The sequence below is a fragment of the Cuculus canorus genome, chromosome 11 (assembly GCF_017976375.1).
Source record: "Cuculus canorus isolate bCucCan1 chromosome 11, bCucCan1.pri, whole genome shotgun sequence".
NCBI classification, from domain to species: domain Eukaryota; kingdom Metazoa; phylum Chordata; class Aves; order Cuculiformes; family Cuculidae; genus Cuculus; species Cuculus canorus.
The window spans coordinates 5,965,612-6,025,769 of record NC_071411.1 but is presented as its reverse complement, the minus strand read 5'-3'; the positions used below and the strand labels follow the sequence as shown (position 1 = coordinate 6,025,769).

General features: G+C 50.5%; 1 protein-coding gene across 1 annotated transcript; it reads right to left on the bottom strand.

The window, feature by feature from the left end:
* Window positions 1-3,886: 3,886 nt before the first annotated feature.
* NCKIPSD (NCK interacting protein with SH3 domain) lies at window positions 3,887-52,174 on the bottom strand. The gene is made up of 13 exons (XM_054076318.1): window positions 51,927-52,174; window positions 33,236-33,348; window positions 32,257-32,458; window positions 27,762-27,849; window positions 24,850-25,478; window positions 16,962-17,132; window positions 15,642-15,728; window positions 14,929-15,067; window positions 10,609-10,689; window positions 9,321-9,449; window positions 7,788-7,880; window positions 6,089-6,261; window positions 3,887-5,563 (listed from the first exon to the last, which is right to left on the bottom strand). Exons 1-13 carry the CDS (start codon window positions 52,095-52,097, stop codon window positions 5,360-5,362), a joined length of 2,280 nt encoding a protein of 759 aa, XP_053932293.1. The 5' UTR covers window positions 52,098-52,174; the 3' UTR covers window positions 3,887-5,359.
* Window positions 52,175-60,158: the final 7,984 nt, after the last annotated feature.

The window sequence follows — 60,158 nt, the reverse complement described above, 5'->3', positions numbered from 1 at the left end:
GTCCCCATCTGAGGGAGCTGTCCCCTCCTGCCAGGGACAGCCCTGTCCCTGAGTGGCGGAGCGGTCTCCTCTTGTCAGGGACATTCCTGTCCCCGTGCGAGGGACATGTCCCCTCCTGTGAGCAATGTGTCCGCTCCTGTGAGGGACATCCCAGGTCCCCGTGTGAGGAACGTGTCCCTTCACATGAGGGTCACGTCCCCTCCCGTAAGTGACATTCCTTTCCCAGTTTGAGGGACCCCTGTCCCCATCTGAGGGACCCGTCCCCTCCTGCGAGGGACATCCCTGTCCCCATTTGAGGGACCCGTCCCCTCCTGCGAGGGACATCCCTGTCCCCATCTGAGGGACCCGTCCCCTCCTGCGAGGGACTTTCCTGTCCCTGTGTGAGGGACCTGCCTGTTCTCGAGTGAAGGCTGTCCCCCTTCTTGTGACAGACGTCCCTGTGGCTGTGTGAGGGATGTGCCCATCCCCATACGAGAGACGTGTCCCCTCTCGTGAGCAACTTGCCCATCCCCGTGTAAGAGACGTGCCCCCTCGTGTGAGGGACATAGTTGTCCCCATGTGAGGGATGTATCCTCTTGTGCAAGGGACAACCCCATCACCATGTGAGAGTGCAAGGTTCTTGGTGCAAGTGTCACCAAGTCTGGTGGCTTCAGGAGTGTGTTTTTTTACTGTGTGCATAAGAAAAGTCTTCCCCTCACAGGCACATGAGCACAGGGCAGGGATTTAGCCGGCCAAGTCCTGTGCCCTCAGCCACCCACCAGGTGAGGCACCTACGCTGCCTCAAGTTGCAGGTCTTTCTTCCAGCATCCATGGAAAAAAACAAACCAACCTGTCTTTCTAAAGAAAATTCCATTTGGGGCCCTTGCATCTGGGTGGCTCAGCCTTGCAACTTAGCTGTTGGTTTGATCTCAATCAACTAATATCGCAGCCTAATCCACTGGTGCTTGTAATAGGCTTAGGAATGACAAGGGTTTACGTCCTCATTAGCGTTCAGTGCGTCGCGGCGGGGGAAACATCCTTGCCTACCCCCTGTTGAAGAAGAGGGATGGCACCAGAGGCAAGGCAGTTTGGGCACTGCTAGGGAAGAAAGAGCATTGCAGAGGAGGAAAATAGAGTAAATTTGAGAAACAGGGTAATTTAGGATGAAGTAGGGAAGGACAGGGGGAAGTCAGGACACACAGTGCCTTCCATACACATCCCAGCTCTAAGAGCTCCCCGTGCTGCTGTACTGGAGGGACTGCAGTACAGGCTGAGGAGCAGGGGGACCCTGTGCCAACACTGCAGCCAGGCTGGGCATCACCGGCATCCCTTGAGTAGCCTCTCTGTGGTTCCCAAAAAGACATACGAGTTAACAGCAGGATGGATTCACACCGCAGATGGGTCTCCTTTGCTCACTCAGCGCTCGCTCCCAGCACCATAGAATCCACATGCTTTCTCCAACAGTCCTGGGGAGCCGAGCACGCTTTCACCCCACAAGAAACCTAACGAGGCTCTGCAAGGTCCCACAGTGCCCTGGTAGAAATTTGAGTGGCAGCTTTGGAGTTCAACACTGCTTTGGACAGCACAGGTCTACTGCACAGCAAGGTAGACGTCAGAGGACACGTGTTGACCCTGGACATAGCAGGTCTGGGGACCTCGAGGGAATCCAGCTGCCAATGCAGAGGGCATCAGCTGCGGATGGGGCTGTGGCATCCCACGTGCTGCTGGCACAGCGCTGAATCCTGGCATCACCTGCACTTTGCCTTTGCCCAGTGCCCTCTGTTCCTGCACTCCCCCGCTGACAACGGCAGCCACCGGCTCTCACCCACCACTGACGGTGACAGATGGTCCCCTATCAATTATTGTTAGTATAAATGAGGGGGTGGGGAGAGTGTATGCTGCCCACTGATTCGGGGTTTGACTGCAAGCAAGCTCCCACTTCCATGGAAACCAGGCAAACAGACTCCAAGTGCAGGGTGTGCAAATGCACCTGATGTGTCCCCAAACAACCTCGCACCATCCTCATAGCTGGTGCCTCCCTTCCACCACCATCACCTGCATAGGAGCTGAGGCCTGATCACCACCTCGGGGGTGGCAGAGTGGGCAGAGCAGGCAGGGCTGATTGTTGCTGAGGGAATGTGCTTGGGCTGAACACACATCTCAGGACTACCACAGGAAATAGTAAGTAGGCCCTAAAGTGCAGCTTGGCCTGTGCCAGAGAGAATATTCCATGGTGCTTACAGAACGTGCTTCTCAAATTAGGGATTTGCCATCAAGAAACCCAATCAAGAGAGAGGTGATGCTTTTAAAAAATTTTGAAGGCTTTTGAGTTTATTTGTTCCTATTACCCAGCTGACAGCTCAGAGGAAAAGGAGAAAATCATCAGAGTATTACTGCCACAAAATAGTTGTAATTGAATTATTCTAGACAATAAAGCAAAGGCGTAGGTCACAGGCAGCGCATCACTCCCCTGGCACCAGCCTCCCAACACCCCTCACTGCTGCACGGCAATAAAAACACACCAATACAGGGAGATGCTTCTCTAATAGTGGCCTATTACAGCTAATGGCAGCACAAGCACGTTATGCGTGCCTGTTACCCATGTGCAGAGCAGGAACTGCAGAGCAGGCTTGGGGATAATGAGTTTGTACGCTGGGTTTGATTCCCTGGGATGCGTGAAGGCCTTTCCAAGGCAGTGGGTGCAGCTCTTCCCCAAGACCCCCACAGCTGGCTGCCCCTCTGCTCTTCCAGCCCTGGCTGTGGTGACAGCACAGTGGCGGCACAGATAGGGTGATGGTCACTATATAGCTGGGACATGGGGAGAAGCAACCCCTAGGGACAGCAGTGGCTTAAGGATGCCGAAAGGAGCCACCAGTTCTGCCTGTACAGGCTCAGCCCAACCAGGGCTCTGCCATCATCCTGTGACAGGCAGGGTACTGTCATGGAAGGCTTTGCCCAGGCTCTGCTCTTGGCTAGCAGAGCCACAGGTCACACAACCATAGAATGGTGGGGGTTGGAAGGGGGGACCTCTGGAGATTGTCCAGTCTAACCATCCTGCAAAAGCAACCTACAGCAGGTCGTACAGGATGACGTCCAGATGGATTTTGAGTATCTCCAGAGAAGGAGACTCCACAGCCTTTCTGGGCAGCCTGGCTCCTGCCCACTTGTCCCAGCCTGACACAGTGGTGCTTGGATTGTGCCACTGAGGGCAAGCACTAGAGGAACATCCCACCACTGCAATGGGGCACAAGCCAAAACTAAGCCCAAGCAGAACCTCAGCTTGCCTCTGGGTTTGCTCACGGAGATGCGTAACCACATGCTGCACAGAATGAGGGGGCACAGGAGAACCACCTCAGGGTGGGCACTTGTGAGTGCTGGCAGCCCTCATGTACCATGATTTTCCCCCGAGGTGTGCAGTTTAACAAACTGCAAGGCTACATACCCAGATCCAGGGAGACACTGTGATCCAAGGCAACTCCAACACACAGGGCTAAGGTTTGGGAACAGACATCCGCAGCAAAAACGTGATTCATTAGCTCTTGATACAGACCGTTAAACCCCTGCCGTGGGGCTTGCTGCCTCGGCAGCTCTGCGGGGAGCCAGCTGAGGCTGCGTGTGCCTTGCAGGAAGCAAACTGCTGAGTCCAGCTCTGCCAAACCCTTACTGTGGAGCAGTGAGGCTGGCCATGTCCCTGGAGTGGGTGGCTGTGCCACTAGCAAGGGCTGCTGCCCTCCATCACTCCTTGTGTGCCAGCAACACGGTCGGAAAACACAATACAAGAAGATGAAAACTACTGCATTGCTCCCATTTGAAGATCAGCATCCACTGCTTTGCCTTAGCGGGCAGCAGGCACCCAAGCCGCTCCCATCGCTTCGGATCCCCCATGATAGGACAGAGCAGGCAGGGCTACGTTCATACTAGTCCAGTTTAAGACATTTTTATTCTTCTGCTTGTTACACTTAAGTGTTTAAGAAAATACAGGATCCCTTTTGACATTCATACATTTTTACAGGGGAAAACCAGGTTTCTCTACGAGGATGGTTATTAAGCTTGGGCATTCCCAGGCTGACTCCAGGAGGTCTTCATCCCCCTTGGTGGCAAGGCCAATCCCTCCGTTCCCAAGCATCACTGCTCCAGTGCCCAGAGTCCAGGCCTGCAGAACAGAGCTTGTGTCATCGCCTCAAGCTAGGAAAAAAACACCGTGCCCAGTGTTTCCAGTTCTGATTTCTGATAGCTCCTACACTGGATACAGCAAAGGAAGAGCTGGGGACAGGGAGTGACCAGACTGCGCACAGGAATATCTAAGAGACCCACATTAGTGTGTGACTATCTGTAGCAGGGAAAGAAATTAATCCCATTTGCTAGAAACCTAGAGGAAATATAAATAAGGGTTCCCCACACTCGTGCATAGTCACAAACAGCTACTGGACACCAGGCTCACGCTGCCTCTGAGCGCTGCCACATGAAGAGGGAGGGCAGCGAGGCAGAGCTACTATGAAGCTCAAGGCAAGAAATCCACACGCTTCACAAACAGAGCGCGCCTGCCGATGCGCAGCCCCAGACAATGCTGTGAGAGAGATGGCAAGCAGCAGCTTTCACCTGGCAGGACACATCTATGCACTGTGTCCACGCCAAAGGCTTTCTAAGGGCAGCATCACCCACGTGGCTGCTGCTTCTAGGCTGCCACGGTGTGCAAGAAGTTCAGATTTAAACGTCACTATAGAAAGCAGATTGAAAAAAGCAGCTGCTGGAGTAAGACCTCTATGACCCTAAGCGGGCTGCTACCCAGGGGCAAAGCTGAGAGCCAGGAGGGTGTGAAAGGCTCACTAGACCAGGCGTTAGACAGCGAGCGAGCTACCTCCCCATGGCAGGGCTGCAGCACATTGGCACTAGCAGCAGGAAACAAAACAGATGTTACAAAAGCTTCTTCCAAGCACCAGCGGACTCCACTTGGTCACTGCAGGGAGAGAGATGCACATGGAAAAGAAGTGATACTCTAAGGCAAAGGCCTTTCTCTTCTGGACCTTGGGACACCAGTGCAGCTAAACACCACCCCGACCCCGGCTGCTAAGTCCCTCACCAGCTCTCTGCCCTTCCCGCTAACACCAGCTGCCTAAATACCTCCTGCCCAAGTCTTGCAGGCAAACCACGCGCCAGTGCCCACCTCGCTCTGACTTCCCCCGAGCACCAGGCCCCAGGGGCACCCTCTGCCCTTTCCGCCACTGGCGTCTCTAAAGGGCCGGTGAACACTGTCCCAACCTTAGGCCTCGCACAGAGGGATATAAGGTATGAGCTCTACTGGAAAGGAATGGGGAGAAAGTGTCAACAAGAGACATCATTGATCCAAGTGGTTCAAACTCCAGTTCAAGCCAAGGGGCGGTTAGCTGGTACCAGGAGAGATTTCTGGGAATTCCTTATAAATCTCCAAGATGATCAGTTTGTCCATCTGGCACTGCTGGTCCTCCTCCTCCTCCCCCAGGATGCGCTGTAAGATGCCCTGCAGGTCGGAGAGGCGGTGCTGGTGCTGCAGATAGGGCGTGGAGCGGATGATGGCGTGCATCAGAGACAGATACTCCATCCTTAGCTGCCAAGTGGGAGGGGAGACAAAACACAGAGCACAATGAAAGATTTAAAGTGAGATAAACAAGCATGCCAGCCTCCATTACAGCATCAGCGCAGGAACAGCTGCTGCTGCGCTACCAGCCAGAAAGCAACTCCAGAGGCAACTGCTTTTCCTTAAGGCTCATTAGTAGCTATGGAAAACTCTGCTTATCCCACAGCAACCCAGAGCTGCTCCTCAAATATGCACACATCCTCTGCCTCTTTCAATACCAAAACAGAGATTCCTCCTGCCTCTACTACTCACAGAGGGTCCCCGTTCCCTGAGGTCCCAGGACAGAATGCTGCAGACCATCAGAAGCCTGGCAGATCTTTCTTCAAACATGCCTTTCTATTGCTGTGTGCTGAGCAGGATGAACACCCCCTTCGTCCTCAGCCTCAAAAGTTGATTTTAGCACCCATAAATGCTGTGCCAACCCCAAGACTGCACTCCTGCCTTTGCTTTGGGACTGTGCTCCATTTCCCAGTGCCTCCCCAGTTCTGTGAGCACCTTGTCTCCTGGGGAGAGATCAGCAATCTGCCGCACCAGGATGTCTATCAGGACCATCATGTCCGTGTGGTAGAAGATGCTGGCCGTATCCTTGCTGGCAAAGATGTCCTGCAGAAACTTTAGCACTGAGTGTGGCGGCTGAGGCTGATGCTTGAAGATACAAACTGGATCATCTGGGGGAGGCAGAAAGACTGTGCTGAGCCACACACCCACCGTTGCCCAGCTCCTCCATCTTCAGTGCACATCCCTGTGTTAGACCCTAAATGCTTTGGAGAGGGCGCTGCCCCTGGCCTCGGCCAGCTTTTGTGCTGGCAGACCTTAGTGCCTTGCACAAAGCTGCATAACCAGGATGGCAGCTCTGCAGGGTACCAAGCAGAGACCAAACTCATTAGCATCAGCATTAATCACTGTTTATGTTTCACCTACCATCTCAGGTGAAAGCCTATTAGTGCATCTAGTGCTCTGTTTTTTTGCTCAACAGCCACTCATTTTCTCCCTGGATGATTAAGTTTGGTTCAATGACCACAGCGAAAAGCCCACCAGAGCCCGTACCAGAAATGAGCTTTCACCACAGAGGCCAAGCCAGTACCATCCCGAAGCAGGAAAAGAAAGACCTTCCAGTTTAAATGATCCTTTTCTCTTCCAATATGCATCCCTGCAGACCCCAAGAGGGGATCTGGGATGCTGCAGTCTCCTGGCACCCAGCAGTTGTCAGGAAGGCAGGCACAAGCATCTTCATTAGGTTGTAGCCCCTCTCTTTCTTCTCACAATCCTCTCAGTAAGGTCATCCCTGCAGGGAATCTGGCAGGGAAAGGGCTTAACAAAGGCTTTGGGTTGAGGCCAGACAGAAGAGCACTGAGATGCTGGCTGCCCTCAAGCTGATATAGTGTGGAGACAATGATTTAACCATCCCAAAGAGAACCAAAACCAGAGTAAGATGAGCTGCAAGCATCACAAGATGAGTTATTTACCAGCAAATCAACAAAACGAATCTCAGGCAAAGCCCCTGTGCTCCAGAAGGCATTAGAAAGCACAATAGTGGCATGCAGAGCAGGCAGAAATACCTGGCACCACTCTTCCTGTGGAGATCTCCAGCTTTCTAGCAATCTGCTTTGCAAAAGCTCTACACGTAAAGTGGATTTTACTCTATGCCTGGAGCAGACACAAAGCTAACCCTCTGCCAGTGATTCGGAAATGGGAAGTTCCCCTCTAAGCAGCATTTTGGAAGGCAAGATCTCCCTCTGGATCTGTCCCCCAGGGCCGATGACTGCCAGCATGGGCAGAGGCTTGTGTATTAGTGCTGATGGAGCCCTGTTTGTCCAAGGACAGAAGTGACCCAAAGCCAGTTTTTCTTCCAAGCAAGAGCTTGCCTACATTGCAGTCAGCCACATCCCGAGATGGGGCTGATCTGACCCAGAGGGATGAGGGGACCAGTTTGCAATGGAAATGCTGGCCCAGAGGCCTCTCCTCTCTCCCGAGATGCCATCACCATCGCTCTATTCTTTATGCAGCTCCATCCTCAGCAATGCAGCCCACCACCCTCAGAAGCTCACCAGGAAGCAGCATGTCCTGCCTGAGCCAACAGCTCCTCAGCTACCTGCATCTCTAACACATCCCACATCCCACCCCTTAATGAGCACCAGGCTTGCGTCCCTTAGACACCCCCTGCCAGGCATGAAATAGTGCCACAAACACTCACCTCCCCTGTTCAGCAGCAGTAGCAGCTTTTCTGTGAAAGTCTTGACATTCGAGTGCTTGCTTATTGTAGTCATGATCACACTGTGTTCTGGAACTAAGGAAGAAACCTGTTCAGCACATCCCTTTGCTTCCTGAAGACCATGGTAATAAAAAAAGTGTAGTGGAGGACTCTATTTCGCATCAGTGCCCTGGGGAGCTTTGGCGAGCCACATTCTATCAGGGCTATGAAAAGTTTCAGCCCCACAGAGTAGGTGGGGCAGGGAGAAGAAAGGTGAAAGAAATCTGGAAACAGTGCAGGAAACACTTGCGACTTTGTGCGTTCTGATTCATTTGTGGGCTTTAGTCCACCCAGCCAAGTACTGGGAAATACCTTCCAAAGAAGAGTTTTTGAACTACTACTGCACCACTGAGCTCTACAATAGATGAATGTTACAGACAGAGGGATCAAAATTCAACGCACTAATAAGCAACCTGTACATCATTTAATGTGTTTTTAGCATCAGAGAACACGTCTCTGCTCTCGGCTACACCCCAGGTGGGCAACACCCCCCCAGAAACCTACTGCTCATCATGCATTATTGCCTAATTACTGCAGCCAGGAAGTATATGGGTAACTGTAAGAAGGGGTAATGAATGAAAGCAGCAGAGACCATACTTAATCAGTCTCTGTGCAATCAACTTTCACATGAAATTAGAAACTTTCACATAAATTTTAATGAAGTGCAACTCAAAATAATAGGTAAATTATTGGACATGTCCTTGCTGCTTTATCCTCCCCTCTCTCCACAAAGCCAAGGATAAAGCCATGAAGCAGAACAAGAGAAAGTAATTCACTAAAGACAATGGGAACACCAGGAGACTTTGGGTTGAGGAGTGGCCTTAGTAGGACCTGGAACTACTCTCCTTCTTCCAAAAACAGACTCCAAAACTCGTAGTCAGTGAGAGGGCAAATCCCCTTCTCTCAGGACCAGATGTGCTGTCTGTTCTCATGGAGCTCAGCAGGGGAGGGAAGACAGAAAACGAGGGTGCTCAGGAGAGAGCGCAGCTCAGGCCAACAGTGAATGGCTCCAACACAGAGACACTGAATGAGCTTCAAGCGGTGCAGCTAGGTAAACAGGAGGTTTGTCAGGACCTACAGAAAGCAGAGGACTTTTTCTGAACTGGTTTCAAGAAATGCCCACTGAAGCATTTTCTCTCCCAAATCAGCTGTGCCTATGAGTTAACCCTACTCACGTTCTGCAAGAGCAGCTCAGCAACTGCTTTGAACCAGACAGTGGAAGCAGAGAAAGAAATCCGCTGGGCTTCACAGAGCCACTGTGCCCCAGAGGGGTGGTTGAAGATGGGCTCTCAGATGATTTTTTCCCTCTAGGGTTTTACGCAACGTTTAAACACATTGTATTGCCAGAGACTAGTGGAGCTGGAGAGGTTATCACAGCACAATGAAGACCTGGTGAGATCCTCCCTCCCCGTTCTTCATGTCTTCACTGCTCCAGACCATTGAAATCCTGCCAAGGCAGAGCAGCATCAAACCAACCTGGGATGTGGAGATTGAAGGCCAGAAGGACATTGACAAATAAGTCAGGCAGCTGGTCGGTGGTGTCCGAGGGCAGCCCGTCCTCAATCACATCCAGCAGGAACTGCACAAACTGAGAGTTGAGATGTTCTGTGCAAGGAGAAAGAGGGCCGTTTATAGCACAGTGAAAACAAGCCAAGCAACAAGGGACCATGCAAGCCACTTCTCCATGCTTTTATGCTTAAAAACCATTAGTGGAGTGCCAGCATCAGCCTTCAGGGAATCGGCAACTCTGCAAGTGGACTACACAGACCACTGAAGTGTCTTTGTGAGACAGACAAGCAGCTCAGAGAACTATCCACAGTGCAGGGGAAAGCTGAAAGCTGGTCCCCCCTGGCAATGTTTTGGAGTAAATAAAACACTAAATCCTGCTCTAGCTGTTGTTCCAACACCACTGCTGCCAATGAAGGCATCAGGTAGAAAGAGATTTGTATTCTTGACCACTGGCTTAATCCATCTATTATAAAAAAAGTAATCATCCAGATCATTAGTAATAACCCATTTTTCAATTTAGCTATTAGGAAAGCTCAAGAGCTCATGCAAATAAGTCCACCTGCAGGAACTAATTGCCAGGGTTACACAAGAAGAGAAAAGCAGGAGGTGTGGAAGCTCATTCTACAGTCTCTACTGCACTGGCTTAATCTGTGTATGTGTTTACCAGGGTGTTAAGGTGAAGCTGCTGAGGAGATGCTTATAACAATCGCTACTGCATTTCCAAGAAAACTGAGCCCAGAGTCTCCCAAAGATGGGAAATACAATGTGGCCAGGAGAAGAAGCAGGCAGTCCTTTCTGGTTGGACTAAAGGACAAAGAGGCCACATTACGCAGCTGACAGCTTTAGTGGGCGTTCGCAGAGTCATCTGGGCTCTCAGCCTCATCAGCAGACAGAACGTCTCCAAGGCAAGTAAGAGCTGTGTGCTTTCACGAAGGGCAGAGGCAAAACAAAATGCAGCTTAGTCATAGTGTGAAAGGCAAATCCACATCTTTTACAGCTTTTTCAACCCTCCACTGCTCCAGCCCAGATCTGTGATGCTCTCTCCAGAAATCTGGCGTCTCAGCCCAGTGTTTAAGCAGCTAGGCTCCACTGGCAAAGAGTAGATCCTACTCTTGCCCTACTCGTGCTAGGCTTTCCCCTAGCTGTCCCCACCTTGGCCACCAGGATAAGTCCCTTCTGTGACTGCTGGCATGCCCTAGATGTCCCAATTTCATGTCTGCTGTCCTGTCAAGCCATAAGCACAAGCTGCTCTTACCATAATGATGATATGGCAGGGGCTCCCCCATGGAGAACATCATTGCCAGCACCAGTGCAGAGTAGCACATCTTTTGATGATCTGCAAGATAAAGGTCCTGCCATTAGGTCTTCTGAGTATGTGCACACTTCCCCAACTGCAGCTGTGAAGTCATGCATTTAATACACACAATTTTACACCGATAAGGCTGTTCCTCATTCCTGTATTTACTGAGCTATAAGGGTGTTTTTCCCCGTTTAAGCACACCACACGCCTCTGTGCCATGCATTTCCAAAGCAATTTAAAAATAATCACAAGAATTCTTGATTTTTTTCCCCCTCCACTTAAAAGGATCTGGGCAAACTTGATCTGAATAATTAAAAGCCTCCCCTGCACAGTCCCAGGACACATCCCGTAGTTATATAATTACTGAACCCAGAAAAAGCATCCATCTGGCCACCTTGAGATACCGCCTGTTCCAACCAACACCACCCCCGGACAGTGATTCTTCTTGTTACCATCTCTGCACTGCTCTACTTTCGCTACGTCAGCTCTGCCTGGAGGTATAAAAGGTCTCTGGGGAGACCAGATCACTGCTTATGACTCGGGCTGTGCATCTGCCCACCTCCCAGGCCACACGTGTCTCCAGCATTAATCCATCCCACAGCCTGCTAGTCCAACACAATTTTTGCTGGCAACAGCTCTAAGTGAATACTCCACAGAACCACAGCCAGTGCCTTTCCTGAATTTTAATTAATGGATACACCACAGCGGGTATTTGCAGATGGAAAAGAAAAAAAAAAAAAAGTCATGGAATAGGATCTATGTCATAATAAAATGTAGTCTGCATCCAGTTCAGCGAGTCTGAAGACAATAGGAAAAGGAATATTATTTTTAAAAAGTAGGTGACCATAATGGCAAAATAAAGTTCACCTGCCAGAAAGAGCTTGAGGGTATTTATTATAAGAAAATGGAGGGTCTATTTATAAAAAAATGACCCAAACTACTTTTCATTAGAGGAGGAAGCCCCTTCAATGTATGACGCTTCTCTCAACAGTCCTGCTTCCCTGGACAATACATGCTGGATCCAGCTCTACCTCCAACCCTTTAAGATATCTCACTTCTCTATGCACAAATCGATCCACCTCTAAGCACGTGCACCCTGCAGTTTGGTTTTACTGCACAAGCTGACGCTTGTGCTGTCACCAGATACTCCTGGACTTGGCCAAAGGACTTGAAACATTTGGCAGCTCTTGGATTTACTCTTAGCATTGGGGGAAGATGCTGGAGAATCATTCAAGCCTTGTGCCCTTGGAAAGTCAGCTCTGTGAGCAAAGCCTCTGTAAACAAAGAGTGTGCAGACGTGGTCAGGACTCCACAAGACGCCTGAGTTTTCAAACAGCAAATACTTTGAGTAAAAATAGATCACTGGGGGCTTAACCAGAGATACTACAGCATTAACAAGATTAAGAATTTGTAGGAGAGCACTCTAGGCCATGTGGCAGCAAAGGAAAGCTAGAAACTGGCGTTTACTCTTGGTAAATGAAGAGTGAGGATATTCAATGGCTTAAATATAATTCATACTTATATTAGAAGCTCTCAGCTATAAGGTGTCAGTGATGCTAAAGCTCACTGCAACAGAAAAGGAGTCTGACAAACTGTTCTCCCCATGATTTTTTCATTCTTTCCTCCGCAGCTTCAGGAGTTGGGTATCAGAGGCAGGATCCTGCTGCAGGCAGACACCGGGACCTGCTGTTCCCATGTTTCTAGTTAAAGCTTTCAGGAACAAAATATTTTCTCTCATCACATCAGGAGCAATGAAATAATGGCCTGAGAACCAGAAGCCAGTGAGAAACACGTGGTTTTAGCAAATATAGAGAAAGAGATTAATTAGAGATGGGGGGGTAGTTTTACACATCCTTGGCTCATCTGCCATGAACTGACGTCCATTCATCTTGGCTGACAGCAGACTCCACTACTAGGTGGCAAATCCTGTCGGATTTGCCAACGGTCGCTGAATTAAAGCATTCTGAAACCAGTCAGAAAGCTGAGCTCAGTGAAAATCCAGATTAACCCAGTGCACTTGCTCAGCACAAACTCTACAAGTTTTTGGAGTATCCCAGCTGCAGCCAGATTTACCCAAGACTCACCATGCCAGGCAAAGCACAGCTGGTTTTTTTCCTTGCAAAGCAGCACCAGTGGCCACAAGAAAGTAAATAGCATTAATACAACTCTCCTGAAGCACAGGGACTCTGCTGAAGACAGAAGGATAAGCTTCACTCAAGTGGCTGTGAAGGGCAGGAAATGTGTGACTGCCTGGTCACCAGCCTGCATTTCTGAGGCCTGCTGAGGTACTGGTGAGAAAGCTGCCGTTACGTATGAAAGATATTTCTCAAAGGCCCTCAAAGACCTTGCTTCCAGCCTTTAAACACAGCAGTGCAAAACCTGGGCAGTAGGAGCAGACAGAACTGTCTGTAACTCAAGTAAAAATTGCCCAGCAGCCGATTTGCACGTATACGGAGCTGCAATAGGGGAGAAAGTCACGATTACAGACTGGATTATCCCTGTCTATTTTCTTTGGAATTGTTCTGGCTAATTCTGCCTTGCTGTGGCTTATTATAATCTCTTCTACCACTGGAAGATGCGCAGGCCAGCCGCAGCAGAGGGAAGTGGCTGTCCAGAAGCAATAAGACCCAAGCATCTGGCAGAAGAACTGGCCAGCAGCCAACACGCCTGCCTCAGCCCCAGGGTGAAGTGCCTTCTCATCAAAGGCACCCAGCATCCCCCTACAAAGCTTCTGCCTCGGCTGCCCTTCAGTAACAAGCCAGGAGGGATCCCACAGGGCTGCTGCAGCCAGCTCAACGCTCCCCAGTTGCTTAACGCTGGCACCGATTGCTCTGGCCCCCGCCATCCGCAGAAGGGATTAGCTATTCCACGGTATGTCACGGATCCGCTATTCTCCAGATTTCAGTACCAAAATAAGCTCAAGTCATTCTAGGATTCAAGGTCATGTTTTCACACAAGTTACTGCTTGCCATTTGCTGGCAGGACATGGAGCAATGAGCACAGAACGGCAGGAGGGAACTACTAATGCCCTAAAACACCTCTGAAGGACAGACACTTTTGGGTCAAGGATGGTTACTTCCCTGCAGCCCTGCTGACAAGGCCAAGAGGACTAGATGGTGCAGAGATGACATCTGAGCAAGTGCCAGCCATTGGCTTAGCACAAGGAAGGCAGCTCAGGATCAGGACACCGATTTGGGAGGCTCCTGTAACCAACGGTGGAAAAAGCCTCTCACCTTGAGATGGAGATAAGGAAAGAAGAGATGCTGCAGAGCTGCAGATTGGCAATTTGGAGGACACAGCAGAACTGCTTTTCAGCCACTTCCACTGCAATGCTTTTCAGGTGCCCAAACCAGAGCTAGGACTTGCCGGGAGACAGGCCCGCTTCAACCAAAAGTGCTGCGTGGTGATCAGCAAATGTGTGCAGAAGTCACCTAGTCAGAGCTCGATGCTCCATCATATCAAGACGCTGAGTTAACTGTGCTATCTGGGATGACACAGCCCCTGGCGAAACAGCAAGACTGCAACCAGGCAAGGAGTAACAAGGGCGACCAGCCCACCCTGCCTGCACGAAGGCAGCTCTGGGAACAGAGCAGGAGCCTAAAGTCTGTTTGGTCACAGTGCAGAAGATGTTCACCTGGAGACAATCTTTATGAATTAGTGATGGATGCACGATAAATTTTATTTTTGGCAGCACAAAAATTAGGAGTAACGTTGCCATAGAAGCACAGTCATAGTCTCATAATCAAGCATTATTTGCTTCTTGGGCAGTAAAACCTCTGCCTAGAGAAGAAGCTTCTCATGTATAACTAGATAAGACACCACCAGTGTGATAAGTTCACTGTGTAGAATTGATAAGCAGCGGCAGCACAAAGGGAAAGTGTAACTATCACAGGCTAATAATGATCTCAGTTTCTCTCCACACCACCAGTGCTTTGCCCTGAGCTGAAACACTGTTCTTCAGGCACTCCAAACCTTTGAAATGCCCACATTTCAAAGCACCTAAGCCAAAACAAACCATCTCCAAGAAGTGATGTAGGTCATTAATGGCACACTCAAGAGCTAGAGGGCCTTGCACCACTGGACTGAAACATCCCCTCCTGTGCATTCTCTACTTACAGCTGTAATAACCTGAATAACTTTAAAAAGAGACACCATTCTCCCCAGAGCACTGGGCACATAGAGCACTCAGGCACTTGGGTGGCCACCAGTGCTGCTGTAAATCATCTAATGGAAAAACACATTCCTGGGGATGTGGGTACAGCAGCTCTGGCTCACCCTGTGTGTGCGTCTGCATGTCCCGGGCCAGCTCCATCGGCAGCACAGAGTTTACAAGTGTGGAGATGACTGCAGCATCCAAGTTGCACATTGCTCCAAAGCACTTCAACAGCAGCAGCCGTAACGGCACCCTGTGTTCCTGCAAAAACAATTTATTAGATGAAACAATGTCCCAGATTTGGCCTCACCCTAAGCTAGAGACATAACCGGGTAGAAGTTCCTACTGTCGGGCATTGAAGGCAAAACTTCCATTTCTTCCTCTGAATACTCATTTTCCTCCTCGCTCCCAAGGCTTCTACTCACAACCTACTTTTCAAAGCAAAGCTATTTACAAATGCACAAGAGTGCATCAATTAAAAGAGGAGCCATCACAGCCTGTCAGCTTTCCCAAGGCATCCTCAGAAATCCTTCCTCTAGGTATTAGTGATGCCAATTCTGTCCCTCAATGGAGCTAATAAAAGCAGCAAGCTTTACCCTTCACAGTGCTAGCTACGGCTTTGAAGGCTACAGCATCCTCTGCTCTTCCATACAACTTGCGTGCATAGCATTGACATCAGCCAGCGTGCAGAAGGGGTGTGCTGGAACTCCTTCTAGTTCACAGAACTGTCCTATCCAGGAGGAACGTCTTACCTATATTCATCATAGCAACCCTGCTCTTTTGCATCTTCAGGAAAACCTCAAAAAGAGAAATTTGATGCATTCTATCACCTTACCATTTGATAATAGGCCACAAGGGACAGGATGGATTCGAACTCATTCTTCTTGCACATTTTCTTGCAAACTTCTGGGTCTGCATCTGTCTGGAAGGAAGAAAGAATGAACAGGTCAGCCCAGGAGCTCATCAAAACAGCAAGGTGCCTGCTGCAGGGACCTCGAGGGAGGCCAGCTGCTTTCAGATCTCAGTAGCCCCAGCCCACCATCTCACAAAGAAACTGAAGGCAGAGCACAAAGACAGCTTGAGAACTGCCACCCTGCAGATTCTGCATCAAAGTGAATTCTTAAGAAACGCCTCTACTATACAGCATGTCTCGGGCTGAAAACATCTAAAAAACCCATGATCCAAGCAGCACCTTGATGGAGTTACACAGAGTGTCTCTAGCACCGTTCCCATCATGAGAAGTATCTCTTACCACTTCAAAAATACAAGGAAATGCTTGCACAAAATCCCCCTCTACCTTGCCCTGCAGGCCCACAGCGGCGTGTCACAGGCTGTATGTTCAGTGACAAAGACACTGAGCAGCCTTGTCTGGTGGGAGATGTCCCTGGCCACAGCAGGGGGGTTGGAGCTGGACGATCTTTAAGGTTGCTTCCAACCCAACCCATTCTATAACTGTATGATTTATTACACAAAAAATATCTGATCTGCTTATGTCAGAACCGGAGAGGAATACAGAATAAGTATCAGAGCAAACCCCACACCAGCACCCACAACACAGACCACGTCACCGCACTGAGTTCCCATCTCATCATGCTCTCCCTACACAGATGGGCTTGAACGTGCTAGCAACAGCCCTGGGACAGTAATTCCCACTGCTGCTCGCCACGAGGACGTCCATCTCCTGTGTGCACAGATGTGGAGAGACACTTTATACTTTCTCACAAAAATAGCTTTAAAGCTTTCTCTCATAGCCAGAGAATTTTCTTCACATTTAATGGGCCCCACCCCGCTGGCACTTTCCAGTCACAGAGGATGTTAACGGAAGACATTTTAAATAGGCGTAGGAGTGCAACAACCTTCACAGCAGACTGCAGGGGTTTCTGTGGAAGGCTGGTTTTTTTGGAGGTGAGGATTTATATTCTTCTTTGATAGGCAAATACTACAGCTACCATGAAGAACAGCTCTGTAAGGTGGAGTGGAAGGCAGCTTAAGAGGACTGCAGACCCCACACGGGACAGCAGAGCTTCATGTTGATGAATAAACCTGTGCCCTCTGAAAGAGCAGGTCCAATGGCAACACAGAGGCAAAGGAGGTCAGAAAAAAGGAACTTTACCAGCACTGTCTGCTCTGCCTGTAAAGAGACAAATTTACTCACCAGGATACGAAGCAGCTCCTCCAGGTAGCAGCAGATAACGTTCTCATCCTCATAGAGCGCCCAGCTGCGCTGCTGAGCATCGTCCTTGTGTCTGGCCAGATCCGCAAAGATCACCTCCAGCCGCTGCTCGTCATGGCAGATCTGTCCCGAGGGCAGCCCAGCACTCAAATTCTGCACGATAGCAAACCCACTGGTTAGTGGGGTCCTGACAGCTAGCTGTTGTTTGGGTGCCTGTTTCCTCTAATCTTTGTCTTGGGACTGGCAGTTGACCTCATTCAGTCAAGAGCTGGTAGCAAATAACCAGCAAGTTTAACCCACAAACATTAATTTCAGCTCTCAGACTTCTGGGGCCTCTACCTGTCTCCCCTCCTTGCACAGTTAATGCAGTGAATGAACCAAAATAGGTGCCAGGACTGGTGCATGGTCAGAAAGTCTTTAAATCCAAGCCGTCACTACCTGCTGGACCATTAGCTGTCTTCCAAGCATGTTAAAGAGTCCAGAAAACCTCACTCAAACAAAGCTATACCTCTTTTCTTCTTATTGCATTTAATAACGTAAGGCTGACCTAGGCAAGTCAACATTCCCAAAGCCATGGGAATTTGTACCCACTTCCTAGATCATATAATTGTAACCTCTTAGCACTCAGGCACATCACAAACTTCCCTACTTCTTCTCTTCACAGTAAACCAGAGGGTGTTTGCAGAACACCAGTGGCTGCCCGCGTGTCCTGGGGAGGGTGAACACTGCAGTCAGGGGAATGCTCACTTCCTATAAGAGAGGAACTTAAGGCAAGAAGCCAACTCAGATGACCACAGCCCTCTGCATATTTTGCAACAGTTCCAAGGAAAACCCAGACTGCTTGGCCAGAGTACTACACTCACTGCCTTCCTAGAGGGCAGTCAACTACACCACATCTTTCACAAAAGCAGCCCAGTGTGACAAAAGCATGGGGCCACCCAACCTCAGTGAACCCAGAGGTACTCTATTACCTTCCCACAAAACAAGTAAAACATTGGTTTCCTTCTGAGTGTGGGCATCAAGTGGGTTTTCAGAAGCCCTTCAGAGGGCCCACTGCAGTCTCTGAAAATCATCTTGAGAATGGTGAAAGCCAAACCAGCCCCGCATGGGCCAGAAGTGCTGCCAGGCAGCAGCTGAGCTCACCTCCAGGCTCACCCTCAGTAACACAGATGTGTCCTGGGACACAAAACCACTACTCTGTACAACTGCCTCCAGGAAGGAGAAGTTCCCTTCATTGCCCCTTCCCTCCAGCCTGAAAGGGACAGATCTTTTAATCCTTGACTTGGAAGCAAACACTTGCACAGTACTCTACGTGCCAACTGCCATCTTCTGCAGCAGGGATCAATTTATCTTGTGCTACACTGGTTCTGCTTTCTTCCAAACAGCAGAGCTCAACTGCTGTGCACAGGAGCTCTGCAGCTTGTAGCTACAATGCAGATTAACTCAGCAAATCTTACTGCACACACCCCTTTCTGAAACTGCCATCATCCACATCCCCACCACTTCCAGTTCATACAAAACCCTTGCCGTGAAGATTCCATCCTACACTTTTCTCTCCTTCAAGAAAGAGAGGGGAGTACTCAGACAGCAGTTAACCTGCCCGAACAGCTGCTGGGGTCTGTGATGCAGGAAAATCCTCTAGGACTTACGCATTTTATCATGTGAACTATCTGGTTTTCTGAAAGCAGGGTAAGAAGCGGAGACCAGGACATGTAACTGGCTGATTACAGATGATGAGCCCCAGCACCATTAAGAGAGGCAAGGTCTAATTTGTGGAAGAACTCAAATTATGTACACAAGGGTTTGGCAGCAGTGACAACAAGCAGCAGGTGATCAGCAAGGTGAAAGAGAACAGAGATGAGAAGTTCAAACAGAAAACCCACTCACTGAGACCAAGACCTTAACAATTTTTGGATGAAGCTGTTTTGCAGTGTGCAATAAAACATCACAATCGTTCAGTGTGAAAATGCCTTTACTGTAACCAGCCAGGACACCCTGCTACTGCAGTGTCTTCTCCTAGAAACCTGGAGAAGACTTAGCCCTATCTTGGCATAGCTCCTTCCAACAGGCCAGCTGTGTGGCCGAGCATAGCAAGCCTTTAAAGCAGACCGTCACATTAAAATCAGAGCAGAACAATTTTGTACAGAGACACAAGCCCACGTTTTGTGCAATGCACACAGCATCACACACCCATGACACGAGCGGCTCACGCCATGCGAAACTGCCAGGTGCAGAGGTGGCACCCTTCCTGCACACCTTCAACTCTCCAGCCCTTTCTAGGAAAACCACTCCAGGTTTAACAGTGATGTCTCATCTGCTTTATTAGAGACAGAATTGTTAGTCATTTGCTTTGGGGTATTTGGGGTGTGAACGAATTAGGACTTCAATTCAGTGTGTCCATTATATAATAAAAATGTATTATTGTGCTGCTCATTACATAAATTTTGTGAGGTAACAAAGGAAGGAGCATGCTGTTTTAACACAAGCCTCAGTGTGCTCTTAACATTTTGGGAAGCTGTGGATGGCCTGGCAGAAAAACAGGTATCCAGCTGTGAGCGAGGACGGCAGCTTTCAGGAGCTGAGCACAAATGCAAATCTCCCAGTGAATGGTCATTTATCAGAGAAGCAAATATGTTAGTTAAGAGACTCGCTTATTCTTGCCAACTTCTCTCTTTAGGTCCTGCAACACTGCAGTGTCACCTCTCTGTCCTCATGTGTCCCAGCTGCTTGGGAGAGGGTTCTCCATCTCTGTACCTCACTCACACCCTTCCTGCCTAGCAGTGCAGGGCTGGTCCTTCCTCAGCCCACTGCTGGGCTGTCTTTTTGGACAAGCATTTTAACGATTACTCGATTTAATGATCACTCTATTCAGCCTCTTATCACTAATCTGCTTCCTCCAATCCTTCATCTGCAGCCCTCAGGACTCCACCGAGCATCAAGCTCCTAATGGACTTGGATGAGATCAATCCATTAACAAGCTCTTCAATCCTACCGTTGTAACTGCACTGTCTCAATGCACTCTCAGCACTCTTCTCAGTCCTCCCACCACCGGGGTCAGGTCTCTGCTTATTAAACATCTTGGCAGCTACTTCAACCTGCAGCCTCATCACATGGTTGTTTCCAAGAATCTGCTGGAGAGCCCATAAGGAGGAGGAGGCTTCAGTATTTCTAACAATGTCACTTTGCGTTATCTTGCTGTTTCAAATAGGTCCCTCCTCAGAGCTCAGCAGAACAAAACCACTGCTGGGACTTTGTTCCTCCTCAGCAGCCAAAAACCAATCTAGGAACCTCATCACATCCACAATGCTCAGAGGTGGTGGTCACATCTGCCACGAAAACCCAAATGTCGTCCTGCCAAGCTCTTCCTCCCATTTTTTCCTCACCCTCCCCCATGCCTCCCTCCCCACCACGTCAACAAGCGTGGTGGATCACCATTGCTTGTGAGTACACACACTGATCAGCTGCTTCCCTCCAGATGAGTTCAGATCTGCCTCAGGTAAACTATTTAGCAGCTTTTTACACACATTTCAGGAGCACCACCCTGGGAATTACCCCTCCTCTGGGTGGCAAACCCTTCCCATACAGCACCATCTACAAAAACCAAGTGGCTAGCACTGCTCTCGACAGCCCCTAAACCAGATGAAACATGGTGCAAGAGAAACACCCGACTTCGGCTGCACCCAGCTCTCCAGGGCAGGCCTTTCACATGCACTCTTGCAGCAGCAGCAGGCTTGGTCCCAGCTGGACAACCCATGGACACAGCCCTGCTGCGGGGCAGGTCAGCTCCGCAGGGAAACGACGCCTGCCGTGCACAGACCTGCGGGCGTCACGGGGACAGAAGAGCACTTGGCTTTTGACCACCACATTAGCTGTGTTCAGTAAGGTCTCTGCAGCCTTCCTTTTTCAGGTGTTCCAGTCACCTGCAGCCCAGTGCGTATTTGCTCTGCAGACATACTCAGTGGCGGCGCTCTCTGGATGAGCGTGACCCATCTACAGCTGAATCGAGATGATTGTGCATGAAGACCTTCATAAAGTCTCCTCTAGCAATTACTGAGCAAAGGACTTGCCTAAGCATTAATGCATTTCTCCCACTCTCCAGATTCACTTTTGTTACAGTATTTCACAAAGGAGGAGCCCTAGTAGGCACGCGAACAGCCCAGCCAAAGGAGATAGCCTTGAAAGCATTCATCCTGATGATCTTCACATTGTCCCACGCAAGCAGAGGGATAAAGCTCCTGCAGGGAAAAGCCAAGCCTCAGAGCAGCATTTGTGTCTTGTCAAAAGCAATTCTCCTTTAAGCAGAGCTGAATAAAGGAACAAACATGAACTGCACGTGAGAGGCATCCCATGTGGACACTGGGAAAGCAGAGGGAGCTTGGCCATGTTAGCCACAAGGTTTGTCAGGGCTCGCTGGGGACAACAGGCAGCCACCAGGCACTGGTGATGGGCAGCTGGGAGCAGGTCACAGCCCAGCACTAAAAGGGACACCCCCTCCAGAGATAAGTCATCTCTCACACGAACTTCCTAACTTGTTCTTCCATCTCCAACACATCTGAGAACCGATCAACCTCACCCAGCAGCCTGGGCTGATCTACGAGTCCAAACTGAATTACACGCTCTCGTCAGCAGTTTTCAAGCTTAAATTTAAGGCAACCAGAGATGAGTCTGAATACGTGCAACACAGCAATGCTAATTTAATAGAGGTAGATAAGTGATTTCTTATCAGAAAGATACTCGGCTCGTATGTTAGGCAATTCTGCTTGCCTCGCACTCAGTTTAATAAATCCTCAAATCGACCTCCCTAGATGAGACATCTACAGTGCCACCCCTCCTCTCAGATGGGAGATAATTCAGCAGAGCTGAAGGCAATCACATATCACCAATCCATACTAATCCAAGTGATTCTCTAAATGCCTGAAAACCATGTAGCATCTACATTATCTTTAGTTACATCCAAATTTCAAACAAGTTCTTTCAAAAGCCAGCTCCAGTTTAGACAGTCACTGCCGCAACCCCTTCAAAAAGGGGTTTCATTTCCTCTAGCACGTCTTGCCTTGCCTACCACCCAACAGGAACCAGCTCAAACACAACAAAAGGGGCCATTTCCAAGGCCAGGTCAAATCCTGTCACAGGGAAGCCAGCTGAGCACATTTGCTTCTGCAGATCAGGGTTCTCCAAGCAACACGGTACCTCTGAAGCAGCTTTCCTAAGGTGTGAGCACCTCAAAGCCCTCCTTGTCTTTGCTGTTCCCCCAGCACAGCTTTATGTTACCTCTCTAAAAGCAGGGGCATGGTGCTGTCCCAGAAGAGGATTTTATTGCACACGCATGCCTTTGTGTCACAGAATTAGTCTCCGACATGACTCCACACTGGAGGAGCAGCAAAGTAAATAAGAGGAAAGGGCCACCGCAATTCAACCTTCAGGAGGCACTGGGGATAGAAGCAAGGTAATGGATTCTGGAATTGATTTTGTAAACTGGTGATCTGACTTCAAATTAAGACTGGAATAAGAACAGAAAGGATAACGCTAATTAAAGAACGTGATACAAAAGGTTGAAGCAGGTATGATACTAACTATGAACACAGCAAAGCTTTAAATCAAAGCTGATCCCTTGCTCTGTTTTAGGGTGTGGAAGTAAAAAAACTTGAAAAAAATGCAAAAGAAGGATTGACCACGTATTTGCATGGCTTGGGGTGTAGAGGGATTTCAGAAGTTACAAATTAAAAGAAAAAAAAAAAAGCTTTTGACCTAGAACTGACGACTCAGCAACAATTCTACACAACCTCCCCTGAGACTGTGGAACTACTTGGTATAATGAACAACACAAAGTCAACGATAATAATTTGTACTGATAACTATGCTGGTGAAGCTCTGGCAGTGCAGCCAGCCCACAGCAACATGTGGCTGCCCTTCTAATTGTCAGAGGTGGTCTCCTGTACCAGGCGAGCCACCTCATCTGAGACCAATACCTACATATCAGCTCACCTACATCTTCTGCATGGGATATTCAGGAAAAACGCACACTGCAACCACAACATTTACAGCCTGAGCACTGTGCAAGCCCACACAGGCTTTCCTTCTGAAAGCAGTACTGATATGATGAGGTACTGCAAAAGGGGACAGGACCTTCTCCTGTGTCTCCATACAGTACTGGGGATTTTTAAATCCCTCAGATGTCCTAGATGACAGATACTCTATCAATTACAGGTAGATCCATGCTTGCCCCTGCACCAGCATCAGAATTTCTTCCCATATTTTTCAGGCTGGTCTGCAGAAATGGCCGGGAAAACAAGGTTTTCAAATCCCCTATGCATAAATTTGGCACTAAATGACTCCTGTGTAATTAAGCTTATTGTATTCCGAGAACAGGTATTAAAGATAAAAATAATATTCAAATCTTGTCCCAGGTCCAAATAACAGAAAACTGAATTTCCTAGTGTGCAAGTCAGAGCCAGAACATTTGCCTGAAACAGCTATATTTTTGCTGAATCTAGATGGCATGCTGACACGGTATTGTTATCGAAGCAGGAAGCAATTAACTGTTGGGTTATGGCCACAAACTGAGACTTGATGATTGCTTATAGGGCCCTCTATTCAGTGCAGACAGTTAAACAGATTACGATTTGATCTAAAATTTGAATGCCATTAGTTTTCCATATTGAAATGCCCCTGAACAGTTCATTATAAACTCGCCATTAGCAATGGAACTCCAATCTTAGATATTTATATGAAACGTACTCCTCGGGGCTGTATGCAGCAAGTGAGAGCTGAAAATTATTATCCCTGTAACTAAAGTGGAGGGCTGCCCAGGTACACTTCACCATTTCAATGACTGTTGCCAGAAGCATCTTTTTACTTCACTCCTTGCTCATCTGTAGCAGAGGAAGGAGGCATATATGACTTTGGGCATAAGGTTACTTTAGAACAAGCTCAGAATAAAGCTCTTCTTCCAGTGGCTGAAAAACTGCTCTTCCGTGGTTTCTTGAAAAAAAGCTGATGCGTGTGTTAGGAATAATAGAGAGGTTTGCATCTACAGAAAGATAGTTTCCACTGCTTTGGTGAAAGACCAGGCCAGATATGTAGAAGTTTTGAGTGCTCCATTGTCAAAGGAGACAAGAATGAGTGCAGACGTGTAGTATGCACAGGCGTGCTGAATCTACATGAAGCCCACACAGCACTGTAGAATAAAAGAAGTCTGTACAATGCATTATTTTATAAAAGGTTTGCATAAAGAAGCACTTATTGCATAGGTTCCATTTGCCTCAGCTTCTATTTGTCGCATTCATAATAGAAAATACCTCCTTAGTCACTACTCGTTTATTTCTCTGATTCTATGCTGCCACAAAGGTTCTTCATAAGCCTTCACAGTCAGCAGTCAACAACTCGTGTCAGAGCTTTCTCCGCGTGCCTCAAGTCCCACTCCATCCATTCCTACACTGCTTCGCCACCAGTGCTGCTCCTCAGACCTGGAAGGTGACTGTCACCTCCCACCCGATGTGCTCATGTGGTTCAGTTCACTGTCATTCAGCTCATCACCCTCTCCTCAAACTGCAGTCTCGTTTAGAACACTCACCCCTTCACCACCGCCTGCCACCGCTTCCCAACACCGAGGGCCCTCTCAGCTGGTTTCACCTCTGACCCTCAGCTCCAAACTCAAGGTTATGCTGTACAGCTGCAGCTCACTTGGGGAAAAAAAATTACCTCTTTTCCACTTCATGTACTCCCATCTAGCACCTTGCCTCCTTCCTTTGGGATCTCACTGTACTTCTCATCCCAAACATTAGGAGAGCTCACAGAGCTTGTAACATCATCTGTTCCATGCTAGGAAGCGGCTTGCAGTAGCCCCCCAGCCCAGTCCCGCATACATTACCTTACTCTCCACCACAGAGATGAGAATTTGCTCCATGATGCTGCTGGTTGCTGGAATGGAGGTCTGGATGTGGCCAATGACCACGCCAATGGCCACGCGGGACAGCTCATAGCTGAGGTGGGTGTTCCTGCGCACCAGCTCGATCAGTTCGGCACCTATTGTCTTGGGCACAGACGCCACCAGACCACTGGGTTCAGCTGGCATCGGCTCCACCACAGCCGCCTTCTTATCCTCCAGGCAGAGGGAGCTGAAGGCATCCAGGCTTGCAGGAGGGGCTGGAGCAGCTTTCTTCACCTGAGAAGTCTTCTCCCCATCCACAGCGTGGGACCTCAGGGTCCCCCCTTCAGCCGGGGGTGCCGGGGCAGACCTCTTGCTCTGGGGAGATTTGCTGGCCCCATCCTTTGGGGAAGTGCCATAGCGGGAATGGGCCACAGAGCCGGTGTCCAAATTACGTGTTATCGTGGTGTGGACACTCCGGCTCGGGACAGGGGGTGGGGTGTTGGCAGGACTGGAGGTGGCAGTTGGGAGAGCGGTCTCTGATACAGAAGAAGCGGTGTACAAGGTATCCAGGGACGTCGTGCTTATAGAGGAGGCGCTAGAAGCTGACCCAGGGATAATTTCAACAGCGTCTGAAAGGGAACAATTAAAAATGCCTTAGCAACCGCATCAAAGGGAAAAAAGAAAACCACAATTTGCTACAGTGCAGTCCATTAAAAGACTCATTGTGCATGCGACCAGGGCAGTTTAACTCCTCTTCCTGCCTCACTTATCTCAAAGCAAAATTGTACCAGTTCTCTCTGGAGCTTTCCTGCACAATCACCTCTTTAGAAAGGGGAAAACTACTCTATTGAGATGAATACCCTTCAAAGGGCTTAGTGTTTTACGCAGGGGAAGGGAGGGAGGGACAGGATTAAGGGACAGAAAAGTCTTTTCCCTGAGCTTAGCGAGTGCCTTTTTCTGCCTTCAGGATCCAAGCCCTCACTTTTGAACGATGGTGCCTGAGAATTGCAAGACGCCAAAGGCTTCACACGCCAGCCCACGCCTCCCTTGTGCACGAACCTCACCAACTGCACATACAGTTAGCATTGACAGTGAAGGAAATGTTTGGCTGGCAACACCTCTAGTCTCTCCCTTTCAGCACTCTCCAACATTTGATCATGAGCCCTGAATCCCTGCCTGTATACACTGCTTTCACGACCCTCCACGTTTTCTGCTGTATTGTGTTTTCCCCCACTGCCTCCAGTTTTGACCGGCTCTCGCAGTGGTAAGCTATCCCACCTTCCAAGGAAAAAAATCCACTACAAGCAAAGAGATGTTAAGGTTTTTCTCTCCTTTAACCCAGTCTACTGTATACTTTTGGTAAACCTTATCTGTTCATTTCTAGAGAGCAGAAATGTATCCAAGTCTTTTTCTGACTACATAAATAGTTACTCGGGCTAGCACTGGGCTACCTTCATTTAGAGCTTCACGAGAGCAACTGCTGTTGGTGCTGGAGAAGGAGCACACTCCGCAGGGAGGCCAGCTCTCAGGGAAGACTATTTCCTCCACACCAAAGGAAGGCCCAGACACACGAAATGCCTTTGTTGCACCTCTGCAGGCAACTCCAAACTTTCCTGCCCTGTTGGTCCTGGGAGCCCTTCACTACTCCATCCACCACTCCACCTCAAGGGAAGCACAAGGTAGGCAGAAAGAGGGCCCTCCCCTCTCACAGGGTTCAGCATCCCTCTTTTTTCCTCCTCAGAGGAGCATTCACAAATGATAGCTCCCACCATGCTTCACTAAATCAAGATAATGAGTTGAAGGAGAACGACCTCTGTGAATTCCCACTACCACAGTGAAAAATGACTCAATACCATTAAGTACCATTAAGCAAGCTGGTGCCAGCCCCGAGTGTCAATTAACTACCTGCAAGTCAACAGCTCTGCCCTGCTCCTCACAAGGGGACACGAGTGGGCTTGAGATGGGCTGTGTGTCCCTAATGGCACGGCTGTCACAGCATAGAAGAGCACTGGGACAAGCTGACAGCAATTCATCAGGACGACCACCACCCCTGCCAGCCCAACTGCACTGACAACGGAGAAGCCCCTGCCTTAGCCCTGTGGTCCTGCTCTGCTCTGAAGCACTAACGACCAGCAGATCCCCTGGCTGCAGCCAGCACACACACAGCTGTGTCCCTAGTATTATTTCTGCTCCTTACAGACACCAGCCACTGATTTTATGGGAATCATATCTGAACACTGTACAAAGAAAGCACATGACAGACTGGAAACTAGAGGCAAACTTGAGCTTGTCCTAAAAGCACTACCAGTGAGTTTGTCCTGATGAACCACCACCCTCTGCACTGCCAGGGAAAACCTCCGCCTTGCTGGGAGATGGCCATGGTAGAGTAAAACACCCACAGGGATCCTAAATCACCAAGGCTGTGTGCTAGCTAGATTAGCCAAGTGAGCAGCCAGAGTTTGCTCCTTGGAAAGCACCATGTTTTCCAGGGCCACTGGCACTGGAGGACCAGGAGGATGCTGTACCTGGCACCTATCCACAGGTGCCAGGCTGCCCAGGCCCTCTGAAATCAGAGAGGGCATGAAGGAGCTCTGGCCACCAGCTCATGATTGTTAGCATTAAAACCTATAGGAATTTGGGAGATATATATATATGTGTGTGTATATATATATATATATATATATAAAATCTATAGGAATTTAGGATGTACGTAACACTTATTGGAATTTAGGAGAGAAAGAGAGAGATATTTAATCTATAGGAATGTAGGATATGTATATACAACCTATAAGAATTTAGGATATGTATAAGGATGCCTTCTAAGCACAAAGCAAAAGCATCCAGGCAACTTGACAGTTATATTGCCCAGTGTTTATTCTGTGTCCAAGATATGGAAGGCAGTTTGTCCTTACTTTTAACGGGAGCAGCCATCTGTGTGTTCTTGCGTTTCTCCGGAGGTGGGGGGGTGATAGGAGCCGCACGCCGAGGCTGTGGTGGGATCTATAAGGAAAGATTTCAGAGCAATCAAAGGAGGTTGGCAATAAAGACATTCTCTGCTATGAAACCTTCTTCCTCACGCACGTAGATTTGTCCTCACAGCTCTCTCATCATTTGGGGAAGTTTTCTCGGGAGGACAGATATTAATAGGCGGCTTCCTAGAAGAACAAAGCAGGACTCAAGCCTGCTTCATCCCCTCCCTGTGACAGGCAAAGCAGCCCTTGTTTAATTGCTGTGTTCAGCAGCACACAGCACACACATCATGTAGATCTGTCAAGCATTTACTCCTCCTTTATTCCAAATGCAATCCCACACACGCACCGTGACTCCACGTTACTCTCAATAGCTCCACAGAGGCTGCAAACAGAGCGCCTATTTAGACACTCTTCTGGAGAGATCCATTACATCAGCTACAGATACCCTTGCAGAAAGACAAAGCCAAGGACTGGAAACATGTAAATGCCTTTTCCATGCTTTTGGAGCTATTTCTGCCCATACAACGAGAAAATAGGGCTAGACCCTCCGTGCAATTCTACACTACCTAGCGCGAGTCCCGCTGTGAAAAGCCTTTGCCACGGATTTGCATTAGCTCTCCGCATCTGGGGTTTCTCCTGTAAGTCTCCTCTACTATCAACACCCAGACAGCAGCATACAAGCCCCAGACCCAGATTCCTCTGCTCATCTTTTCCTGTTGAATCCAAACATCAGGATCACAGACATCGCTTTCACCAAGAATTACTCCAGTGAGGTGTAACCTCAGGCCTACCCTCCGATCAGTAGGATCCTGCTGAACACAGCAGCCAAGCTAGGCAGGAGCACGCTCCATCAGCACTCTGACCCTCACAACCCGGTGGCCCAGGGTCAGAAGACTTAGTTTGGGGACTCTTAGGACTTCTGTGATTGACAGCCTACTGCCTGAAACCTGCCTTTGTTTCAATGGGATACTGGAATTGCTTTCTGCAGCAAAACCACCGAGAGCACCACAGAAAAGGGAAAGGGGGTGATGGCTTGAATGGCTCAGGTAGCCCGGTTTGAAGCTAGCTGGAATCTGCCTACCATAGTGACATCCAGGTCACCACACGATGACCATTTCCCAGGCTTTTTTAGCCCTGGAAGAGAAGTTTATCTGTGACCTGTCAGTACTGAACAGCCCTACACCACCACACAGGGCACAGATCAATGCAGGCCTTGCAGCAAAAAAAAAAACCCGAGACAGGTCTCAACCTGAAATAGCTCAGAAAAAGGGGAATGCCAAATGCACTTTTTTTTGCCCTGGATTCAGAAAAGGTAGAAACCTCCTCTGAAAAGGGAGCAAAGATATTCTTGGAAAGAAGACAATTCAAGAGCCCCCTCAAACACTCAAGACTTAATGCCACAAGGTGACAATACGGTGCTTACAGCCCATGTCTGGAGCCCACCAGACACGTGAAGGCACAGCAATTGGCACAACTTACAGTGACTTTTAGAAAGGGATCTATTGGCCCCTTTCTCCCACGCAACATCTAACACACCCAAACCTTTACTATGCCACTGAATGAGTTGCTTCTTTACAAGTGCCCTTAGCTGGTGGATTAATACAAGATACTCGTGCAGACTCCCAGCATGAGCTCTTCTGCTCTTGTCAATCCATCCCACATTGTTCTCTGGGAAAAAATGCTATATGATACTTGCATACAGCTTAAAAAAATGATCTGTGTTGGTCCAAAAAGAGACTGCACAGCTGAGAGAGGCCAAACGGATCAGGAGGGGTCTCTGCATCGCATGGCGGGAAGGCTGGTCCCAAATCCGGAAAGCTCAGCTGTGCTAAAAGCAGAACCCTCTCTGCAGAGCGGCACGGCTAATGGCATGAGTCAGAGCTGCTTGGCACGGCACGGCCGTGATTACTGAAGTGGTGGGATTTAGCAGACAAGGCAGGCTCAGAGCTTAGAGCAGCAGCGTGACATTATTTGGAGACAGCCAGGGTTGGGTCATTGTGGAGTATTTCCACGGCTTTGTTACCCCTTCCAAATTTACCCTGCAAGTTTAAAACAGCTATTACAGACTAGTGCTTAAATTCATAGATGTACAGTTAATGTCAGCTCAGAGCCCTGCCAGCCTCATTTAGATGTAAAGCATCAGATGGATTTCCCCATGCTGGTGTCTGCTCAAGCTTGGAGCTGCCACACGGTCAGGAGTTGCGACAGGTAACCAACAGCCATCCTCTTCCTCCACTTCATGTCCCAACCACTGCATGGGGTCAACTGCAGTATCAGTACATCATCAACACAAAACCCCAAGGGAAGGGAAGAAAAGAGGAGTAAACATCCACTGTCCAGCTGCCATGGGGAAGGTGACCACACAGTCCTTGTGGCTCAGATCACTCCTGTCCAGATGGGAGAAGAAGAGGGACATTACCAAGGGTCCAGAAAGAAGCACCTACATGTATTGAATGCCTCTCTCGCTCCAGGCTTCCAAAAAGGGGCGGTGAACTTCCCCACATCCCCAATTTTAGTGTGTTTCCACTTCCTTTCCCATTTATCAGGGACTGTTAGCAGAGGCTCTGCTCCCTGCACTGCCTGAGACAAGACTCGCATCCCCTTCCCAGCCAGGCAGGCAGAGACCACCACCACCACTCCTTCAACTCTTAACTCTGGGAAATTACGCTAGTATAGTGGGCATCTTTACACAAACAAACAAATAAACCCCAGTAATCTCACACCCACCACCTCCTCTAGGCAAGCTCTGCCAACCCAGACACACTGGTTTACAGCAAAAACTTCTGAGATGAGCATCACAGATCCACTGAACGTTCACAAATGCAGCAGGCTGACTAAAATACTCTTGAAGCCCAACCTTCTTGCTTGGCAGTGGGTATGTAACTGTCCCAGCTTCCCACCTCATGCTAACTACAGAGGAGCTGAAGATAGGCTCAGCATGGATGTCATCACGAAGTATTTCAGCCAGTTCATCCCTGGGAGCAAAACCACTGACAGGAAATTTAGACTTCAAATTTTACTTAAGTTTCCAAACGCAAACATCGAAGGCACGCAAAAGTCCCAAGCAGTGAAAAGTACATCCCAAGACCTCTGCTCTTCCGGAGTTAATGAGAAAATTTAGATTTCAGGAGGTCTCCTCTTTGGCAGCTGCATAACCAGTGGAAGAAAGCAATGCTACTTCCTCCATTTCACATTTTCAAAGCGCACAGGAAATCCCTCAATTGAGCTGTTAAAATCTCAAGGAGCTCTTTCAGCACAGGGCAAAGCTGGAAGCCCTTTGACTACATCCTCAGTGCCATCAAGACAGAAACTGTTCTTTGCAGCCAAGGAATCTGTCTTGCTCCTTTTTGGCAAGTGACCAAACCACAGACCAGATAAAGACAGGGAATCGGCATGGAAAATGGGCTGTAAGGTGCTCCTTTCTCTTGCCTGCTTGAGAATCCACAGGCTTGGGAATGAAGCTGGTTTGGCTGCCCAGAAAAGAAAACGAATAGCAAGGAGAAAAATGGGGTTTGTAAGAATTACCATGTTCTGCATGAGCCAGAGCTACCTTTCATCTCTGCAGACTCGCAGTTCTTCAAGTGTAAAACAAGCCTCATCTGCTAGGAGTGACAGCGTATCAGCACCTTATAAACACTGCCTCCAAACACTCATCCCAGACAGATGAAGAAAAACTACAGTGCACATGTTCATCTAGAGGAGAAAAAAATTCTCTGTGCTCACCCTTGCTTGACGTCTTTAGCCCTAACATCCAGCTATACCTACACAGTGTAATCGGCCACATCACTCATCCCCAACAACCGCTACATCCGTCCTGGGCTACTTCTTTGAAGCCTCGCTGGCACTGTACAGTAACCTTGGAATTCTGTGCCGCCAAGATAAAAAAAAGCCCTGCTCTATATCATATTTCCTGCAATTTACCTTGAATTCATCATGACAAGCAACGCTCAGACACAGCAGGAACTTTGAGGTTTTTTATGTTTAGAGTAGTAAAAAATAGGCAGTAACAACAGATAAAATGCTTAAGGGCCAAAGACCTTGTAAATTTAACAAGGGGGGAAAAAAGCAGTGCTGAGCACTTGGAGGGAGTTCTGCTTCTCGCGTCAAAACTGTTTTTTCAAAGCATTCTCTGGGGAGCCTGCAACTCTCACAAAGTTGCTGAGAGACAGTCACACAATACAGAATGGATCTCACACGTCACCATGAAACCACAAACCCTCAGGGATCCCAAAAAGCATCACAAGTATAAAGTACAAGTGGCAGAGGGGCTGTTCCAGGCTTCCTAAGAGATGGTATTGATTTACATTGCAGTGACCCCAGGTACCCAGCACAAACACTTCATTTGTGACTTCAGCTGCAAAAGCATTTTACTAAACAGGACAAGCGATGTCACCCCACCAAAGGACGGACCCAGAAGGTGTCCAGACACTATTACCTGATAGAGACCTTCATCCTCCTCCTCGAACTCAGTGTTTGGAAGACTGTGATGTCGCTCATAGCCCGTCCGGCACACGCCGTTGGGCTGCCGGGCCACATCCAGGTGGTGATCGCTGGAGGACTGTGTCATAACCATCCCCTGTGGGGTGGGAGAGTGACTTTTGCGGGACACAGTCTCCTTCCGGTGATGGATCAGTTTTCTGAAATGGAATGATGACATCAGGAACAGCTAAAGGAAGTCAGCAACCGTGCTACAATTATTTAAATGATACTTAAAGCGTATTTAAATGATTTATTGCATTTGGGTTATACATACCAGAATGGGTTACATTACTCTGAACACCAACTCCAGTTTCATTAACAACTAAGGAAGCACTTCTGGGGGAGGAAGGAAGAGGCTCTGCAAGAGCCCATGATTTATTCATCAGTTCACTGGAGAAAAATGCTTCTTCCTCGGGGGTAGAGTCACATATTGCATTGCAGGCTTCAGAAATTGCCTTCACTTTAGAATCGCTGTTCAACTGAGATTAAGCCAGTGTGCCTCAGCGCAGAGTGTGAGGCGTCAGAGAAAAACAAAAATCCTCCTCACAAGCAATTATTTGAGAACATAGTAAGGAGGTTGTGCCACATGCCAACAACCTCTACAATTCCTGGCTGGCAAAGAAGACAAAATCCATCTGGAAAGGTTTGGGATTTCTCCTCTAAGCCTACAGTGCAGGGGGTAGTTCTCTCTTCTTGACATACACAGGGAGAGAGTGGGGAGAGCAAAGCACTGCTCTGCGGGACACGGTTGCCAGGAGGAGCAGCAGTGGCTACCAGCTCAAACACCGGGAAGCTCTCCGAGTGCATCAGCACTTCACAGCACACGGACTCAAATCAGCAACATCCAGTTTGACCCCCAAGAACAGAAATGACACAAATATCACATGCTGACTACCCTTCATCCAGCAGCTCCCCCAGGTGCCCGTCATACTTACTGGAGGACATCTCTCTGCTCCAGGTTGTACTTTCCCCCATTCTTCATGGCCGCATTGTGCACAGCTTCAATGGCACGGTCAATAGATTGGAGAACAACATCTTGCTCCAGCACCTGAAAAACACAACATCCCACATGTTACTGCACTGATTCATCTGCGGTTCTTTCGCACCAGAGCTTAGGGTGGGAGAGACCACTGTATGGGAAACCCAAAGAACCAAACTGCCAACAAACAGTTCCCAGAGCCAGAAGCCCATCTCAGCACCACCTCATTGTTCCCTCCTCCTTCCAAAGGAAATATATTTGAAGCTGTGCTTCAAACTGAGTCTGCTCTTTCAAGGTTTGTGGTTGGAAAACTAACTCTCTGCCACACGCACCGAACTCCAGCGATCACTACAAGAACACTCAGGGCAGAGCTTCAGGACCATAAGCAGCCCTGACTGCTCAGCTTGCTGCTGGGAGCTTTTGTGATCCCACTGCAAAGACCATCTTATTCCAAGCTCAATTATTTCTGCTCTCACTGTCCTGCTATGGAGCTGTGAACGTTACAGACCTAGTTAAAATCTGTTGTCCTTCAGAGTCCATTGGTTCTAGGTTTGCGTTTTTGCTTGCTTTTTTCTTGATTTTTTTTATACTTGTTTTGCAACTCAAAGTGGCTTTTCCAAATCTCCACCCAAACTGTCATAGCAACATTTATTCCTCCTGCCAGCCAGTTTAGCACTCATTACTGCAGTTGAAGTAAACACCAGCCTTGAAACAAGAAAAACCAAAGACGTTCATTCCCAGGCTTACACAGGAGGCTGGGAGAGCTGTGGTGAAGGGGCACAGAAAAGAAAAGCAGATTTTGGACATTCTTCAAGGCTTTGTTTGCCAGCAATTGACATGCCTCCAGAAAAGACCTTTACAGGACTAAGGCTGAAGGCAAAATACACGCTACCGAGCCTTTACCCTGGATGCAGCAGGCCCACAGGTCTTCCATAAGGTGCTGCTGGTGCCTGCACCATCCACTCGGCATCACCACCAGCAGCCTCAGCCCACGCACGCTGGGGAGCAGCAGGAGCAGAGGGGAATGCTTGGGCTCCAGCACTCACTGCAGCTGTTTGAACGCTAAAACCCCTTCATCCTCACTTGCTTTGCCCCCTCCCTGCATCAGAGCAACCATTTATCCAGCCAAAGAGCAGCTGGAATCTCATCAAGGATGCACCTTAATTGGTCTTAGGGGGCTGCAGAAGGCTGCCCTCCCCGCCAGGGCTGAAAGCACCTGCCTCCGTAGCACTGGCATGCAGTTTTCTGATAACATGCTATGTATTATTTATATCCTGATTAATTACTAAACCAAACGTGAATTAAGATCAACTGCAGACTAGGGGGTGGGGGGGAACAACCTCCAAACAAGGTGGATGGTCCCCTCCGCAATACTCAGCTTTGAAAAAGAAAAATTTAAGATGTTTTTTTCTGTTGTTTGTTTGTTTTCCCAAGAAAAAGAGATAGGGAAGAAAGCAACTGGGGAAAAGTTTAAAAATAAAACCAGCTATATTGAATTGCATCTACTGAATTCGTTAAAGTATCAGATCAAGGACAAAACCAACACTCAGGACCCAGTTTTGGGACGAAGCCTCCTAGCAGCCCCATATGGCCGAGGGAGCATTTCGCCACCTCTAACTATAGACCTAAGTAGGGAAGTGGAGCAAAGCTCATTTGAACATCTTTAAAAGAGCGTTGGAAGGAAAGGCAAGTTATTTCAGAGAACACATCTCATTTTCTGAGAAGAGAAAATTACAGCAAGCTGCGTGCTTTCTCTGGGAAAGGGGAGCAGTGCAGATGTCTCCAGTGCTGCCGTCCCCAGGGGAGTTCCATGCTGCTCCAAGCACCACCGACCCCTGTCCTCACACCATTCTCACCTCAAAATTCAATGCAGTTCCTACTAAAGGCTCCAAGCAACCATCCTGGCACACTCCCTGATCCCTCACTTGTAGTCCCTCTACATCCACCACCACCCCTTCCATGAGATGTACCCCTTCACGCTGCCTCCTCTCACCCTCCCCAGTCTGCCAGGCGTTCGCCCACTTATTTCTCAATCTGATCTCCCCAAGAATATCACTGTACAAAGCACTGAATCCTACTGAACAGCCCAGAATCTCTGCTCTCTACCAAAGAGCCTGTCAACATCGTCCACAGGAATCCACAGGCTGGAGCCGCTACTCGCTGCACGATGCCATTTGTCATGGAGAGGATGCTTGTTTTCTGATAAAACACATCATTTTCACACTAATGCAGCAGTGCTGTGACAAGCGGCTTTTAGCTGCTGTGCTCTTTCCTTTGTTTCTGCTCCCCGACCCGCTACTAACAGGGCCCTGTCAAAAGGGCTGGAATAAAAAAGCAGCATTAACTTGCCACTTACACTTTATGACATTGTTGATGCTTGCTCATAAATCATCTTCTCCCTCGCTCGGCTGAGCTGGTCACGGCAGGGTCTATAGCACAGGGGCGCCTTGCAGTCAGGGTTTGTAGGACACGCAGCTTTGGGGATCCCCTGCACTACAGTCATAAACTTAAATAGAAATTGTTATCCTGGATAAACCACGTGATCAGAAGGAATCCTCACGCTCCTCGGGTTAACCAAAATGGCACTGCTTTGTTTGAAGAGGATGGACAAAAAAACCCACACTGCAGTTAAAAGGAGCATGGGTCACGCAGGGGCAAAAGTCAGGTTTGCTGGTGTTTTACCCACAATCTCCTCCCTCGGGCTCACGGGATTACCTGCTCACAGCAATTCAGGATAACGGCGGTTCTCCCCATGCAGTTTAGGGAGATCAGTCACTGGCAGGGGATTCCAGCCAGCATCCAGCGCCTGCTCCCGAGGATGCTCGCGGCTGGGATGCAGGCAGGGATCCTGAGCAGGACATGCCCACGCCTCCTCACCTGCCCGCAGGCAATCCTGGCCACGCGTGGTCTATGGGCTGCAGAAGGGAGAGGGCACAGAGCCTTTGTGCTCAGGCAGGAGAGCCTGGCACTCAGAAGTTCACTCTTGCCCCCGCAGGGCCCTGAACTAAGATCCAGCTCCTGCCCCCTTCCACGCTCCAGGATACAGAGATGAAACCCTGCTCCTTGCAGGCTAAGCTAAGGTTCACACAGAAGCAGGGGAGTACATGAAAAGGGCATCCCTGTAGGAGTGCTGTCAGAGGACGCATACCAAGTAAAGCCCAGGAATTCAGCTGGATTTACAGAAGCAGTGCTGTTAACCCCATAGGTGGAGGCTGGCAGCGTCTGAGCGATGGCTCCAGCACCAGCTCCCCAGTGGCACAGCCACACCAGCAGCTCCAGAAAGGCACAGAATGCAGCAGGAACAGGGCAATGACAGAGGTGGAAGGAGCCCTTAGAGGGCGAGTGGGGCAGTCTCCTCGGTTGCCACGTGCTGGCACAGCTACCGGGCTGCAGCCAAGAGCCATTGACAGGACATCACCTTCTGCCCAACATACAGTGAAAAACAGAGAGGTGTTCTGGTGAGGTATTAAGCCATGTTCACGTGGCATCTCACCTCAAAAAGGAGTGGCCACCACCCCTCATATCAGATATTTCTGTTTTAATCAAATAAAACGCTGCAGCAGAGAAATGCTGGGCTCTATAACAGCCCATCACAGCCAGGCTGGCTACACCAAGAGGCAGGGGAAGGGCAGAGCAGTGACCCATGATGCTCACAGGCCAGACTGGCTGATGGAACACCGTATCAGAGAACCACGGGCACCATCGGCACCCTGCAGGCAAGCTGCCCTGCAGGAACAAGTTACAGCTCAATTAGAGCCATGAACATCAGCCAGGAAACAGAATTTCTTCCTTCATAGCCCAGCGCAGGAAAATCACAGAAGCATCAATAAATCATTACTCCCTCTCTCCTTGCTAATAACAGGAACAAACAAAGGGTTTCCCCAGAGCCCTTTGCCAATTTTCTCCTGCCCTGTTTGCAGGGGAGGCAGAGCCAGACCTCAGCATTGCCCTGGGATGCTCTGCACGCCCCCGTCCAGACGCAGGCAGCGAAGGATGCCTTTCCCAGGGTCAAAGCCAGGCTTATAAGAAGCATCCTTCCAGAACACCCTGTGGGTACCCAAGTGTGGCCAACACGGGGCACAGCTGGGCACAGGCAGGGATGCATTCAACCCTCGGGGCTCACACTGCTCTCACCGCACCCAGAGCAGCCTCCCCGAACAGGGCACACCTGCACAGGATGTGTCCTATGCCTCTGCTTACTCCATGTACAGACTGAGGAGAGACCAGAACCTTTTGGAAAACACTCCCGGTGTCCTGGCTGTGCAGGTAGCATGACCTCCTCTCCCCAGCTTTGCTGGGGCTCTTGAAAATGTCACCCCCCTTCCTCTTAGAGTCCTTCCACACATTCCGCCGGCGTTGTTTAAATGCACTCATACAGAAGAACTTGCTCAACAGTCTAGAATAATCATACCTTTCAGAAAAGCATTTTCTAGACAAACAGGCTGACAGCTGCATCAGCGCAGACAGGCTGAGCCACCCTGTGTGTGCGAGACTCCCACATTTTTATGAAGGTGGCCCATTAACATATGGCAGGCTTTTCTTTGCCTCCGCAGGGGGCTGATCCAAGAAAACATGGCATTTTTTGACTCCTGCCTCCCCAGTTTTAAGTGATCAAAGGCGTTTGCACGTGCAGGAATCAGTGCCCTCATTCCAGCAGCTGCTTTTCCAGCCACAGGAGTGGCCAGGCAGGGCTGCTGACTTTCACCCTCATGTCATAGCTGCAGCTCTCAAAACACATCAACAAAAGACAAAGTTTTGTCTTCAGTGACAGCTCAGTTTTCACGCAGCTGCACTGACACGAACCACAGCTGAAATTAGGATATTTATCCCGCTGGCATATACAGGCACAGCCTGGCTCTTTGTTACTCAAATTGGAGACGAACGCCACCTCTTAGGTCACATGCTGTTCGTCCCCAGTCACCGCCAGACTGTCTGCACACTGTATTCCTTCCAGATTTAAATGATCACGGCAGCAATTTACAAAAATCAACCAGCCTTTGTCCATGGCAGTGAAGTGCCAGATACCAGTTCCCGCTTCTGAACCACACAGCACAAACAAATGGGCTGAGTTTTGGTTTCTGCATTGCTGTGGGAAATTCAGCTCCTTTCTCTTCCCCTTTTTGTAGCACCAATCAGAAATTTTTAGTCCCTGGGCTGCTGGCTAAGAGATACGCATTAACTTATCCTTGTCGGGCATGAAGATACTGTGCCTTGCGGCACTTGAAAATGCACGATAAAAACACATGTGAAACAATGGGCAACTGTCCTGGTTACTGAGCAAATAAGATGAGAAGAGCTCCAAACAAACCTGCAGCATCCCTGACACGCTAGCGAGCAAACAAAGACATGGCTCAGCTCTTCTGACAAAGAGGCGGCCCAGAAACAGATCTGGAATTCCTGCTGATATGCTATCACGGTTTTCGAACAGATTGGTGTTTTTCTGCTGTGTGCTGACAGCAGACGCTCAAGCGGACAGCCTGCACAAAAGAGAAATGAAGAGAAAGGAGAGCGGGGGAAAGGGCTTAGGTTGTGCAAATCGAGCTACAGCAGAAGTCAGAGTTCCTGGGAAAAGCAATACAGTAAGTACGGACAGCACAGGCAGGAGTGGCATTTGGGATAAACAAAGCCCTGAAGGCATCAGAGGGATGCACAGCAACCAAACTCCAACCAATTTCTCCCCTGGGAGCAGGCAGCTTCAGAGTCAGAGAGAAGGGAGAGGCACGCTGAGGAACAACAAAAGCATACAACTCACCACCGCACATTGGTACTTCCCAAGGTGGGAATGTTTCATTCTGGGTCTCTCCAGCCACACTCAACTCCTGTTTATGGGTCCTGATGATCATTTATCAGCCACCAGTTCCTTCCCCTCACAATTCTGCACCCTCAAGTAACCAGAACACATCTCTTAAGCCAAAATATGCTAAGAGGATAAAAGCAGAGACATAAGTTTTTAAAACTGAGCAGTCAACACATACTTCGATATCGTTGTGTTCTCTGCTGCCTTAATTCTTGCCACTCTCACTGCTTCAGGGCACTTCTCTGGCTCAGCCTGTCCCGAGTTAACAGCACCAGACAACAAAGCTGCCCCCTTCTTTAAGGTTATCTGCTTAGCATCCTTTTGGCACTTAATTGTCAAGCCAAGTCAGTATCAGACATGATCAACAATGCATACAGAGGAAATCTCTTATTGATTTAACAGGAAAGTGTACGCTAGGAAAGAAAACCAACCTGCCATGTCAGCCCCAGTGAACATGGGAAAGCAGACCTGGTGGTGGGCAGGTACATACAACCCAGGAATGCCAGCCAGGCACGAGGGAGAAGGAGCAAGGAGGGTGGAAAGGTCACCGTCTTGAGAGAGCAAAGAACCTGTGGGTTTGGGCATGCACAGTTTAGGTCTGCCATGCAGAGAATATGTGCTGCTTTCTGGTATCCATGGCATGAACAGCCATGTGTACTTTATTAAAGCCATTAATGAGGGACAAGAGGTTCCATACTCACAGAGCAAACACAGGAAAGTCATCAGCTTGTTTTGTTCCTGGACAGATGTAAATTGCACAAAATTGTAAACCAAACACAAATACCCAGGACCTTTTTAGTGGCACTGGGATCAAAGCTGCAGCTGGTGCTCCTTCCTGCAAAGCCATCACTGTGAAGATGAGAACCTGCTTTGCGTTACCAGCAGCAAGCCTGAGAAAGACCTTGGAAAGTCCTCCCTAAATAAAGATGATTCCAGTTGGAAAGATCAAAGGCAGTTTGCTTGCTGCAGGAGTAGAATTTTGTATTGCTCTGGACTCTGCATGAGGAGTAAACAGTGCCTCTCCTGCCACAAAGCAGCTGCCACTGCAGCTCCCCCCCACATGCCTCAAAAACAAAAAGAAAGCCAGCAAGGCAGGAACAGAAACCACATTAACTCATACAAAAAAAACTACTGCTTCAATCTGTAATGAGCATTTCTCTTCTTGAAGTTACCAGTGCATCCTACCTGAAACACAGCTTATCGCAATGATGTGATCAGATTGTATCTGCAACCTACTCTGAAATACGACTCCCAAACCACCATACAGAAAAATCTGAGTATTTGTTAACAGGAGGAGAACTGCTCCAAGCAACCGCTGAGCAAGAGCAACCAGAAAGGCTGGGTTTATGCTGTCCCTCTGCTCAAAGACAGTGGCTCCACCTTCCCACAAAGCAAAGCTCATTCCAAGGTGGAGCGATCGCTTACAAGCATCATCATCACCCCTTCATACAAGTCCCAAGCACATCAGGTAGGCGAAGATCCTTGAGGACTTCTCCTACTAATGGTGTCTCAGGGCAGGAACCCAAGAGAGCAAATCCACTTACAAAGTTTCTCCAAAGTAGATGCCCCAAACTCCCCTTCATTTCTATATCATGTTCCCATGATATGGATCTCACCAGCAATTTCTCTTCTGTTCACAGTCCTCCCAGGTCACAGACACGGGTATTTGAAATGTCACTACTAGGACACGCAACCACCTCGTCCTTAACATTTTCAGGCCGTACAGAGCAGCTCCCATCGATGTGGAGACAACACAGCTTCCCTGTGCTGGGTAAGTACTTTCCAATAGGGGAATCCCAAACAAGACTTCCACCCAAGCAGAATGGCACGTCCAGTCCCAGGAGCTTTCCTCAGGCTGCCAGCACCCTTCGCGACTTTAACCTTAGTATAAGACACTCATTCAGGGATTCAAACAAGAAGTCTGAAAGCTGGGCTCTCAGTAAAAGATAACCCTCAAATGCTCATTTGCTTTCAGGTGGGCTGTTGGAAAGCCGAGACAAGAAGGAATGTCTCCTTCTGAAAAAAAAAAAAAGACAAGCACCTCCCTTGCTCCCCGACCATGGATTTTGGTAGCTATATGTTTTGACCTCTTCAGAGAAGCGCTATAGGACAGGGGATCCTGTTCATGCTTTTGGCTTACTAGCGCCATACATAAAAATTCCATGAAGTTAGGTGTGCTGGCTAATTATAGCAAAGCCGTTTAAAGACTGTTGAGGGTGCAGGGCAGTAAGGGAGGCGGTATCAGAAGGGCTGAAATACTTCATGTGGGCTGCGCTGTCGAGACGTCGATCACGCTAATTGGCCATAGACAAAATACTCAAGTATGCCAAAGTGCTTGTTAGCAGAGAGCTGCTCCTGCAAGCACATTTATTCCTGGTAAAGCGGATGCTTCTGCTGAAGCAATCGGCACCCAGACACCAAATTCAGGGCGTCAACACAATCGAGCTTTATTGGGACAATGATAAAGCTCATACTAACTCATGCCTAAAGAGTAATTAAGATACCATTGATATCTATAATGGTGTTTTGCAACTTTAACTATTACACATGCAATCATAAAGACAGAGCAGAAGCCAAAAAAAACCAGAAAACTGTGAAATAAAGACCCTGCAGCCTCCCAAGTTGCTTTTTGACTGCTGACAGTGGGAGAAGACAGCACACGATTTTTCTGCGCTGCAAAACTCAGGCAGACTGATGGCTTCCACTGACCTACAAAAGTACCTTGAAAACTTCAAGTTTAGCTATGTTTATCTGAGGAATGAGGCTAACTTGCTGTTATCTCCAGATTCAGTTCAAGAACAAGTCTTGGGTTGTTTAGTGGGCTTTTTAACCTTAAAAGAAGATTAAAGGGTTCAACTGGATTTGCTGACATTTCACTTATAAGGAAGTAAGAGGTGGGTCATGGAAGAAAAGCAATTTGTTAGCGCCCCACACTACCTGCAGGGGAAAAATAGCTCCTGCTCTAGCTGCAAGTTATAATCCCATCTTCTTTTGCAGCACAGAGTGGCACAGGCTCCCCAGAAACACAAAGAAACAGAATCAGGAGGGGAATGTCCTCTTAGGACATTTTGCTACAGGCAGCAGAACAGCCATAATCCTGTTTTCCTCACTTCTCGAGGCAGTGAACAAAAAAGTACATTTTTTGGAATGTTCACTTCTCACACACAAAACTTTCAGCCCAGCTCGTGTGTTTTGTGATCATATCCACCTTTCCATGTGCCACATTCACCCGTGTCTGCATCCACCTCGCTCAGCGCCATCAGTGAGAGCGAATTGCTGTATTTCAGGACATCCTCCCAGTTCATCTCCAGTGGGACAAATCCTGCAGGAAAGGGGATGACCAGAACTCAGCTCACCTCCCACCTGACCCACCTGGTGGCCCCTCCACAGAGAGGGTCGCTGAGGAACCCTCTGGTGCACAAAGCCACCATGGGGCAGAGAAGGTGGTGGAAGCTGTCTGACAGCAAGCAAGAGGCTACAGTAGGGTATGGTTTGCACAACCTCTGTGCACGCTGTCTCTCTCCCTCTCCAAACTCTTCCAGGTCAAGACTGATCACTCTTTGCCACTCGTAACTCCCCACGGCCCAGCTACAAGAGGTCTGGGTGGTCTCCGCATCTGAAGAGTCACACAAACCCAAACATTGCCAACTGAGATTTTGCTAGAAGATTCTTTTTATCTCAGAAATGATTAGCATATGAATAGTGAATAAAAACTTTTAAAGAGACCAGAGACTGATACCAAATTGAGATCTTCAGCTTCTGAATGAGACCTCAAGAATAGAGGCAGTTCATGCATTCATGCATGTAAGGGGTCTCAGATGCCACCTTGAATCACTGGGCAATGTCACAGACAAGATGAAGATTACCAAAACTGAATGCTGGAGGGGTTTCTTGCCATTCCTGATGTAAGAATTATACTGTATGGGCCCCTTAATAAAGCTGTACAACTATTTCAATGCTGCTGCTATCTCTTGTCATCAAGCTAATGGAAAACAGACATGAAATCAATTAAAAAATAAATTAAAGAGGATGTATTTTCAGTTTAAGTTAATAAAGGTGATCCTGGGACAGACAAAAGCTTCCTTACTTAGAACTTGGCGTTTCAAAGGATGCTGGGGTATTTTATGTCAAATGGAAAGTCTTCAGCTACAAGCACTTGGCTGGCCAGACTCGGGGAAATCCCTAAGCTCCTGCTTTAAGTAGGTAGTGAATTTTCATGATCATCATTCTTACTTGAGGTACTGGGTTTTCACACCATTATTCTTTTTACAAGCTGAAAAACACAGGCTTCCCCGATACCTGAGCTTCTCCCCTTGTATTCCACAGGGACAGCCCAAGTGCAGGTGCTGAGGGCGAGGGACTGTGGACTTGCCTTCTGCTGTGTCACTCGGGTGCGATTTATGACCTGGGCATAGGACACTATGTTCTAACGGTGGTGCCCTACCATCCCCTGCAAACACACATCCTTTCCTCAGGATGGGAGGGGAAAAAAAGGCACCTTCCAGCAGCCTGGAAAACCACAGAATCCACTGAGTTTATCCAAAAAGGAATTGTCATCACATCAGGCTGAGAGGCCACAGGTTTGCATTTGTTTTCTCGGTGGAGAGCTTTAACTTGATCTCTTTTGGCAGCCATCTGGCCCCGCAGGAGCTGCCACGGTTCTCTCTACAGCCGTCTCAGCACAGACACCGCACTGAACTTGACTGGCTGAGAGCCCTCCACCATTTCCATCTTCCGCCTGTGAGTGGGTGAAAGTCACCTATGTGGTCCATCAAGGCTTTCTTCCCAACCGCAGAGGAGGAGGACGCAACTCAGAGGCTGAGCCATTGCTTGCAGGACAGGCAGAGGAGCTCCAGGGTGGTGGAGCTGGAACAGGTGGCAAGAACAGCTGGTGATAACCCGGCTGCGCTGGTAGCTATGGATGTACCACCCCGTGGATGAGAATTCAAGACCTTTTCATTAAGACATCATCCCAGCTTCCAGATGATCCCTTCCTCCTCATGGGGAAGTGTCTCTTGCCTCATCTTCTCCCGCATCTCTCTGTTTTAATTCAATATAATAAAAGGTTTGGAGCTGGGACTTGCCCTCAGGTTTCCATACTACAAGGCACTGTCCCCATTTGTACTAGAAAAAAACCAAGCAATAGTTCATAGCTATCACTTAGAAGAGATCTAATCTGAACCTCAAACCAGTGATTTAGCAAGAAGCGACACACAACCTGGAATTATCTACCACGCTTAGTCCGACAGCTTGATTATTTTTTTTTTTTTAATTAAACCTCTTGAGCAGCTGAACAAACTAAACCATCAGCCTGTGCTGGCATTTCCAGATCACAGGCACAAAACCCACCATCCATCATGGGTGTGTGTGACCATCTTCATACACACCACCCCAGCCCCAGAAGCCTGAGCAGGAAAGGGGAAGGACGTGGCGAAGGTGGGACCCCATGAGCAGGACAGCAGGGACGGACACATATTCAAAAGCAGGGACGGACATGTATTCAAAACCACATCTCGCTAGTGTGAAAGGTGGTCTGAGCCTGAGGAACGAGCTCATCGTCCTCGCAGCTGGGTGACTCTGCCCCTTCAGCTGTACCAGATGGACAGGAGGAAGAACACAAGCTTCACAGCTCAGCAATCAAGAAGCAGCTTCCAAGGAGGAAGGGAGTGACAACCTCTAAATAACTACAGCAGGCAAACAAACAACCAGGAAAAACAAACCCAAGAACTTCCCACCTCAATATAAAAAGACCACACTGCCAAAATTTTCCTCACCCTTCTTGCTTAAGCCTTATGCTAAAAGAGGACAAGCATCAGTGCTTTGTTCCCTGGCAAGGGACTCAACCGTTTGAGCTCTGCATCACAGGGCGTGAACACAGAAGAGCTGAAATGAAGCTAAAGCTCCTCTCCTGCCGCAGTGGATCTTAGTTTGGGGACAACTCTATTTCTCTGTTACCAGACGTTTGCTCAGAATAGCGCTCAACATTCCCGTGGCAAGAAAGCAATGCAGGGGGTGAAAGGGTGTGGAGAGAAATGGATGCAGTCATGAATCGCACCCTCTGTTCCAATCCTCACATGAAAAGCTTCAAAATCCTTCTTTCAAAATCCTTCTTTTATAATCAAAGGTTTTTCCATGTGATAAAACTCAAGACAAATTAGGCTTGCCAAGTCCCTCCTGTAAAGGTCAAAACTTTATTTGTGATCCGCTGGCTGGGAAAGCAGTGATGCTCCTCCAGAAGCAGGACCAGGACCCACCACATTTCCTGCTGCAACTCAAGGCCAGCGGCAATGAGGGCAGTCAGGGTCTACAGAAAGAATTTCCAGTAAACCTAAACAGACCTCCGATATTGCTCATCCATGGGCATCCAGGTCACAAAGGCAACTTGTATCTGGTATCAGAAAGCCTAATTATTTTTAATCAAAGTAAAAGAACATATCTTCAAAGCCAAGCAAGAATAGAGTCTAAAGATCATTAGCATATTTCTACTTTACTCATTCTAAACTGTGAAAGACTGCAGAACTTCTAGATAAAATGTCAAGTCTTTAGCTATAGTAATTACAAATCATTATAATTCCCCTGACTGTGTAACTTAGTCTCAAGAATAAAACTTCACCTCAAAGCACCAGCAGCTCTGACACAACAGCAACTCTGCTACTGCAGCAGCCCGGAGGAAAATGCTCCAATCTGTTTCTTGCCTGTGTCAAGAAACGCAGCCTCAGCTGCAAAGCACTACCAGCTGCTTATTCTCCAAAATAAAACTTTATTTTTAGCCTAAGTGCTTATTCAGGATCTGTGCGAGTATTGCGATTAAGCTCTCATGCCCATTGAAAGCTCTGTCAAATCTGCAGGAGATGACAAATAACGATGCAGGCTCCAGCGCAGGAGATGGTCTGTACAACTGTCTGCACCATCAGCACCTTCTGTTCGGCAGCAACAGAGGGGAACTGTGCCAGGGGTCAGAAGAATACAGTTTAAAGCTGGATTTTATGTAGATGGAGGGGAAAAAAACTTTACAACAAACCACAATAGCCAGAGCTCAGTTTCCTGTGACTGGGGATTTGCTCTCAGAACATCTGATCATTTGACTGACATTGTACAACCAACTCTGCGCTCCACAATTATCACTGTCTCCACGCTAGCGTGAAAGGTTTGATAGTACCCGAGCTACCACAGCTCACTGCTTCCCCAGCAGTCCTACACCAGCATCAGCCTCAGCACGTGCTGCTCCATCACAAAGCCAACGGGTTTGCTGTCCTGGAAGAAAACCAGCCAGGATATGAAGAGTTACCCAGCATGCCAGTGAACTGAACTAACTCAGAATGGGGCCAACAAGAGCAAATGCAGCACAGGGTTGTTTAGCCTGGAGAGGAGGAGGCTGAGGGGAGACCTTATTACTCTCTACAACTCCCTGGAAGGAGGTTGTGGAGAGGAGGGAGCTGGGCTCTTCTCCCAAGTGACAGAGGACAGGACAACGGGGAATGGCCTCAAGCTCTGCCAGGGAAGGTTCAGACTGGATATCAGAAAAAAATTTTTCACGGAAAGACTCATCGGGCATTGGAATAGGCTGCCCAGGGAGGTGGTCGAGTCACCTTCCCTGGAGGTGTTTAAGGAATGGGTGGATGAAGTGCTTAGGGGCATGGTTTAGGGAGTGTTAGGACCCACTGGACTCAACGATCTGGTGGGTCCCTTCCAACCTGGTGATTCTATGATTCTAGGGAAAGGCTGGACTGCGAGGCTGGGCGTTGCAAGAAGCAGCCACAAGCTGTTCAACCCTGGCTTTGAGCCCTGGCATACCCTGGTCTGCAAGGAAAGAGGCAGCTCCTACACTACCTCACCCTGCACAACGCGTCTCCAATCCCGAATGTGTGTCAAGGCTAAAACACAAACCAGGACAAAAGGGTTCAAACAAAGAACTCACTTTCACTCCTGCTCAGCAATCTCTTTGCAGCTTGGGAGATAAAACACTATTCCTGCAACTGCCCAGCCAGGACTACCAGCATCCTCGCGCTGTGTATGTGCTCATGCTGCAGGAGAATGTTAAGTTGTTGCTAGGCTGCACGGAGCAGTCTCTTATTTTAATCACATGCCTGTTTATTCTTGTAAAAAAAGATATGGTGAGTAGCAATCCAAGGCATCTCCAAAATGTTCCTTATATTCACAGCTGGGTCTGTTTTCTCACCAGACAGTCCAAAGTATTCTGATCATCAGCATAAGCACCTTCCCACTCAGACAACCCCCCCCCGTTTCTCACTCCTCCAGAGGAACAACATGAAAGCATGACTGACCAGACAAGACCTCAGCTGAGCAGAGAATCTAAACCCACACAGCAAACAATTTTTCAGTTATATCAAATAAATTTGAAGTAATTTTGAAAAGACTATAAGTAGCATTATAATTTCAAAGTTATTTCCTAAGTTTAATACACCTGAGCAGCTGATTCGCCTCTCTAATGCAGCAGCCAGCATCCTAAACCAATCCCACTTGACGAAGAAACATCCCTCTGCAACTTAGCACTTACTTTTGCACTCCTGACATTTATCAATACAGCATTTTACAGCTGCCTCCTCAGTACATAATATTAATGCATCCACTGATGAGGAACACAACCTGGGTCAGCGCAGACAAAAGATGAAGCAAGACCACTTGTGGTGACTCGTGAGGGCAAGAGCCGAAGCAAACTGCTGCTCTGGTACATGGGTCTCACAGCCAGGAGTAAACCACTGCAGACAGTCCCTGCCTCACTAGGAACAGAGCACATAAGCTTTCCTGGCAAGCCAAGTGTCACCTGTAGGTCTGGCATCCTCCAGAACAGCAGCTTACTGTGCTCCTTGCTCTGCTGTGGTACAGCCCAAAACCTTCACAGAAAGATGGAGTAACTCCAGACTCCTGTTAGGAAATTACATGTCCCACCATAACAATAGCAACATATGGGCTATTTAACCCAAAGGAAGGACCCTTATTATTTGCTAGGTTTGGCAATTTGACCCTTCCTGACACAGAGTGAACCTCCTGCTCCTAGGGAAGTTTTCTGAACTGAGCATTTTACTGCTCCATATAAAGCTTTGAAAGGCCCGTGTTCTGCAGTGACTGACTCCAGAGCACACCCGAAGCTCCAATTTAACCTCCACTTTTTACTGCCACACATACATCGCTTAAGCATCAGCACGCAGCTGGAGACAAAAGACCAACCTTGTGCTGATGGTCACCTTTCCATTCAATCAGAAGCCACGGCATTTGTGCCGACAGCTTCGCTGCAGCGGTATTTGCCTGGCATTAGATATCAGCATTTGTCTCTTGCTCTGTCAGTAGCTGGAAGCAATTATCCTACGTGCTGTTACCGGCCGACGCAGTGCTGGGTACACATTTTCACTTGTCTCGGCAGCAGCACCTGTCAGCCCCGAGTTCGTTATGGCTTTGCTCGCTTCTGCCGTGCCTGCCAGCATCACCACTCAAGATCTCCACCGTGGGCGTGCAGAGCTGGGGTTCAGCTGTGAGCGAGGCTGGCATTTCAGCAACGAACTCGCTCTGTTTGTGGTTCACAAGCTGCCCCTGCGATCCCACAACACGCGTCCTGACCCTTCCCTCTTGCTGCTTGATGGCTTCAGTATCTACCCTAGAATGGCACTTGACTTGAGTTAACCCTTCATAACACACTGGAGCTAAAACGAAACTACAGAAGAGTAAAATCAGCAGGAATACCAGCTGAAGTTGGGTGTTTCTAACTGAGCATCAAATTAATGGCACATCATCTGCACCTCCTGGTGCTTGGCTTGGCCCTAACTTGTTTCTGAGAGGCATCAGACACAAGAAGGGGTTGTTGTTTTCTCCCCCTGCCCCCAGCTAACTCTCTTCATAGCAATGTTGAGCCACAAGTATTTCAGTACAAAATTCTGCCGCATTTGCGACAAGACGACATCAGCCAAGAATAAGCTCTAAATAATAAATGGGAATTATATTTTCCTCTAGAGAAGCCAAGGCATGAATTTTCCATATCTATGAAAGCTGAGCAAAAAAAAAAAAACCTGAATAATCGAGAGAAGCTTGGAAGAAAGCTAATGCTCCTAGCAGGGGACGGCAGCAGCAACACAGCCCAAGCCTCTCTGTGAGCATCCTCTCAGCAGCCTGCTGCGAGGGGCTTTTGGGAGATGTGCTGCTGTTGGCTGTGACTGTTGTGCAACCTATTGCTCACCTGGAACCTGACTGCACTGCTAACAAAGCTCAAGGCTTACTTTTACAATGGTGACTCCTGTTGGCCACTCTCTCTCCCTGCTAAGCACGCTAACACTCATCATTAGCTGTAGTTTTTCCCTGTTGTGATTGGGGCAGCATTAATTGCTCCCAAATAACTGTCACTAATTAGTCTCAGCATCCTTGTTAAACCAAAACTGGGTGACAAATTGTTTGCACTCTCATCCAGGACATTCAGCAAACAGTCTCAAGCAAGCTTTCTGTGAGCAGATGCCTTCTCCCACAAATAAAAGAGAGTTCTGACTTCAGATCAACCCTCTGGAGCTGGCAGGATGCAACAGCGGAAAGAAAGAAAGAGATACAGAGCATTACTGTGAGTGCAGAGCAGCAGATTAGACCCTGCTGCCTTATGCACCATTCAGCAAGTTCAGGTGCTGTAAATTTAGTAGCCAAAAAAACATGAGCGGATGCAGCAAAGGCTCCTCCGTTTCCCACTACCAGGTCTGAGGGCACTCACGAAATTACATCCGAACAAGAGGAGAGCGCTCCCAAAGCCACCAGGGGTGTTGCTTAAATATTAGTGTGTTACTAACAGACCCTCTCAAGGCAGCCTGGCAGGCTGCAAGCTGTCTTGAGGCTGTAGAAAAATAGAACCTGAGAAGTGAATGGGAAGTCAGCAAAGAAATGCTTTTACTGTAAGATTTTGAGATGGCTATGTGCAAGGTGGAGAGATGCAGGAAGGCTACTCCAGAAGGCAGCCGGGGAGAAGGCTCCCACACCCACAGCAGCAAGAAGACGTCATGCCACACAAGCAAATGAAGCAGGGGACTGCGGAGAGGAAACTCGGGAGCAGCAGCCTGGAGTGATGCCATTGTGGGGTTTTAAAATCTAGCGGTTTAATAAGGTCTTTGCTCCGTAACTAAATAGCTCCTGTAAATAGCTTAAGGGCTTATTGATACACAGGATGTCCTCTCCTGTCAGGCCATTCTGGCAGGCTGCAGAAGAGCCCCAGCCCTGCAGGAAGGCCGGCTCCTGAGCCGAGCAGCCCGAACACAGACCAGGTGTTGCCCTCGCACACACATACAGGCTCCCCAGGTAACGCTTGTCTCACTGAAGTGTTCTGCAAAGCGCACACCCACACTTACTTACAGGCTGAGTTACTGCTAATCAGAAATTCGGTGGCACCTGAAGGAGCATCAGCAGCATGCTGAAATAAAGGGGTTTGTCATCATTTTCAGCCAGACATCAAGAGCCCCATTTGTAACATTCACATGCTTTAGTGTGCAGTTACCCATTCACTGATGCAAAGAGTTTTCAGTATGCAGTTCCCTGAGGCCCAGAACTATAAACCCCCCATGAATTAGCCTTACATGAAAGGCCTATTTTAATTTCAGAAGCCATTTTGTCCTTCAGAAGCCTCCAATAAACAGTTCTATGAACTGTACGAGCCCTAAGCAGCCTCTCTCCCACGACAATTGCATGGGCACAAGGTTCACACCCGCAGATGTGGTGGCTGAAAGGTGTCCTCCCCCCAGTGACCCCAGTTAGGGCCACAGCAGCCTGCCTGGACTTTCTGTAACTACCTGTATCACTGACTTGCCTGTAATTACCGCCACTGCCGGTGCAGGCAGTTCTGTGGCTTCTCCTGACCCCCAGGATGGAACAGGTCTGCTACCGGTGTGTTGGTGGAAGGAGGAGGAGGATCACCCCCTCGCTGCCTTGGGGCGCTGTGCAAGCAGAAACCCCCACGGCTGAAGAGCCAGTGCAGGGATGGCCACACAAGCGATGCGTACTTACACACCCAGTGGGGCTGCAGATCCCAGAGCTACCTCACCACCATGTAGGCGCCTGGGAGAAGGACCATCCATACCACCTCCCCAGGGCATCACCTCGGCGTTTTCCTGTCTTCCTCTGACAGTTCTGGAGAAGTGAAGGCCTTCAGCCCCTTTCCTACTGACCTGCGAGTCAGCAGCTGGAGCAACCCCTTCCCTCTCCCCTCTCCTCCTGCCCGAGGCATCCTTTCCCTCTCCCACCTCCTCCAGCCCGGAGCACCCTTCTCTCTCCCATCTTTTCCAGCCTGGAGCACCCTTCTCTCTCCCATCTCCTCCAGCCCAGGGCACCCTTCTCTCTCCCATCTTCTCCAGCCCAGGGCACCCTTCTCTCTCCCATCTTCTCCAGCCCAGGGCACCCTTCTCTCTCCCATCTCCTCCAGCCCGGAGCACCCTTCTCTCTCCCATCTCCTCCAGCCCGGAGCACCCTTCTCTCTCCCATCTCCTCCAGCCCAGGGCACTCCTCTCTCCCATCTCCTCCTGCCCAGAGCACCCCTCTCTCTCTCCCTTTCTGCAGCTGAAGCTGCTAAACTTTCCCTTCCCCATGGCCTGCAGAGCTGCTGCTCCCTGGACCTCACTCTCCCCATAAGACGCCCACAGGAGATGCCTCCTGCCTCCCTTCACCCTCCCAACAGGAGTTTAAACCAGGAACACGAGATCCCAGCAGGTTCCCGTGCGTTGGGATCTGCAGTGGGAAAGCGTCCACAGGAGCCACACCTCCCAGAGCACCAAGGAAGAGACCAGGAGCATCCAAGACCGCTCCGGGGTCAGCACGGTCTCGAACCCGCGTCCCCGCCGCCCCCGCCGGGTCTCGAACCCGGGTCCCACCCCACCTGCAGCCGCTGGAGGTAGGAGGCGGGCGCGTATCCCGTCTCTCCGGAGCCGGCGCGGGTGACGAGCCACCAGTGCTGGTTGCTGCGCTCCAGCAGCAGGAAGGTCTCTCCGGCGGCGAAGGGCAGCGAGTTGGGCTCGGCCGAGCGGAAGCTGTACAGGGCCCGGTACATGGCGGCGGCGGCGGCGGCACCGGCGCCCGCACCCGCCGCGGCCCGGCTTACCCGCCCCGCCCCCGCGCGGCGCCGCTCCCGACTGCCCCCTGGCGGAGCGGCGGCGCCACTGACACCGCCCGCGGCCCAGCTGACACCGCCCCGCGGCCCCTCCCCGCCCCGCGGCCCCGCTGCAGACCGGCAGGGGGCGCCAGCGGCCGGCGGAGCGCGAGGACCGGCGGGGGACCCACATAGACGCGGGAGGGACCCCGGGAGGGACCCCGGGAGGGACCCAAATAGACCAAGAGATGGACCCTGATAGACGGCGGGATGGACCCTAATAGACCTCGGGATGGAGCCCGGGATGGACACCAAATAGACCCCAGCATGGACCCCAAGATCGATCCTGGGATGGACCCCGAACAGACCACAGGATGGACTCTGGGACAGACACCAGGACGGACCCCAGGACAGACCCTGGGAGGGACCCCAAGATAGACCCAGGGATGGACCCTGAGATAGATCCCGCCATGGACCCCAGAACAGACCCCAGGACAGACCCCGAGAGGGACCCCAAGATAGACCCCACGGTGGACCCTGAGGTGGGCCCCGAGATTGATCCTGGGATGGACCCCAAATAGACCTCAGGATGGACCCCTGGGACAGACCCCAGGACAAACCCCAGGGCAGATCCCAGGACAGACCCCAAGATAGACCCTGGGATGGACCCCAAATAGACCCCAGCATGGACCCCGGGACTGACCCCACCCTGGGCACCAAGCTCTGCTCTGGACACACAGCCGGTGAGGTCCCCAGGGGTGATCCCATCACCCTATGGAGAACAGGCATGCCCTGCCACCCCTGGCATGGAAACAGGGCACAGCCAGAGTGCCTGTCCCCAAGCCGTGCCCTGCAGCGGGCACGGTGACCTGGCGTGGGGACATGGGTGCACTGCCCCTTGGGCCAGGAACTCCCAGAGGGGACACAGTCACTCCTGGCCTTGTGGTTCTCTATGCCTGGACATCCCATTTGAGGAGAACAACCCTTTGGGCCACCACCCCGAGGAGCCCAAGACCTCTGTGCCCTCCCCTCTAAGACATCAGCAGCTCCCCCAGGCCCTGCTGCCCTTGCTGGGGGTCTGAGTCCCTCCTGCTGCGCTGGGGAGGTGGGTGGCAGCCCTGCAGGACATCACCACCTTCCCTCTTCTCCAACCAAGGCTTTCTTTGTGCTGCCCTAGGGACAAGAGGAATTTTCTGCCTGGCAAAGCCAGCCCTGAGAGTCCAGTGTGGTGCTGACAACAACAAGGCAGGGGGGTTACAGCATCCCAGCAGGGCCAGTACACATTCCTCCAGCCAAGCCCACCACAGAGACACCCCTCACCCACCCTGCTGGGATGCTGGAATGGGGGGATGTAGAAATGGAATGGCCCACAGTCCGCCCCCTCCAAGTGACGGGGGAGTTTAATTCATCCAGAAACAAACAACAATCAAATCCAGCCAGCAGTTCTACAATAAAAGCCAAACTTGCAGCTGCCACGACCCCCTGCCTGCTCCCAGTGCAGGTCCCCCAGCCCCCCGTTTGCCCAGTGCCGCGGGTGAGGCAGTTCTGGCTGAGCCTGGTTACTGCTGGGAGGATGGAGGATGGACCTTAGTGGTTGCCTTGGCACCCCTGCGGTGAGCTGAAGCCAGGCTTATTCGGGCTTGAAAGGCAATGGCGTGCTTTGAGTGGGAACTGCGAGATGCAGCTGGGGCTGAATCTTCCAGGAGCTTTTTGGGGTCAGGGCTTCATGGCTGGTCACGGTGCTTTCCAGCTGCCTGGCGGGGTACAGCAGGATGGTGGGTAAGGGGCAGCCAGCCAGGGGGGACAAACAAACCTTCCTGCTTGTGGGGTTATTACTCTTGGTTTTACCTGGATCCCATGGACCAGGATCGTCCCCAGCCTGTGCATCCCCTGCCTGCGGCACCGCAGCCTGCCCTGCTTTGGGCTGCAGTGTTTACCCTGACTTGAGGTCTGCTCGCAGCCATGTCCCTGCTCCAGGTGAGTCCTGGCCACTCCCTGGTGCGAGCCCAGCTCCTGTTTACGCTGGGATAACAGCGTTTTATTTCCACGAAGTTGGCAGCACAGGCTGTGCCGCAGGCAGAGGCAGCGGGGGGTGGGGGGGGGCTGCAGGCACCCACCTCCCACGCACGTGGCGGCACCCCGACCTCTCCCTCTGCTCAGCACAGCATGTGGGCTCTGCCAGCCTGCAGCCACCAAGGGGCCCTGATTTCCTCTACGAGGGCTCCTGCAAACCCTCCTGCACCCAGATCACAGAATCACCAGGTTGGAAAGGACCCACTGGATCATCGAGTCCAACCATTCCTAACATTCCCTAAACCATGTCCCTCAGCACTTCAATGTGATGCACAGGGGGCAAAGAGCCTCCATGGGCGCTGGGAGCCCAGGCAGGAGTCCTGCTGCTGAGGAGTTGGCTCCCAATTGCAAGAGCCAAGTGATTTATCTTGGGCAAGGAGCTGCAATGAGCGTGGATCCCGCTGCATCATTTGTGAGTGACTTTTAAAGTCGTCCTTGAGACCTCAGATAACAGCATTTGCATCCCTTGTTCTCAGAGCCGTGGGGACCAGGATCGCTGTAAGGGCTCGGCGTGTGCGTGATAGCCTCTGCCAAACCCCCACATCCCCACTTTCCTCTGGGGCCGCGGAGGGGAAGCGTTACACAACAGCATTCATATGATTGAAACGCAAACTTGCCAGCTCCATGTACACTTATACAATTCTGTACTGCCTGGTTGTCAACACATTGCAAAACAGCAACGGGATCAATCATTCTACTTTTAGGTATACAAATATTATTGTCCTCCCACCAGCTGTCTCTGGGTGAAAAGTCATCCGGGGTGGGAGGTGCTGTGGGGACCCCGGGCCCATGGCACTGGGGACAACACCATCAGCATGTCCTGTGGGGACTATGGGTGTCCATGAGTGGGACTGGGAGGCACTGGAATGTCTCTTGGGCATGCCCTTCATTTCCTGATGTCCTGGAAGCCCTCCCTTCTGGAAAACCTCATTAAAAGACTGTAGATGGGACACATACACACCTTGAGTGGATGCCTCAAGACCTCTCCTGGCAGCATCAGCCCTGTCACCCTGCTGAGCAGAGCAGGGCCACCTGGGGAGGGGGATTGGTGCCTGCAATATAGGCAGGAGGGGCCATCCTGTTTGGTTCCTGCAACCTCAGGGCACAACCAACAGTGTGGATCAGCCCCAGCCCCTCTGCAAGCAGTCCCTCGTGCCCTCACCTGCTCTAGGGATACTACCGGCAGCTCCTACAGCCCTGCTGGAAGCTGGTCAGGCCACGTCCCTTGGGAAGGAAGTTTGCAGGTGAGAAGGTTGTCGTGGACCAGAGGAGCAGGAGGACAAGCAGTGCAAGGCACAGGGCTGTGCTCTGCCTGCTCGCCCCTGGCCGGCTCAGCCCAGACCACGGCACACGTGGCACACGGGGTTGGGCGGCTGTGCCGTGGTGGATGGCACTCAGGACACATGCACGTCCCTGCTCCTGAGCGAGATGTGGGGCTGGGCTCGCACGCGGGAGGCAGGGACAGGTTTGGGCAGCTCTGCACCCCGTGCCATGTGCACAGCCCTGACCAAGCTCGAGTGGCTGGCAGCCAGGAGTGCAATCCCGCATCCAGCCTGCACAGCATCACTTAGAGGAGATTTCACCCCTCTGACTGCATCTGTTCGCTTCTGGGAGAAGTCCCAAATCCAGCGCTGCCTGCCAGCAGAGAGAAGGGCACTCTGCCACGCAGGCGAGTGCTGTGCAGCCGCCTCTTGTTGGGGGCACGATGCTCCGCACTGAGCCTGAAAACACCAGCAAGAAGCTGCTCTGCCAGCAGCCGATCGATTCCAAGTGGAGCCTGACCCACGGAGGAGCCGATGGGGCAGTGGGTGGCTCTGGGACCCTCTCCACTCCGCCTGCCCTCAGGGCTGGGGTATCCACAGGGCTCCTTGCGCAACCCGTCCTGCATGAAGCTCGTAGCGTGGCTGGCAGGGACCCAGACCCCTCCTGCGGCCGGGAGGAAGGAACGGTCACTGCCAACAGCTGCGCTTCCTGGAAATGAAGAAGACAGAAGGTCGGGAGAGTTGAGGGATGGCGGTGGGGGGACGGGGGGGATGCTGCGGGAAGGACTGAGGTGTGGCACATTGCGAGCCCTCCAGCTCTACTTGGAGAAAACAAGCTCTTGGGCTTCATGCAGTGGTGACCTGTTCTTCATCAAGCTCTCTGCTCAAATCCTGACCTGATGAGCCCCTTGCCAGCCCATGCACTGCCTGCCAGCACAGCCCCTTCCTGGCTGTTCCCCGCCAGGGCAGCTCTGGGGGCTGCAACACCGTGCTACAGGAACAGCCATTTTGTGGCAATAGCTCTTTTTCTGCCACCAGCTCAGCACCCAGGCTCCTTGCCTCACCTTGCCCGTGGTGTAAAACCTGGGGTTAGGCAGAAAACATTTGCATGGTGAGAGAAGAGAGGGAGGGACTCGGGATAAGGTGCTCAATACTGAGAGCACTGGGTGCTCCGCAATGTGCAGCATCGCACCCACGGCTGCCCACACTGTCCTTCTCACTACAGGGCTGCCAAGGCGAAAGAGACGCACTCTTGGGTTTATATCTCTAATGAACCCAACACTGCATTGCCCAACATCCACCTTCTCATCTTCTTTTCCTGTTACACATGTCAGCTGGGGCTGAGCTGCAAAGTGAGAGGTTGCCTGGGGTGCAGCGGCATATCCTGGCTCTGCGGGCTTGAGCAGTCCCCTGCTTCCCTTTCAAAGAGAGATTGAAAAGGCTCTGTGGGGCTCAGCTGGTGGGGACATTGCTATGGTGCAAACGCAAAAAAGAAAAGAGGACAGAGCCCACAGCCTCACGTGGAGCAGCCCAGCCCAGCGAACACCAGCCTGCACTGCACGAGGCTGCCCGCCAGCGCGGCCCTTTGCTGCCCACGCTCTTCGTGGGGCATCGTGTCCCTGCTTGCATCTCTCACCTGAGGGGCAGCCCTGGGCAGATGGGTGGGTGCAGGGGGCCTGGCAGGCAGGTGAGGGGCGCGGGATAGGGATCCCTACAGAGCAGCAGGATGCTTGGTGTGGTGGGGGCTGACTTTGGGCACCCCACTGGGGCTTGCTCTGCCCTCACGCAGGCAGCTGAGTGGCAGGCTGTGACCAAAGGCCGGGCAAGAATTGGCTGCGAGAGGCCCTTTATCCAACCCTGATTTCCATACAATTCAAGGAAGGTGGCTTCGCCCCTGGCAGCTCCCAGCCAGAGACACAAGCCATTCCCAGTCCCCTCTGCCCTGCCCGGCTCCAGGCTGGGGCGCTGCTGCCGCTGGCCAAGTGGCAGCATGGAATCCTCAGCACCCGGACCCACAGGCAGGATGGACAAACATGCACCACCAGCCCCACTATGGCATCACCACAGAAACAGCTTAAAATCAGTTTTATCAGCATCCAGTTACACAAACTTGACCCCATCACATATAGAAACAGTGAAGGCTCCGATGCTTGGCTGCACACGGCGCCCGCTGTCCCCAGGGCATCGCAGAGCTGTGAGGCTTGAGGGTCCCTCTGCCCCAACACACTGGGAGTCACCGTGTCCCCAGCAAGGCCTGGGACAGGGGAACGTGTCCTCTGTCTCGCTGAGGCCCAAGCACTTCGCACCTTGGCGCCATGGGGTGAGCAGGAGGCACCGCTCCCCCTTGGGCAGGGGTCACGGCGACAGCAGGCTGCTCCCCTCCGGGGCTGCTCTTGCCTGGCCACGAGTACGGATTTTGCTCTCGCTCCATAAAAGCCATTTGTGTGGCCTTTCCTACTGTCAGGGAGTGAGCCCAGGGGAAGAAGCCCAGCAGCTACTGAAAAGGCAGCAGCACAGGGGACAGCATGGGGACAGAGGTGTCCTCTTCTCCTGGGGCACCACAGGCTGCCCTCATCCCTTCTTGTTTCTGCCTTGCCCGGCGCCAGAGCCAGGGAGGCCACTTGCCCAAACGCCCTGGCGGGTCCACAGACCCCGCTCAGCCCCTCACTGTGCTCCCTTGCACTTTGCCATCAAAGTGGAGCTCAGTTCCCCAGAGACGCTGGCACCGGCTGCAGGAGCGTGTTTCATCTCTGGGCAGCTGACCCATGGCAGCTCCCCCAGTTTTGGGCTAGAAGTGACTTATTGATGCAAGGCGAGCTCCTCGTGCGCCCAGGGACAGGGCACCATCACGCAGGGGAGGTCGTGGAGAAGCAGGGCTGCAGGTTCCTCGGAGCCAGGGCTCGGCCAGGCTGGACCACGCTCTGCTGCTTCCCCAGGAGCACACGAGCAAGGTCAGGCCCAGCACATTGCAGCCACTGAGGGCAATGGCCTTGCTGGGGCTGGGCTGGCAGGAAAAGGTGGGTCCTCTCTGAGCATCAGGAAGCAGCCAGGGAGGAGACCAGACACAAAGGAGCCTCGAGGAACAGGGACGTGAGCCCAGCATCGTCCTTGGAGCAGAGACTGCAGTGACCGCAGAGCAGGGTGTCCCTGCCAGGGCAGAGGCTGCCCCTTCCCAATGCTCCTGCTGGAGCTCCTGCTGCCCAGGCAGGACCAGGGCTGCGGGCAGCCACGCTCGCAGCACACACAGCGAGGGCAGGGCTCATCCCCAGAGGGAAAAGCGCTTTCTGCAGAGGCAGAAGCACCAGATCCTGTGGCACACGCAGTCCAGACCCTGCTGGAGGTTTTCTCTCACAGGGGCATGGAAGCCAGGCTGCTTTGTCACCAGCCTGCTGCCAGCCTTCACTGAAGGGACATCTCCTAAGCATCTGCCTCCAAGGTCAGTCCAGCACCTATAGAAGAAAAACAGGAAGAGAAAAGCCCTCCAGCCTCTTCCCCAGCGCAGCTGCTGCTCCCCCGTTATTGCCCTACCCCACCCCTTGCCATGCCCCGACAGACAGGCAGCCCAGGACCCCTCAGCAACCACATATGCCCTCCACAGACCCATTCCCTCCTCATCCCAGCCCTGTCCCCAGAGAAGCCCAGGCGCAGGGGTGACAGGCGGTGTGGCCGTTTGCAGGCGAGAGCCGTGGGAGCCCCACTCCCACCCCAGCGTGTCCCAGGCTGGCGGTTATGCAATTGCCTTCCCACAAACACAAGGAACTGCTCAGAGGGATTTGTGCAGAACAGCACGGAAAGAAAACAGCCCAGCTCTTGAACTTTGCAAGATAACATGTCATTCGGAGGGACTTGCCATCTGGGTTGCCCCCTCTTTAGCCCTCGAGGCCACAGTCTGAGCCAGGATGCCAGCAGTTTAGATCAATGTGCAGGTGAGGGAGATTTTTCCTCCTTACATTTTTCTCTTTCAGCTTTTAAAACAACTAATAGCAAAGGTCCTCTCTGTGCCTGCCTCCCCCTCCCACTGCTGCAGGCCCAGGAAGCTCCCAACAACCTTTGTTGTTGTTTTGCAGCGCTGGCACAGCCTCTGCTAATCCTCAGACAATATTGGCAGGAGGATTTGAGCGGCACAGGGTAGGGTCTGCAGGGGCACGGGCCAGTGTGTCCACCTGCCTTCCTACAGCAGCAGCAGTTCTACCTGGGGCTTTACTGTTACCATTTCACACGCACCTCGAGTGCTCCAGGTCTGGCTGCTGACACCACACTGCTCTGAGACAAGGTCTAGACCCAAGCTTCCACCGCTGGCAGCGTTCCCGAGAAGGCAGCTCCCTGCCTGCACCCAGGGCCCTGCGTGCGGGCAGCAAAACAAAGAGGACTTGTTCTGGAGGGAGCTTGCATCAGAGCAAATGCGATTGTTCTCATCGGATTTTATGAATTCCCTCCAGAGTTCCTACGTAACAAGTATATTAGAGGACTTTATCCCTGCTAATTTCAGACTACAAAGTCAAACGGCGTATCAGATGAATCTGCACAAGGCAGGCTTATTCACACGCAGCACCAGCGATAGTGGCCACAGGGCCTGCCAAGAGGCTCGTCATGAGCTCATTAGCAGAGGGCAGCGCATCCTAAGTAGGAGAACTGAAAAGGAAACAGCACGTTGCAGCCCCGGCCCCTGTGTCTGCCACTCTGACTC

Excerpts from the sequence above, each read along its gene's own strand:
- NCKIPSD (XM_054076318.1), bottom strand. The coding sequence starts at position 52,097 with ATGTACCGGGCCCTGTACAGCTTCCGCTCGGCCGAGCCCAACTCGCTG. Across the intron at positions 15,729-16,961 it reads AGGAGCTGCTTCGTATCCTG|ACAGATGCAGACCCAGAAGT; the intron begins GTGAGTAAATTT and ends TCTTCCTTCCAG. Across the intron at positions 9,450-10,608 it reads CCTGCCATATCATCATTATG|AACATCTCAACTCTCAGTTT; the intron begins GTAAGAGCAGCT and ends CTCCTTGCACAG.